This window comes from Lytechinus variegatus, chromosome 2, assembly GCF_018143015.1.
Source record: "Lytechinus variegatus isolate NC3 chromosome 2, Lvar_3.0, whole genome shotgun sequence".
Lineage (NCBI taxonomy): Eukaryota > Metazoa > Echinodermata > Echinoidea > Temnopleuroida > Toxopneustidae > Lytechinus > Lytechinus variegatus.
This window is the reverse complement of record NC_054741.1, coordinates 54,774,235-54,846,323: the sequence shown is the minus strand read 5'-3', so window position 1 is coordinate 54,846,323 and position 72,089 is coordinate 54,774,235. Positions and strand designations below refer to the sequence as shown.

Below are 72,089 nucleotides of genomic sequence, written 5' to 3'. Positions count from 1 at the left end.
TATATGAGAGTGAGGGAAGGATGCTGGGGTGTGTGTATGAGAGTGGGGGAGGGATGCTGGGGTGTGTGTGTATGTATGAGAGTGAGGGGGAGGCTGGGGGTGTGTGTGTGTATGAAAGTGAGGGAGGGAGGTTGGGTGTGTGTGTGTATGTGTGTGCAAAAAAATCATGATTAAAATTACATAATGCAATGCATCAGAAGAAGTCAAAGAATATTTCTAACAGAAACAAGGAAATTATGAATTCTGACCACACAACCTAAAGAGGTTAGTGGGACGTCTGGGAGGACCAATTCATAAAAATTGAGGTGGAAGTATTTGAAAAGCGTAAAAGGGTTATAAGTATATTTCCTCTTTTACGACTGGACGGTCACAAGCAAAGGGTGATTTACGCGGGCAACAGACAAGATGAAAGTCGACATCCGTGCTTCCGCCTGTCCTCCCGCTGAAATCCTTTAGTAGTAGCCGCCAAGTTTGCCTGCTAAACCTAGCACTCTGTGTTCCTTAGGTCAAGAGATGAAGAGATGTAGTTGCAATACATCTTCGCTGATCACTAATTACGTAATAATGACAGTACTCTGCTCCTTCTCGACTTACGTACCGCCCAGGTTTCCCAGTCACGTGATCGCGAACCTCCGTGACAACAAGGCATAAGATGTATCGTCATCTAATGAATTCTAATAGACGAAAGCCTGAGACAAAAAAGGGGCAGACAGAAATGAGGTGAGACGAAGAAAAAAAGGAATGGGAGGAAAGATGCCAGAAGAAGACTGTACGTGACCTGTGAAAACAGAAAGCCTAAAACGGTACGGGGAAGCCCATCAATCAATTTTGATGGTAAAGCAATAAATTTGGCGACAGTGCGACTGCCGCGAAAAAGCGAACTCGGTGTCTGCTGTAATGTGTCAACAGAGCGCGCACGCCTTGAACGCGCGAAGGAAGAATAGTGTCTTACTCATCAGATATGCCGTGAAAGTTTGTTAATTCAATACTTAATTAGGAGGCAAATAAGAGGACAGATCTTAAGATCTCAATTCTATTTGATTCATACACGTATAAAGCATCTGTTATAGGCCCTGCCATGTACTGTATACGAAAACGCTGTTCTGTGGAATGTACCACTAGACATGCTAGATGATGTGAGACAATAGTCATGGTAACAGAGAATCATCGGAGTGATTTTAGGAACAAAAGAACATGGCTGCAATCTTTCACAACGTGCCATTCTATTCTCCATGGGTTTGTTTTTCGTTTGACAGCGTGAAAAAAAAATGGTTGACACTACGATACCATCGTTTCTCACTCTACTCGCTATGGAAACCCATAATGGCTTATTTTGTTTCACAGTTCAGCGCAAATCATGATAAATGTATGGACATTAAGGCGTCTTGATTAATTGCAGGTACTGGACTGATGACACCCATAATGAAAGGGAGGGGGCAGAGAAAGTGACAAAATTGCGAGTTGATTTTCGTACATCGTAGGAAAGTATAAATATCGTATAAAATATAAAAAATAAATCAATAAAGAGATATCATAAGTGAATGATTGATAAGGTCCCAATACCTCCTTTAATGTGAATACATTATAAAGTCATTTTAGGCATGATAAATTAGGAAGTTGATCATGCTTTATATACTCCACTATAACAGAAAATAATGAATATCAACATTTTAAGCCATCTTCAATGATATGGCCACCGGTATGTTTATATCGCATGCTGATAGCTCTTTCCCGTTGGAAAGACCGAAGTTGTGATTACAGTGTGTTCGCACAGTGGACAATTTTAAATAAGTGATTCACACCGTTAAATGCTCAAATTTAACAGTGTGAACGTGATATCACATTACTGTTCTACAGTATTAACATATTGTAAACACACTTTAGAACAGTCAGAGAGACAGACAGACGGACATTCGCTTCTGACAACATGTGAATGTGTTCACTATCTGAGTTGTTTGTGTGTATTGTGCTTGAAGCAAATAACAACAATATGGAATAGGGGGAAAGGGGGACATGTACCGCTGAACCCGCCCGTTTTGGTGGGAGGTGGGGGGGGGGGCGTAATTAGAAGAACAAACATTACCATAAAGATGATCTCTTTCACACTTAGTTTTCATATCATGTAATCAGACTTCTTCTCCATCGTAGATCTGCCACTGGACCTTATGACATCTACTGACAAACTGACAAAGGTAATGTGATGATTCGGTCAGACCGACAACACCGGCTCCAAACCGATAGATGATTTGTGATTGGTAACTAGCGTGATACCTTTGATCAGTCTGGAGTCGGTTTCGTCTGTGGGGCTGCAGCATGCTGGGGTGGTTGGTGGATGCTCGACAGCACTGGAATGTGTCAGAAGAGCAATATTAACATCGTCTTGTGTGTGAGTGATGGGATCTTAACTTGTTGCACCAAGTCAGAGGCTCAAATGGAAATAAATGAGGTTGCTTCATAAGACTCTGGATAGCGATGACATGCCTCATAGCCACCAGACATTGCCAATGGCGCCCGTGTGTTTAAGATGCGATCGGAGGACATGTTTGCGTGTAGATGAAAATGTAAAAAAAAAACATTGAAATTTGTTCCCAAAATACACAACAGGCCTGTCAAATATACACCATGATTATACAGAGTATAAATATGTAAGAATGTAGCATGGAAATTTCCACAATATTTAAGGACACCAAAGCTGCACAATAATTACTTCTTTTTTTCTTTTCTTTTTTTTTACTGGTAATTACCACGATCATCAGGTTGTTGATGTATCGTAGAAGTCCTTTAGAAATTCTAGAATCTTCTATAATGATATGATATAATATCCTCTGGCTATTCGCGTAGCACATATTAATTATGTATTGATTTTGCCCCTCCTCCAATTAAATACAAAAAATGGAAACATACAAAAGAAGGTTGAGTAATTTCCTTGTATGAGCTCGTGATTTGGTCAGTTGGGCAATGTTATAATGAACATATTTTGATCAATAAACTCGGACCAGTTGCTGGTGTTCGACCAACTATTGGTCACACCTCCGTCTAACTTTCTTTTGTTGTTGAAATGTTGAACAACTTCCTGGTGTCACAACCAGTATTGCATGTCCAATATAGCACCGACATTTGTTTTCATGAGTGTTATAAAAATCAAATTAAAATTGTGAGGAAATAAGAAAAGAAAACGCGAATGGTACATGGCAATTCAATTTCGTTATTATGATCTTCATCCAGAAAACAGGAACGTGTTGTTCTCTCGAAATTTACTTTAGCCGAGAAGACAATTCTACTCATGTCCAAATTTCATTCTGCTAAAACAATGAGTTATCTGTAGCTGATATTATAGTCAATCCTTCTTGTTTACTTACCTCTAAATGCTTAAAGATGATAGATATTCGGAACCATACAACAAAACGTATGGACTATCGACAGCATTTATCAGTATACGAACATAAGCATGATAAACAAGTCGAGGTGAACTGATCGAATGGATGCATCCGTCTGTCTGTGTCCATTGCTCTCTCATTTACATTAGCAACACCTTATAAAAAAATAGAACAGTTGATAAAAAATAAACGTTAAAGACATGATGAATCTGCTTTAGAATTATTTTATTCTTTTTATACCTGTCGAGAAAATAAAGAACTGTCTCCTTTACTGAGAGTCTATAGACTTGGGAAACTTTCACCCGAGTAAAATATGTAGTCCCATATATCCATTTAGTGGTTAAGTTATTTTCATCATAGAATGACGATATTGTTGGTACGAGACCAAACTGCATGCCTTCGTTATCATGGTTGTCACTCCTTAGAGTTGATTTCGAACATTTTCTTCCAATGATCGTAATGAAAACTGTAAAGATGAGGATGAATAATCAAAACTGAGTGTCATGTTCTTAAAATAGGTTTGAAGTTTGGAGCCAAGGGTGTCATGTCTGAGTCCGGGGCAAGCAAAGTTAAGTGCTCGCTTTCCCCCCGACAAACTTGTTTGGGGATTACCCCAGACAGATGAACCGCGTTGAAGATTTATCACCCCAATGTGGGCTCGCTTTTCATTGCCAGAATTGAAGAGGCGGGAAGTTTGACGGAGTGTGTTGGGTAGGATAAGAAATAAGTGATGACACCCAGGATGGCCCATGACATTCGCTTTATCTCCATTTCGATTTCTCTAACGTGACATCCGTTTCTTCAACTTTACTTTGTCCACCTCTCTTCCCCTCTCTCCGTTTCTCTATTTGTATGTCCATGCCTGCTGGTCTGTTCTCGAAGAAGTATGTTTTCTTGTAATCTATGTGTGTGATGAGGACGTCTGTCTCTGCATTTGCCTGTGTGAGTGTGGGCGAGTGTGTGTGTGTTTTATTAAAAAGGCTTGTTAAACTAAATTTATTCTCTATCTAGTCATTTATTTCTTCATTGAGTGTGTATTTATCTGTTTGTTTATATATTGATCATTATTATTATTTATTGATTTAGTTATTCATTTTATTATATTTTACTTTATTTTATTTTGCATTTTGGGGGGCGGTCGCTCTTTTAAATGTTAGCAGTATTGCCTATCATCTATAATCTAGAATTTTCCATTTTGTAATATTATCCTTAATTGTAGTACTTTTGTCAATTTCTTTTGCCAAGAAAATAAAATTCATACATTCTTTCTGCTATTGTCTAAACTACTTTTGGAGTAAACCGCATGTTTTGTTTTAATATTCTGTCTGTGTTTCTCTGTTATACTTATAGGCTTCAATTTTGTAAATATACATTTTCCTGTTACACTCTGTCCATTCCTTCAATATTCTCTCCCAGCTGACGCGCATGCATTCCAGCCATCGAGTAAAATATAAGACCCCTCACACCTTTAGTGTACGCAAACAGAAAATATTAACGTAATAACAAAGTATACATATACCATATATATCCATGCGGGAGGTCCTATAGATGGAGTCACCCTCGTACAAACACACCCACACGGGCCTCGCACATTCAGAACGCACACCCCCACTGCCCGTCGAGCCATTTCCTCCCTGTAACGAATTGCTTCACTCACGCTCATTTTTCAAGCGAAACAGAATTGTCATATTTTGAATTAGAGCGTCATTTCTGGCTCCTGCCTTGCCCGAACTCACACTGTCGTTCTTCACTCACCGCTTCAACTCCTCAAATAAGTGCTTCTTTCGTCCGTTTCCTCCCCCTTAACAATTATGCCCTCTTTCTTTCTCTCTCACTGACGTAATTGATATTACTGTATTGGTAAAAATTTGGACATGAATGGTTGGTGAAAAGCACAAAGTGGTGGCCGTCAGATGTGATTCAGACAGTGTTCATTTACCCCTCTACCCTCAAAACGGTATCTCCTTCTTTGAATGTTGCCCAAGTTGGATCCCTTATCCAGCACTAAGAACTCTCTTTGCTCACTGTACATATATGCCGCTAAACATAGTCTGCTTATTCCATAAATGGGTTACATGACATTTATATTGGATTTCTGGGTCACATGCATGTTAGCTATTGTCAGAAATGACAACCAACCCGCGAATATTTCTCCGTCAGCCCATACACCAGACACAGTCGGACATTGCAAGTTTACAATCCGGGAAGTTTATGAGAAAATCACCGTTTGGATAATCTAAACATTGAACTAACCTAAATATCACAATGATAAAACCAACAAATCCAGGTCGTATTAAACTGTGGTGCGTGTGGGAAAGGAGGTAATTGTTTTCTTTTTTATGTTTGCTAAAGAAATGAAATCGAATGAAGGCGTTGTGTTTCCTGCTAAGATCTGCACTCATTGTTAGTTTAACCCATCCAAATATAACCATAATGTGGCCAATTGATCATTCGTCCCATTCCGAATATCCCAGGCAATGTCAACACTGTATGACTATCACAGCGTGGTTAAAGGGATGGTCCGGGCTGAAAGTATGAATAACTTAATAAATTAACTGAGCAAAATGCCGAAAATTTCATCAGAATCAGATAACAAATAAAAAAGTTATTGAATTTTGAAGTTTAGCGATATTTTGTGAAAACAGTCGTCATGAATATTCATTAGGTGGGCTGATGATGTCACATCTCCACTTGTTCTTTTGTATTTTATTATGAATTTATGTAAGAACATAAGAAAGCGGAAAGAGATGTGACATCATCAGCCCACCTTATGAATATTCATGACGACTGTTTTCACAAAATATTGTTAAACTTTAAACTTCAATAACTTTATTTTTTGTTATCCGATTTTGATGAAATTTTCGACATTTTGCTCAGTGAATTATACTTTATGTTTTAAGATATAAATATTTTCAGCCCGGACCATCCCTTTAAGAATCCGGGAGGGCAGCTTTGAGTATGCTCTGTGAACACACCGTGAATATCCACACTCAACATGGGGCAAGTTGAGCCATAGTAACTCTTATGGTAATGTATAATAATAATAATAATAATAAAACGTAAAAAGCCATTGATATGCAGGCAAAAAGGAGCACATTTCTTTTACTTTTAGAAGATGTTAGTATTTATAGAGAATCAGCAAGTGAAAAGACTTTAAATGGAAAATTGACATCCTGGTTCTTCCCACATACATTTTGTACATAGTTTTTGTGGCTCAACTTACCCCAGACGGTGGCACAGCTTACCCCACAGATGACATCGTTTTATTTTCAAAGGTTACAATGGCTTTCAGTGTGTGGGTAGAAAGTTATACATAGGTGAAAAATATTTGCCAAGAATCAAAATTAAAGGCAAGGTACTTATTTCTACAACTAGTCATATCAATTCTAACATGCATAATGCAAAAAAAGTGTCACAACTTACCCCGCCTTCCCCTACACACTATCCTTTCCAGCTGTCTTTTATGCATTCACATGCCAAGATTATAGGTATTTCTGTTCTACTTACACAAAAAATCTCAAGCCCCAGCCAATTTGAAGTTGTTAAAGATAATTTATTTCTGGTCATGACAATGATTTATGGATAAAGCAGTCAGACACTGATTGATTAGTATTCGCGAAAAGGAATAATTTATATTACTTGGACATTTAAACGTCATCAAAATAAAAAGGATTTATTTTATGCGCTGCACACAAATTTGTATGAACGGGACTACACCTAAATGTTTGAGGGGGGGGGTTAAAAGTGGGGAGACGGCTGAGCCGGGTGTGTGGGGGGGTGCCCCCCCAAAAAAAAATCATCATCAGATTGCATTTTTACGTTTTTTGTACACAGTTTCCGCGGCCTCTGTAACTACCCCAGTATATCAGCTCGTTGGGTTTGAGATTAAATGTCAGGATATCTGTGACGTAATTATTTGCAATTATTTTGCAACATTTTCCCTTATTATATTCTTTGAATAGAACTGGATAACTAATAATTATTGTTTTCATCTTTCCAATAGAGTAGTATAGAGTAGTTTGCCCTTAAGGTCGATCTTACTGAGATATGAAACTGTTATTATGTGACTCCAAGCATAGGCTATGCTATTGGGCCGTGTTTAACACTAGATTTCCAGTGTGTAGGTCCTAAATGGACCGAATAGACCAGTCCTCACCATTAAAATTGCGTCCTCGCCTGTCCTACCTTTCGCAGGTATACACATCAACAGAACATTTCTACTTTTAGGGTGCATTGAGCATGCGTGGACACTTCGGTAGTGGCATCGCCGTAGAGGGCCGAACACATAAATCGGCCATCGGTATTATAGAGGATATGGTGCCCTTTGACACGATGTCTTGCTCATTGGTCGTGACCTGTACGCCATATTGCTTCCGGGGTAACGACTAGTTCATAAGCTGTTCCTAATATAAAGCATGTTAAAATTATTCAAATAAATCTGAACTTGGTTTATGATCACTGAATTCACTAAACAATTCTATAGAAATTATAGAATGTGAATCAACATTCGTCTTCGGCGATCAGGGTGAAAGAGGATCAATCCTTGTTTCTTCAAACATCTCTTCAAGTGAAGTAAAAGGAAGGAATGGTATCTGATATTGTGCTAATAATATCCAAAGGCGTTTTACTTAGCGACTAGAGAGATAGGAAGTCGACAACTCCCATTTCAACTGAGCCAGTTTCCTGAACAATTGAGATCTGGCTATCAAACTGTTCGTGTAGATTTTCAAAAGCCCATGAAGAAGTCACAGTCAGCATAGACTTCAAGAGAAAATCTCTTATTCATATGTGTTGAAATAATTGAAATGAACTGTAATGCTAGAAACACACCAACGGGAATCACAAAATGTCATAACTTCTGTTTGTTTAGAGTCATGGAAATTAATGGGGGGGGGGGGGGTGGAAGTTCCATAAGGCCCCTAAAGCCGACGCCAATGTGTGTATTTGTATATTATGTAATGCATATTAATGACATGTACGTGAGTGTGTGTACACACATCGGGACAGACACCCTCCTAATTATTGTTTATCAAGAATTTCGGAAGCGAGCAAAGCGAGCAAGGAATATGTCTCATTAGAAAATGTAAATAAGATTGACAGTATAGTAATGATTTAAATTGCTGTATGCTAACGTTATATATATAGAATATTACATTTTTTAAAATCTACCTTTACATTTGCGAAGAGAGGGTTTGCTTGTTCACAGCATCCCCACCTGATTTTTTTTTTGGGGGGATACACTCCCATCCCCCGCTGTCTACGCCCCTGTAAATGTGGAAATATTTTGATGGTTATATTGTTTGATTCTGTTCCGATTCAATTCATTTTCACAGCTTTAGCTCATTCGATGTATGCATTTTACTCATGTGTATCGAGAATATATTAGGGAATCATCGATTATGATCTGATATACAGCTCAATATTGTCTATTGGTAAAACTAAGAACAGTGATTGACTTATGAAGAGAAGAGTAAACTATGAATGGACGAACGAATATAAAAGCAACAAAATTAGGGAAAATGCCTTATGATACATTGGATATTTGCCTGTCACCTCAACTCCCATTGGGGTTATATTAATAAAGCTGCACATTGTTTTATCACGCACTGCGCTAAACACACATTTATCTGATCAGCTCCCATTCACATCAGTCGAGCCAATGAAGCAAGCAAGCACAGGCATTCATATTAGAGGGATGAAAATGAACCGGGTGCGTAGGCACGTACTGACCGGGTTAGGTCATGCTTTCTTTAATTTCATAATAATACCAATCAACGCAAAAACAATTAATATCCAGTCACTCTTGTCGAGATGGTCCGTCCCTGCGTCTGTTTTCCCACACCAAAACCGATAAAGGCAATTTCCTCTGGTGTGTCAGCGGCTTCCAGGCCGTCAAACCCGGCGTCGCCAGCTCGGCCGACTGGAAGGCGATGTCTTGTCAGGCTTAAGACAAATAAAGGAAGATGCGAGGATAGAAGATGCTGGTTTGGGGTGGGTCAAGATGGGCATAGCCGACACCTGCAGATTGATCGTGTGAAGTGTGGTAAGTTGGGTTATGGGCAGTGTGGAGTGGGACAGGGTGGGGGATGAAGTCGGGTGGGATAGGGACGGTCAATTTGCATTGGGGAATGATGAAGTGGGGTGTGGATGGGGACAGCATAGTCATGAGAGAGGACAACGACACGGAGGTGTTTATTTTGAGACGATATTAGGAAAGAGGTATAAGCGGTAAAAAGGGGCAAAAGTGAAGAAAATAGCATAGCAAAGAAATGGGTTAAGTATGGAAAAAAACGCAAGGGGACAGACAGGGTAAGAAGGATGTATGATTAGCTGATAAAATATAGATAGATATTACAAAGGGGGAAAAGAGAATGAGAAAGAATGAGAGCGTGGGTGAGAGGTGAGAGGGGTGGGTAGGTGTGTTCACAGTATACATCTACATCAATAACCCATTTTTATTTAGTACATAAAAGAAATATGTACAATAATATTCGTGGCATTTCATAACATAGGGAAGAGCAACGATGACACAACGCAAGATATATCTAGCCATAAATTTAATGCCAAATATTGACAACTTTCAGGCCTTTAGGCGTATGACATAGGTGCAAAAAACTAATTGTCAGGCCATTTGCCTCCTTTTCGTTCATGGTGCGTGTGTGTTTTTTTTTTAGAATTATTTGTTGGCATAGTATTGTAGGATAACCAGATGTATTTTGCATGCTTACCCCTTTAAATCACTCTACGCAGTGGCGTAACTACGGGGGGGGGGGGGGGCACGTGCCCTCCATCGGCTTGCCAAAAAGGGGAAAATAAAAAAAAGAATAGAAACGTAGTGGGAAAAAGAAATTATTGTATATTGTATTATTATTATTTTATATTACAATATATATCATATTACATAAAAACACCTTTTTTCATGTAAAATAATTTGCTTGCAATTTTTGCTTGTGTTCATCACTCCTGGTACTCGCATTGTCTCTTTAATGAGATGTATAATCCTGTTGCACTGCGATATGCAGTTTCAAGTCAATATACACCAAATATATTTCCTCGCACTTCGACTTATTATTGTTTTATGATTTATATAGTGACATAATGTGCTTCTTTTTCATGACTTTTTAAGGTCTGATTTAAAAGCATTTCCAGTCCGTGCTTACGTTTGCATTAGTAGACTGGTGAGATTATGTCTGCTCTTCTCGAATGTCTAAAAACAGTCCTAAAAAATGTCGCTATTCGTGGTCTGAATATCAACAATTTTCAGCTCGCAATTCGCGCTCGCATCATTAGTGAAATACGTATAATTATGGTCTCAATGAATTCCTGCAAACAAGCCTTATAGAATGCCCCTCTCCATTTTGAAAATTTAAAACATTTCCACCTCGCGCTTTGCGCTCGCAATATTTGATTAGTGGGATACATATTGTGTTCATGATTACAATGACTAATAGAAGTGTAATTCTAACAAAATCAGGATGCGCTTGGCGCTCGCATTAGATGACAATGGTGAAATATTTATGCTTTTCATGAATTACTAAAAAATGGTTATCAAAATGTCCGTTTGGGGTCAATATATAAAAAAAAATCAGCACGTGCTTTGCACTTGCATTGTTTGTTAAGTTAGATAGGTATGTATCATGATTACAAAAAAAAATCTTTTTAAAAAATTTCCCTTTTTACGTCTGAATATAAAACAAATCAGTTCACTTTCCGCTCTCGCATTATTTGATTAGTAAGAAACATATTCGTTTAATGGCACATTCCTCATTACAAAATATCTCTATTATGTCAGTATCTGGTAATTGAGCTTAGTATGCCCAAATCTGCCGGTGCCCCCCCCCCCCCCTCACGCCGTGACCCACGGTACTCCACTGACTCCACGCTTTCAAAAATTCTTCATCCTACCATAGCTAATCTTAACATCGCCTAAACTGCAAACTTTCAAATGAGTTTCTATAAGCTCCCTGTTCCTGATCGCTCAAGTCGGATGTTGCTCGGTCTTTCCGTGCACGATATGAAAACATTATGATCGTAGTATGAAGGATGGTACCAGAGAGCATCCTTATGTTTCATGACAATAAAGAAAATGGAAATGTTGGAACATGAATTTTAATTCAGACATCATTCTATGAGAAATCATGAGAATATGCCCACCAAAATCAGCACATCAAATACCAAGCACGTCCATAAAAATCCAATCTTTGCATTCGGGAAAATGGCTTAAACCTAGATCCTTCGGAGACGCTTTCAGGAGCGCGTCATCTCCTGTCGTCAATGCAGAGGACATAATCTCTTCAAAACACTCGTTTCAAACGCTAAACAGGGGAAACAGAGGGGAGATATCTGTGGAAAACGACTGCTAATAAGATTTGCAGAATCGGTTTCGGCTTCAAATGGGGGGTAACTGTGATCTCTTTTATGACCAGGTGGTGTTAGAAAGCAGTTATCTTTGATTGAGTCTCGATGGGGATTCATTCTATCCAACATATTCTGACATGATCCTCCAATTTGTCTTGCTCGCTTGTGAACGTCACTGCTAACACTGTATTACCCCATCTCCGGAATAATCATTTATCTGTATTTTCATATCGGTGGCATATCTTGTGTGCTAGGGGATTCGGTAAGACCACAAGATGGAGATTGTGATTTGTGTTTATAGTTGTTTCAACCGAGCTGGTGGCAGTTCTCATTGATGAAACACGCATTTCAGTTTCGAACAAAATGTTGAGGAGGAAATATATATATATATATATATATATATATATATATATATATATATATATATATATATATATATATATATATATATATATATATATATTCACTCCTCCTCAACAATTTTTTCGAAACTGAAATGCGTGTTTCCTTCCCATCCACGAACGAAGTATTTTCGTAAATCTCTCATTTATATCCAAATATTCCATAAAATACCAATCGTTCTTGACAGACCCGCGTTAAGAAAATGTCGAACTTACAAATCCTCTGGATTTATTCATGTTTTCTTTTATTATGAAAATGTATTCATAAAGATATTTGGAAGAGAAATAAAATTTGAATTGTATTCTGGAGGGTTTTTTATCTTATGATAATTGATCACAATATGTCATGCCATATTATCACGTTTCTCGCATTTCGTTTTTAAAAATAGTGGTATAAACTTCCAATTAATCTGACCCGGAAACATACATCCCCCACTGAACCCTTTTTATGAATGACTGTGACCAACTGTGTAGCTGTTAAGACGTATCTTTGTGTGTGTTTCTTCGTCCAACACTTGCCCGACATAGCAATCCGCCATGTTTTACCCGACACTGCATTGAGATCGGCAAAACTTTGCAATATCAGGTTCTGGTATACCTGTTTGGCGTTCAAACCACGATATTCTTTTCTTAAGAGCAACATCATGGTTTGAACGCCGTTTAACCTCCTCTGTTACGCAATTTATCCATTCAAGATCAATGGCACTTGCTTAATATCGTCAGGATTCAGACGCCATTTTGGGTCCAGAAAAAAATCTGCCCAATAAAGGGAGCCTTGTACCTTACCTGTCTCTCTTGGTTGCCCTCAATTGTCTGCTGATCTCTTTTGGGTGCAGGAACTATTGAGGTGGGGGAGTGTATAAAAACCAACAAACGTCACAATTACCAACACTTAACTACTTCTCACCAATCACTAAATAACGAGTCGCCACCTATTATACTCTTTCATGAATAATGCATCGAAGTTGTAATAGGATTTGATAGAGGAGTGGGCTTTCGCAAAGTGCAAAAAACCAACACGTCAAACCCTTTCTTGTCTTCAGGAAGAATAGGCAAGGAGTGCAAACCGTCTTTTCACGCGCACAAAACAAGGTGTGGAGTGTATAGGATCGCATATACACAGAGCAAAGGCGAGTTGGCGCCAGGCTACTGTTTTATTTGTTTAGGCAAAACAATGGCGCCGCCTGCGTCGTAATGTCACAGCGTGTGGAAGGTGTACGAGTTCATTACGTATAGCATTGCAATTGTTATAACGAGTGCTTGAATTGAGGATCAAACCATTTAGCACTTTGTCTCGTTTTATTATGTTCTTCCCTTTGTTTGTGTAACAACGGGATTTAGAGGGGTTGAGGTGGACAAGTTAATACGATCAGGTAAAATGGAACACAGACAAAAGGGGAGACATCCACTGGCTTTCTTAGGCTGTGCGCTGAAGGGTGACGTTGACTTGCTTTGCAGTTAATAAAAAAAGAGATCAAGGAACTGTACGCAGAGTCGATTTAAAGTGATGTTTTCTGAAAAATGAAAAAAAAGTAATTTCTCAAGTTTCCTCAAAATGTGTTAGGAGTAGTTGCCAACGCCATTTTAGAGACAACCGTTACTACGTAGCAATACGCGTTACAGCCCAGTGATATCAATGCAATCGTGAGCGGACTACACTGAGTATAATTTATCTCTTCTTTACTATTAACATTAGACCAATTCTTGAATTTGTTCGCGTTCATATTTTTGTTCTCATTTTGTATAATATTCTTGCATTATGTTTTAAATGTTTTAGACGATAATTTAAAAAAATATCACATATAAAGTCAACGAGCGGATCACTTACCTTACAAGGAATTGGGCTATTTATTTATCAACAATATTTCAACAGGATACCCAATCAACATACAGGTTGCTCTCCCTTGGGGTCCTGCATATTAAAAAAAACAATCACAGTATATCTTGTTATACACAGTCAAATGAACACGAGAAAATGTACATACATTATGACAGAACATAATAGTTGAAGTCATATATAAACGAATCTATAAATATCTATCAACTATGATGGCCCCTCCCTCAACGCTTCGCATGATAATTCCAAAACGCAAAAAGATAGCGCCGTAAAAATTTACGGCCTTTTTTTGTGAATTCTTGCACAATTTTTTAGACCAAATTTGCGACATACAGGTATAGCATCGCGACGCCACGTGACTTTTTACGAGTCAGTGTCATGCCGAAAATGGCTCATTTTTTAATACTTAGTGTTTAAGGTCTAAGGGAGATGAAATTCATAAAAGGGTGATTGTTTTTCATTCTTATGTTCTGCGTAATTAAATTAGGATTCAATTTAGTTGCTAAATGGTATGTAATAATTTCCATTGAAAAACAACCAAGAAATACGTAAGAAATTCTAAAAACAAAGAAATAGATAAGGAAAAAAAAATGGCTTTCGCAATTTTTTTTGTCGAAACCTTCAAATTAGATTACAAAAATGACATCTGGAAAAAAAGAAGAAAATTTGAAATGAAATTGGGTGTAAAATATGCAAATAATTTGTTCACGAATAAATTTGCATATTTTATTCATAATAAGTAAAAAAATAATTATTTTCAGATTTTTTATACTGGCTTATATTTTATGTAGTAAAGAAAATTCGTGCCAAATTTCGGAGCGATCGCGTGAACGGCGGCCGAGAGCAGGAGGGGGGGGGGGGGGGTATCATGCATCTTAAATAGCCCAGTTTTTTTAGCGCTAAACATATATTGTGTGTTAATGAGCCACTCCTTTGTTTCATAGACGCAGGCTATCTTACATTTACAGTGAAAATACACCGTCCCTCGGATAGAACGTCAAAATTAATACGATCCATTAGCATCGTTAGTATAAAAATAAGAAAAAAAAAAGCAACTAATGAACCTTAAAAAACCCAGTTTCTTTTCGACTATCGAACCTAATTTTGTTTTCGGAAGAACAAAACTTTGAATTTAAGAAGCTTCGGAATATCGAACTTTTGGAGTAATTGCATGTGTTGTTTTGAACAAAAGATTTGCACCTTTTTTGATATTATTTTAATGTTGCAATTTGTACACGTTTTGACCTATAGTAAGTGCATCATAGCTGCGCAAAAAGTCGCCACCCTCAGTTTGCTATCAATTTATATCTCTATAGCTGTATATAAATGATATACATGTAATCATCATCCTATATTTCTCTCACTCGATCTTATCCTTTCTATCACCCCCTTTTCACTCTTATCTCCTCCTCCTCTCACAATTCCCCTCTCTCGCTCCGTCTTTATCTACTTTCAAATACCGTATTCAAATTTTCTCTCCCCCAAAATGTCTCACTCTTCTTTCATATTCTACCTTTAAACCATTTTCTTTCAACATCACTATTTTTTTCTTCTCATTCTTCCTCTTCTCCTCCTCTGCCCCTCCTCCCCTTCTTGTCCTCCTTCTCCTTCTTCCCCTTCTTCTATAACATGTTCTTCTTGTTGTTGTTCTTCTTCTTCGTCTTTTCTTCTTCTCCTCCTCCTCCATGTTCTTGTTCTTGTTGTTGTTGTTCTTCTTCTGCCCCTTCTGTTCCTTCTGTTTTCCCGTCTCCTTCCCTTCTCATCTTGTTGATGCTGACATTATTGATCATGGTGGTAAAGTAGAGGCCTTTACGGACAGAAGAACAATGAAGAAGATATAAACACATTTGACTCTTCCCCTCCCATGCCTCCCAATTTTAGCATTAAAAGCTAGATTCTAGTCATGAATGTATGTTATTATCTGCTTCAAAGCGATTATACGGGTCTATTCATGGTCTAATGACGATTAAAATGTTGTGAAGTATCGTTTAAACAGAACGTCGTATGCTGTTCTTGAAATAAATGTCTGAATACACCATTTTGAACCTATTTTATCCGCCATTCTTCGATGACATATCCTAATAAATGTGCACACTGATCCAGTGTTGAATTAATGATGGACTTCTAACCCTTAAACATTTACTTGTTCTTTGAAGCCTTGTCGTTAAAGGTTTACCAGTTTTGATAAATGATTATTTTTCAGGTTGTGTGTGTTCGTTCATTTAAATGTTCTTTTCCAAGTCGTGGTTTCTCTCCTTTTGTTAGCAAATACCTTTTCTTTTCTGGCAGGCTTGGATATCCGTTTCTTTCTCCTCGTCGGAAAGAGAAGGGAAAATATAACAGTTGATGTTTTCTTGAAAGTCTATTATAATTTATGACATCGAAACCGTATATATCCAGATTTGCATACAAAGTTCGAATCCACAAACAAGCTTTAGATTTTATAATCTCCCAAATTGGCGAGTCTATTCTTAAATAGCTTACAAGAACTCAAGATGGAGTAAACGACGCCGATTTTTTTTAAATCTTAATAATAAATTTTATGAATTCGAACTGCTATCGATGAATAAATATTTGACACGGTAACATTTTTGGCTTTTTTCTTCATATTTCACTTTCGCTGACCAGCTCTATCGACAGTAAAACGCCAAAAATGTAAACAATGATAATAATGATGATGATGATAATAATAATAATAGTGATAATAATAATAATAATAACAATGATAAAAATAATGACAATGATAATAATAACAATAATAATAATTATTATAATTATTATAATACTGACAACAATAACAAAATCACTTTGCTCATTGTTTGTACAGAATCTCTTCTACCAGAGTTTGAAAATTAAGGGTAGGGGAAGGCGGGGTAAGTTGAGCATAGGGGCAAGTTGAGCCACTAGCCCCTGGCCAATAATGAATGAGTCAGACATTATGGTGGTGTTATGTAGGGGAAGGCGGGGTAAGTTGAGCATAGGGGCAAGTTGAGCCACCAGCCCCAGGCCAATAATGAATGAGTCAGACATTGTGGTGGTGTCATGTATTGATGACCCATTGCATAACCCCTAACCCCACCACATTGTTTTCAACTTTGAAACAAAAAGTACTTTTTTAGAGGGGAAAATATAAATTTCAGCCAAAAAATTAAAAAAGGGTGTGGATAAGATAAGTGCTTTTTACCCACACACGTCTTTAAATGTAATAAAGAAATAAGAACAATATTGTTATATAGTCCAGGTATGGATCCTCATTCTTGTCATAGTCTTTTACATGACGGATGCATAAGAAATGGGTGGATGTAAAAATATTGCATGAAGTTGGGACCGGGGTAAGTTGAGCCAGCCAACATGGGGCAAGTTGAGTCATGGTAATTCATATGGTAATGTATAATAAAAAAAACGAACAACCTTTAAAAAGCCATTGATATGCAGGCAGAAAGGAGCAAAACCATGTGCCAGTTCTTTTTCTTTTAGAGGATGTTAATATTTAAAGAGAATTAGCAAGTGTAAAGACTTTAAATAAAAATTGGCATACTGGTTCTTCCCGCATACATTTTGTACATAGTTTTTGTGGCTCAAATTACCCCCAGAAGGAGGCACAACTTACCCCACATATGGGGCAAGTTGAGCCATTTGACATCGTTTTTTTTTTCAAAGGTCACAATGAATATTTGTGTGGGGGTAGAAAGTTATATATACGTAGGTGAAAAATATTTTCCAAGAATCAAATTTAAAGCAAGGTACTTATTTCTACATTATTATTATTATTCATATCAATTCTAACATGCAAAATGCAAAAAGTGTCACAACTTACCCCACCTTCCCCTATACCTTCATACCATGCCTATTAACGTTCACTTCAGTACAGTTTTTTTTCAAATTGAGTCAATATGTGGCTTATAATTGTTCATGAAAAACAAAAAGCGGGTGAAAAGGGAAAACAAGAAGTATATACCGAAGAGAGAATGTAAATGTTAGTTTTGGAGAGCTCGGGTGGCAGACGGTATTGATAGTGCTATTGTTCGAGGCGCCAAAAACCTCTCGTATTTGTCACTTCACACGTTGTTGTCAAGAGACGCGTGAAAATGAGATGGCATTCACGTTAATGTGTGTCTACCAAACATGGTGAGGGTGTCAAAGTGTATCCTCCGATTACCCCCTTCAGACCCTAGTCACTGGTCTACAGGGCATCCAGGGGTGTCCTCCGATACCCCCTTCAGACCCTAGCCACTGGTCTACAGTGCATCCAGGGGTGTCCTCCGATACCCCCTTCAGACTCTAGCCACTGGTCTACAGGGCATCCAGGGGATGCAAACTCCTGAAGAATTGAGAAGATCTCCGTGTTTACACGACGGCAGGTATCAAAACGGTCTGGCAGTGATTGGATCGTTTTCTCCCGTCATTGGACAAGTTTCGAAACACGGTGATTTGCTTTTCATAATTTGCCTAATACGGAAAGGTCGGCGCCTGATCGAAACCTTTACTTCCATCGCCGTGAAAAATACGTCATATTTAGACAAGATTGTCATTATTTTTGAGGTGTATAAACACCCCCTCTCCCTAGTTATCAAACTAAGTGACAGTAAGAACGATCTCACAAATTCTTAAGGATACGAAGGACTCCAACTATGAACCAAATATTCTGAAAGTGGAAGTTCATCCCGACAAAATGTTAATTTTAAAAATTTTAATTAAAAGATATTGCCGAAGCTTTGATTGAAATCCACCAAAGGATAAAACAGTCATTAGAAGCTTAATTATTTTATTTGTGACATCACATGCGAGCAGCTTTCCTCTATACGTATATCGTATGGTAAACAATCAATGAAATGTCATTTTCTCAGTAAATAGAAAGTGGTTTTCTTCAGTACATCAATAGACAAACCATTTCACACCTGCTCCTACAGAGAAAACACAAATAAGTCATCACAAACCATGAACAAATTGAAATTATTTCATGCGTGCTCATGACATGATATATAGTATTCCAAACTCATATTTAAATGAACTATTCATTATTTAAATAAACATTATTTAATATTTTAGATTGACCCGTCCTTTAAAACAACTCTTTGATAGAAGTTCGATGGTTATCGAGCGAGAGAGGAAAAAGGAGGTATCATCTTCCTGTGATATCCTGCTGAACAGTCGCCAGTCAGAGGTCTGATATGAGGGAATCCAAGGGGTGCAAAGTTTTAACAAGGGGGTAATCGTCTGACCCCCTGTCAACATAACGGTGTACATGACGGTATCGCAATGCATCACGTTTACACATCGATTAACCTCGCTAGACAATGGTCAACATGGAGGAGTTAATTTGAAGTCTATTATGTCGAGAGAGGTGTGAGGTGGGAAGGAGGAGGAAATAAGGAGGAGGAAGGGGTCGTCGTCTTTTACCTTTTACCCCATGAAAACTCACCAGACCGATATGTGGCGCTAACTACAATATAAGCGTTGATTAGTGCCAAGTTGACGCTATGTTTCATGTTGATGAAACTGAGTAGATATGAAACAATATAACGTTATCAGAAGAAATGGAAATGTGAACAGGTAAAAACACCACCCCAAATAGTATAAAACGATAACCCCTGGAAAAATAAACAAACATAAATAGAGCAAAACAAATAAGAAAAGTATTGATAATTATTTATTTGAAATCAGTCCATTAGCTTCGATGATGTTGTATGCAAGTCAATAAACAATTTTCCTTCTAAATTATAACATGACTCCTCTATGCTTAGAAGAAAGCCATCGCCGAATGTAATAACGTCCAAAATTGAAAAGGATTTTTGTATCGAGGAAATCAATTAGTTTCCTTGAAGACATCAGAGCAGGTCTTCATTGTGAATAAATTGCTAAAAAAGTAAAGTTTTGAAAGAGTATTACGGGCAATTCTTCCATCCCACTGCTAAAACTGCTCTGCTGATCTTTTTATCCACCTGAGACTCGGAGGTGACGAAAATTACCATAGAAGTGGCGATTTTGCGCTGTGTGGTCTAGATTGATCAATACTCCTTAACATAGGTTTTGTTATCCATTTTTGATGTCAATGTTCGGCATTTAGTTTGATCCGATGTCCACTATTGAGAGTGTTAGTATCCGAGATTAATGTAAATAATGTGCCGACACCCTTCCCCCACTGTGAAAACACTAGATTCAATTTTGACAGCGAACCTTTTCTTTCTCAGTCAGCCTTTTCCTTTCCCCTTTACAAAGTGCAATTCCATAACGATTGGGGCAGTTTAGGGGTGTGAAAAGAGGTGGTTTGGTAGCTGAAAAGCTCTATTGAAATTGGGGAAGGTTCTTAACACGGAGCGCCATAAGCCGTGCTACGATCACCACCAATTACCAATATGTTTTACACTCTCTATACAGTTATCCCTCGGCTCCGCGCGACATACCGGCGACACGGAGCTTTCCCCGATCGAAAATCTATTACACCTATAAAAGAAGGGTGAAAAAAAAGAAAGAATACCTAAAGCTCTGCACCACTTCTTTTGAGAACAAATCGCCCCCAATTGTTGGTGTAAAATAGCTTAGTGGAATGAAGTGACGAGGCGATGAAAAGACATGTCTGCTAGGTTGCTTGAAACAATGTGGATTAGTATCAGAGTTAGAAGAGGGGGTATGCTTTGCAGCAATGCCTCTACTTGGTGTTTGTATAGAAATTAATCATCCACCACACAGGCTGGCGCCAGCCAGCTTTAGTCGTAAAGGGTACATGAATAGGTAGCCGTGGAGAATACAATAAGCCTTCACACCTCACGTGTTTTCTACCGCGCTTATTAATTATGTTAACACTTCGGCAAGTCAACAACAATTATCCGCGAAATACGAGTAGGAGTAGGCGTGGTCGATTGCCCCTCAATATGCCAATCAACCCAGGTTATTACTCCCGATGTGGTATTTTTTTTCTCTCTCTCTTTAAAAAAGCCAACATCCCAAACATCGATGGCTAATTCCACAAGTATGTCGAGAAAAACAGGCCTTGGTGTGTATCACACCATTTAAGGTGGGAATGGTTGGGATTGTTTAAGGACATTTTTCTCTCCTTTCAAATAGACTGGTATCACACTGTGGCCTTAGCTATTGAATAGGAAGTGTCAGAAGAGGGTGTGAATTGCCTTTTAGTCTGATGTTAAGCATACAAACAAGAGCGTAGGTGCCAGTGTGGGCAGTCAATCGGATCAGCCCTCATCAGTCTCTTACAGCCCGGAAACTACAGATCAATACCGTCGATAATGCCGGCGTCCACCAAAAACCCACTGGCAAATTGCTTGTAACCGCCTCGGAAAACATTCCATTTATTGCCTGAAATTGATCGGACCACTGGCCGCAGCCGTCTCCAATTTCACCTTCATATCATATTTTCAAAAAATATGATTATGAGCCATGTGGATGGTTTTTCTGGAAGTGTTTTGAAATTCTCAGTCACATCACGTCTGTTTGTCTTTCGTGTTTGTCCATCTTCGAGCCGAGAAAAAAGGCGGCACACCGATCACTAAATCGAAAGAGCGCCCGCATTGAATCAAACCTCGCACAGTCCCGAAACACAATTCGAGAAGTCTGGATGTCTCGCAGAGCGCTGATCATACAACATAATCCACCACTCTCTGCCCCCCTTACTTGCGACCTATCCTTGAAGTGTTCTTAAATTGGAAAGTATTATGAAACACCCTTATATCGCATTTAAGCTACTAAGTTGACTAACTACGCGTAATTATGTCCTGACATACCCCCGTTGAAGAGCTAATAACACTGAATAGGGTGTAGAAGGGCGAGACTAGCCAATGATCCGAAAGCAATGAATGAAAACAGATAGTAAGCAGACTTTATTGTGTGTCGTCACCATAACTGGCGCCACCGGTTCTTACACAGCGTAGTCAGAAAGGAATGCACCAAATAACTAATCACCTTTAGCTGTTTCGCCACATTATTTCTCGCGCTTTTAACATACCCGCCTACCACAAGGACCTTATTGCTAAAGAAAGGGACAGACATAAAAAAAAAGCTGTGATCTTTAGATTGAGTGATAAAACGGGACGGCTTTTTAATTCAAAATTGTCAAATCAAGAAATTACCATGAAATCACAAAGAACAGGAGAATAATTTAGTCAGTTGTTCCCAACACTTATATAGGTTGATAATATTATGTTCAGTAATGTCGATCTAAGGCCAGTTAACCAAAGGGGGAAGTGCAGGGGGGGGGGGTGTATAGACAGGCCTTTGAGCGGCTTTAACTTTGAAGAAATATTCCGGCTTTAAAAATTAATAATGTTGAGTATCAGTTTATATTTTTACTTTGAGATTGACATTGATAAAAAGGTTCATTTAATTTTCAAAGATATTCCTTTTTCTCATAAAAATCGTAAACACAAAGCCCTTATTTAGTACAATATCAACATTTTTTGATAGTTCAACTATCTTTGAAATGATGTTGATAATAGAAAACTTTACCATATATTCTTTAGATAGACAGGTCCAACAAATCATTAAATATCATTTTGAAATGGCTGAAGTAAGTGACAATGGCAAGTATAAACACGACAAAGACAAATTTCATATCGGAATACAATTCATGCTGTCTTACAATATTGATGTGATCTGAATTTGGTGACCATTTAGTTCGATTCCCTCTGACTTGGCATGCCTATTGTTACGTCACAGAAAGAAAAGAAAAATGTGTATATTTCGACACCTCCTCGCTAGCACTGGACCTGAAGCGTCCGAAATGACCGAAATAGGTGAGAAATAGCCTCTCAAAGTACTTTGCTTCTGTGTTGTACAAAAAGTTCTCCAAGGTTGTAAGGTCTGCCAGAGAATTCTAGTATCCTGAAGGTGAGAGGAGAGGGAGAGAGAGAGAAGAAAAATAAGGGGGGGGGGGTTGTAAGTGAGTAAGGGTAAGTGTAAAGTAAAAAAAAAAAAGAGTAGTAGCCAAGCATCTTTAGGAGCGCAGTGATTGGCTTACGAGTGCTCAGTACACAACGACCAATCAAAAGGCGTCACCGGCTGGCGAAACATGTGAAATCGTTCTCGGCTGCACGAAGCTATACGCTACAACACACAAGCCGGTAACTCGTGCGAAGCTAGCGAGAAATCTACGGAGAGAGAAGGACAGAGGGGAGAGAGAATGAGAGAGCATTTAGACTAGGGGGTGATTATTGTAAGCAAAGTCTACACAATAATACAGCTGGCCACTGCTAGACGTGTATCTGGGTGGCTAAGCCCTCACATGTTTATAGGGATAGAGACACTGCTATTTTGTGAAAGATCCCAAGATTCTTGTGGAGCATTTACTACTATACCATCCATCAAAACACTTCAATATTTTTCATCCAGTGGGGCGACTACGTACACCCTCGATACTACTCCGAATATTTATTTTTCCATATTTCAGGATATTTCAGTCCGAGTGTTCTTTGAATTACCTTCATACCTGCTCGGAGACTTTAACCGATTTTACTGGATACACTTGGAGCCTGTAGCTCAAGTTCTGGTGGTCCGTCGAGCTCGCCGACATCGCCTTTCTCTATGAAACCGGCATCGAACGACCACCACACGATGGCCTATGCACCTATACTGCCGCCTCGTCTCAGCGACTTCTCCGTCAACTCCCTCCTCACACCGCCCCAATTCTTCCCGGGGATGTTCCGCGGACAGGCCTGTTTGCCCGGCGCCGGGCTGCCGGGCTTTCCCCTGCCGAAATTCGGCGAACATCCAGCGGGGTACTCCCCGCATGACTTGTTGGCAGCACACGCTCATCGCTCAGCATTGGGCCCCTTACACCCCATGGAAACACAGAGCGACGATTCGGATGATCCACAAGTTACACTTGAATCTAAAGAACTTTGGGAGAAATTTCACAAAAGAGGAACGGAAATGGTCATCACAAAATCAGGCCGGTGAGTAATAATTCAGCTCCCCTTTCTGGAATATTTTAGTTATTTCTTTTATATAATCTTATATCAATTTGATACAATCAAAGAGATTGCTAAGTTAAAATTAATAATTATTCTTTATTCGAGCCAATACTTATTCGAAGATAGTCATTCACTTTCCAAGTGGAAAACACTTTCCCATCTAACTGCTGGGTGGTTAATGATGTGTTGTCTATAACTCTGCGTCCTTTTAAACTTATGTATTTATAGATGCGTTAAATGACTGAAACGCTTTGTGAAAGAAACAAGTCTTTCAATAATTACGCACTAATATTTGGAGAGCCAATTTATAGTTTCACTTGTAATTATGAAGTAGTGGAGGATGAGCTGTGCTACATGAAGAATGTCTGTGTTACTTGTGTCGAAAAGTATCCTTAAAATATCAATAAATACATGAGGATATAAATAGGGTCTCGACAAGTTTCAACTTCAACTCATTCATATTTTGCTTAGCCCCCCCCCCAAAAAAAAATGTTGATATTATAAAAGCAAGTGGATTGTAAGTGACAGCTCCACAGACTTTTCATTTTCACGAAGCAATATCAGATAAATGACTGAGTGCAGTATTTAATGAATAATATTATTTTCAAGACAACTTTATAAGTGGTGCTTGGTATTCATAATTTTGGATATCATTTTTTTCATTTAACATCAGAACCTTTCTGGAAACAATGTCAATTCCAAATGTAGTCATTGAATAAGTAATGTACTGTGTTCCGAAAAGGAATGGATGTTATCTTGGATATGTTAGTTATTTTAGCCTCTTGTTATAGAATAGTGTAAGCTACAACATCAATAATTGTAATTATTTGTACTATTTACTTTAAAAGGATTGTGAGCAAGAGAAGAAATTATAAATTATTAAAATGATTTGTACAAAGTATAAGCCTGCTCTTTGAATAAAAATATAACATGTGCATATAGAATATAGTTATGATGAAAGTGTAACTGTATGATGCTAGTGGGATATTGTGGTATTTTTCACCGACTAAAACAAGTTAAAGGGCTGTTTTATGATAAGCTTATAAGATTGTTATTGAAAAGAATCGATTGAGATGTCCAACGGAACACTGCGGCACCCGGCACCCGCAAGTCCGGGCGTGGTGCCCAACCAATACCCCCTGTCACTGTTAGGGCTCAAGACTTGATTCCGTGCGCCCATACAGTCATTATTTTGGAATAACCTCGACTCTAAGAGAGAGATCAACACATCCCATAATGCATTTGATCAAACTTTTCGCATATTTTGCCACTATTTTTCACTATTTCATATTTTGTTACTGTAAGATATGGATTTAACAGCGTTCACGCTTGACTGTCCGATTAGTGTTTGTTACTGCATGTACTGTATAAAGATACACTAACAATAGAAATGCACACAGGGCATTGAAGCCATGATACCCCTTTATCTATTGTCATAAGCTTTTACCGAGACTTTTCAAAGGATGATAAGTAGTTGAAAAGGCATTGAACTTAAGTTCAATTTGGTGAAAAGCCAAGCCTCCCAGTTGCTAGGCCTCTGCAGAATAATTATGGGAAAATAAAGTAATGAAAATAGGAGGTGTTATGGTGATTATAATATATTCAGCATTTTATTCTAAGCATTTTTGTATCTTACCAAAAATAATTTATGAGTCGGTGCCATGTTGTGTAGGCTTGGTCTATAATTCTAAGATTGTTACTATCATTATTATTTTAAATGCTTTCTGTATTTTAATATATTTTCACTAATAATATGAATGTAATTTTTCAATAATAGGATAACATCATTGTTGTCGAATATAGCGGTAAAGTTTGGAAGAACTTCAAACTTCGTTTGAAACGATTTGTACCGAATAAGGTAGCTTTTGTATAGTCAGTAATCTCGCGCCTACACAGGGTGTAGCATGTTTTGGTGTATATTTTAGAAGCTTTATAAATAATGAAAATCAATGAAACACTCAATTATGTCTATACATGAAAATAAAGAATATACTTCCTCCGTTTCCATAGGATCTACACTATTACCATTATCATTTTACTTCTCAACATTTGTGATCACATTTTGCATGTCCAGTATATACCGAAAACGTGTTGGCTTCTGAATATGGTACCCTTGACAGTGTGTATTTGAAAAGGGAAAGATATATTTTACGAGTTGCTCTGGTCATTTTTCTCTCTTAAGAAACCGGGATATCAATCTCTATCAGGGGGTGAATCAATCTTATTTTGAGCCTGATCTAAACTAATTTTTCCAGAGGTCGAGAGGAAGGTGAAATTTTGGAGTCAATTTGTTCTAGCGTCCAAACAAACAGTCCTAGATATGCGTTGCTGCGTTTCACTTCTACATGTCATTTACACTATAAATGCATCGTTTAATGTATGGAGTAGGCAGGATTATGTTCATGTAGAAAATGACTTGAAAACAACACTTTTATTCAGACTATTGGAAAATTCGAAAGTTCCTATCATGCGAAAATTATCAATTTGCATCTGAGTATTTCCTTTTTTTGGGTCGATGTGGGCTGCATTTTCTGTTGTCCTACTGCTGACCGCAGAATGAACGATGGTTTCCATATAAACACACTTGAATCGTTGTAATTACCACTCAAACGATACGTTGGTTATTATTATTCTTTTTGACTGTGCTGTAAACTATCGTTTAGAGTGGTACCTTCAAGAATTGTGTTTTTGAGTGAGGAATACAACGAGAGTGGGTATATAGGCCTATAGTATACGTAATGACCCCGAGCACTTATGAGGAACCTCATTCCTATATCAATTCATGTGGGTTTATCTTTTTTTTTACCTTCTTAAGTTTTTCTCAGAGAGTACTCTTGAATGAATTGAAATAATAAGTATTTAAATGACATCATAGAAGATGGACATTGGTGAATATGTTGTGATTATTATTAAGAAAAGAAACATTTTTGAGGATTTTGTTTGGGTAAAGTGAACGTTGTTTTCACTAGCTGGGATTTATATTAATTAATTCCTACGGAAGGCCTAGAAAATATTCACCCTAGTACGATCTTTTTTCGATTATGCGCCTTTCTTATTCTCGTAATTAATAAATCACACTTGGAAGGGAAGAAAAAAGGAGAAGAAAAAATTCTGTGAAATCACCTCTCCCTTGAAGACCTAACAAGGTTGATATTTTGTTATTTGGTGATAATTTGTCGCCTAGACGAAGAAAATGATAAAGAAGTGGAACGAAGCGCAGACACTTGATCTAGTTCTTGAGCAGTTTTTCTCATTTGGCAGTGAGAATAAGACTGGTATACTAATCAATGTGTGAAGACGTTATACAAGAGAAAGTACGTTTCTTCTTTGCAGGTGTCGGGCATATCTTTAATACAACACACCTCGTTTGTGTATGTAACTCTTCCTCCTTTTTGTGTTCAAATTCTATTGGGGTAAAACGGGGGATGTCTAATAACAACTGATACGGGGCCTTTTTTGTGCAGTAAATCTGGGTTATTAGGGCGACGGGAAATGGATAGATAGGAGGTTTGTCGATGTTGTGTCGAGCAAAGCAGTCGAAAAAAACAACGCGGATAATGAAGATATCGGAGACAGTAATATTGCTTGTATTTGGCCAAGAAATTCATCATCAGTGGTACATACTAATAAGATCTCTGATAAAAATTTCCATCACAAGTTTGATATCATTTGGAGAGGATTTGACGGATCGGAGCCTATGCATTCCAAATATATTTCTGCTTACGCATTCATATCGTTTTTGTATGTGTGATTTGTGAAATCACCATGTTTCAATTTGTAGTTTTGATAACTACAATTACGGGATTTTACGCCCCAAAATCCACTTAAACCTACCGTAGTTATACCCGTAGTAGCAACGGTGGCAAACTTCAATCGCTTTGAATGTACCTGCTAATTCAGAAGTAAAAAAAAAAACCGGAAGATAATCTGAACGAAAATTGAAAACTGCTAAAATCTTATGTATTCATTTACTCTTCTCTACGAGAAAATCGATCCGTTATGAGGGCTTAAGTAGTATATGTTTTGAAATCGAAATTAAGTTTAGAAGCATACAAAGGTAAAATAATGATAAATCTGTAGAATCATTGTAATAATTGAGCAGTTTGTGAACAAAGAGAAGCTTAATATCACATGGACTAAGTAAGAGCACTGAGATAAATGACTGACATGGATTGATTTAATATTTTCTAATTGATGGCACCTATGGTTTCTTTAGGATCTACTCCCAAACAATAGGAAAAATAGGCCCTACAAGGGTGAATAAAGTAGGATAGGACCTACTCATGTATTGACAATGTCTTATTCTCTATTCTTTCTCTACATGTATGATAAAAAGAATTTCAAAATATTAATATACGGAAAATATTGCAACTATCCACGATATTGAAAAATAATTTTATCAAGTTCTTATATATTGTTATTTATGATTGAACGTATCTTCATTTATAGTTCTTGTGATGATATCACTACATTACCGAACTCTTTGAATCTTATCCGTTTTGTTATTCCTTTTACTTCTGTACTTTTATTTCTCTTGACGCTGTGTGGTTCGCCTTACCTTAAGAAAAATCCACTTATTTATGTTTCGTTTTTAAATGTTTTACTTGTTACTTACATACCAGCTATATTCCTTCCGGATTTATTATGATGAAAAAAGTTTTGTAAAGTTATAATTCTAAAGTAAATGACACAAGGCTTGCTCTTTTTGGTCTATAACTGGAAAAGTTATAAAAACTCATTTAAATGTGGGAAATTTTGTCTCTTTTTGATTATCATTTCATTATATCTATTTCTTTTCTTTGTGACAGGCGGATGTTCCCTTCTTTCAAAGTCCGTGTATCTGGGCTGGACAAGAAGGCCAAATACATCCTTTTAATGGACATCGTCGCCGCCGACGACTGCCGGTACAAGTTTCACAATTCCCGCTGGATGGTCGCTGGCAAGGCCGATCCCGAGATGCCCAAACGGATGTATATACACCCGGATTCTCCGAGCACAGGGGAACAATGGATGCAGAAATGTGTTTCATTCCATAAGCTCAAACTCACCAATAACATCTCCGACAAGCATGGATTCGTAAGTTCACCTAAATCAAATCTTATCCTATCATCTTTTTTTCAGTGTTCTTGGAACGAAATATTAAATTCCTGTTCATTTGTTATGCCACAAAGCGATAGAATTGCATCAAATTGCATTTTTTGTTACTACCTGAAAAATAATTACGAACATTTATATAATATTATTTTATTCAATAAGACTTCGAGAATAAAGTAGATAAAACAAAATTTAAAAAAATAAAAAACAAAACAAAAAACACGATACCAATCCAGGCTCTTGCAAAAATATTAATCAAATTAGGTTTGTTTTTTTATTCGGTAAATATCAGTGTATGAAAACTAATTGTAAAGTTAAAATTAAACGTAATGTTATTCAACTACCATGTTATAGATTAGGAATTGAATTGACATCAGATAAATAATTTCAATATGAAATTAATTCGTTTTTCGGAATAGTGAGTTAATATTTGTCCTTGTCAATTAAATGTATTTAATCTAAAATCATAGAACATGAAAAAATAAGATTAAGAAAATCAAAATATATTTGACAATTAAATACAACATTTTTAGACGAAAGTTATAAAGTAAAGTTGCAAGCAGTTCATCTGATACCTGGAACCTATATTTGAAAGTTTCCCCTACAATTTTCATTTCAGTATCCTCGGGATATTTTTACACATTAAAAATATACAAATAATTAAAAATGATATTTCAACTCATTAATATGGAATCCAATATATCAATAATCAAAACAAAACAAATCAAAATAATGCCCACAAATTCTATATTGGTAAAATCTGTTGCCTGTTTTTAAAAGAAACTACACTTCTGCTAATAATATGATAGAAATACCAGCATTGATGAGGATGACTGTATATAAGTCTGTATTGGTTAAAAAATTGAAGATTAAAAGAAGGTCAAGTGCAGTAGATCTCTTCTCGAACGACTTACATTGCAAATGTAACTATGAAAAGTCATACACATGACTCTGTATAGACGCATAAGACGGACGGCTGAGAATTTAAAAATGAAATTGAACTGTCTGTCAAGCATTTGAAGGAACTCTGAGGATATAAATGATACCAAAGTCCATCATCTAAAATATCATAATTGTTTGTTTGAAGCAGTTTTATAACTCTTTAAGGGGTTAATCGTCAACATGATAGAATGTCATTTTGCGAAGCTGAACACGTTTCCTATTTTCCTGAAACGTTATTGCCACTGATAAAAATGATTTGAAATACTATTCAAAGTATGATCCAGAGAAACATATTCCAATGTCACTTTCATGCCCGTTACCTTCTTGTAATATACACCATCGCCATTGTTTTTAAAAGATAATATAAATGTGGTAAATACATACCTAATGAAAGAGTATTAGATGTCATTTGAGTGTGAAAAGTCAGGGCATGTGAGATCACGTAAAATGATCTGACTTCTGAGGAATATTAATAATCATGGTGAGGTAAATGAATTTTCTAGTATTACACGTGGAATTATTTCAAGGAATAAATCAAACCTTCAGCAGTGTAAAGACAAGTTGGGCTTCTTTTATTGTTCAAGTGTAGATTTATACCTTCAAGTATTTTGTCTGCCAAATTTATTTTGCGCTTCTTAAATAATTATTGTAGTTTACGCTGGGCAGTCCCCTGGTAATTAGAAGCCTAATTTACCCGGGTCATTCTTTCAACTACCCTATATCGGTCATTTTATTATTCGGACATTCATAATAAAGCCTTGGCTCTTTCATCGGGGGAGTGGTTATTATGGTTCTGAAAATCGGACATCGAAATAGGTCAATTTCCCCATGAGACTTCCCCCGACTTCGCAGAAGAATCCTGTATATAAGGGATAAAACCACAACATACTGTACCTCCAAAATAAAGGACACATACCCCTTTTATTGCTATTGTGTTTATTCGCTAATTTGGCCTTCGATATTCCTTGTTTAAGCCTATAAAGCCTGGTGTCACGGGTCGCCTTTTTTGATTGGTTTGACTCTTCTTACTATCGATTGTAGGTTTTTCTTTCTGTTAAGTCAGTTCAAATCAATATACGCTAAATAGATTTGTCTGCAAAAGAACGAATGATATCTTCCCATAGAATATCTCTATTGTCATGATTGTAGGGAGTATTTTTATCACCCTTCTAATTATAAGGAAGGACGAACTAGGAGTATTATCGGACTCCTAATTTCGAAAAAAAAATCGTGAAGTTTCGAATATATCGATTAAAAAACCAATTGAAAATAGTTTAAAATTTATGAAATGAGTTATATGTAGCGGATATGAATATCATAACGTTTATCATTTAGATTTAGAGTATGTGATTGTTGATTTAAATCTATTTACTATACAAAAAACAAATCTTGAAATATATACTTTAAAAGGATTCTAAACCTTAATGTATGAAATACACACATTTTGTCATTTTTCATGGTAAAACCAGGGATATGTTCCATATCCCTGGTAAAACACCACTCGGAAATACTTTTTTGTTACCATCATATATTTTCACTGTACTAATGTTGCTTATTCATTTCTATCTTCGATTTCCTAAACACCCTTTAAAAGGCCATTAATGTTCGAATATAAAGAGGATTTATCAAATCGCTTTGGCATGGCAACGCAGGAAAACTAAAAAAAAATGAGAAGGGGTTGAAGAAAGCGAAATATTGGAGAAAGATTTACTCAGGAAGTGATGTAAAATGTGATATTTCCTGGCTTTTCGCCTTCTTATTGTGTGGAATGGCAGTCTTTTTTTTGTTTTGATATATATGTAGCACTTAAATTGGACATTGATAATATGATGATTGGATGGAGCCTTAGTTAGTATGGCAATGGGGGAGTGCTGCGGCTATTATGGGCGAATATTCCTTTTCTCACTCGAATCAATAGGATTTATTGAGCGAGTTTTGAATGCTCAATTCGCCGTTGAATTACACGAAAGGATGTGAAGTACAAATGCGCGCTTGATGCTAAGTGCTGATGTATAGATTCGTTGGAGATGACTTTCTATTCTATCATTGATTCTTCGAATTAAAGAAATTTTATTATAAATAGATTATCGAGAAATACATATCACACCAGTAGGCTATAATGCGAGTGCTAGTAAAATCATGAACAGTCATTTTCCTGCTCAACAGTTACATCGTATAACATATCCATGCATGCAACTATATATATACAGCCTTGCAGTAAAATTCATAAAACGTTTAATTCTTGTCACATTTCTTTATTTCAAGTATTCACATGTTCGTTATTTTCATTGTGTTATTTAAAGATCCTTTAATAAAGGAATCTTGCAATGAATTGCAAGATTATTATCAAAGTTATTATCAAATGCGTGCCCTTGTTTATTCCATTTTTTTTCATTTCAAATAAAACATTTATTTTCTTCCATTTCGTCACAATAATGTTTATTCAATTTTTTCAATTCAAATAAATCATTTATTTTCTTCAATTTCATCACATAATGGCTAATGTCATTACTTTAAGAATTTCACAGGTTTTTCACATTTTTTTTTCGCCAAACATAAAAGTGAAATAAAATAAGATCCACCCCCCCCCACCCTCCACGTATCTATATCATTCATTGTCACAAGATGTGTCGCTCTTGCGCGTGCTGACTGCGCGCGGGCTCCTTACAAGGCGATACATAATGACCTGCCAAAGCGCGCGTTAATAAAACAGATACACTTACACTTTGTGGCCAGGGAGGAACCTTAAGGCTAAAACTGCGAGCCTCTATTACATCCCATCGAACAAAAGCCAGAGAAAAAAATTATGATATAGTATTTCCAGCTCTCATTCACGGCTCTATCGTGTTTGTTTCTGGGCAAAACGTTTTATTTACGCTAAGCAGCCGCAAGCAATGAAACCTCGGGGCATATAGGCTGGCTGAATGAAAAGAGAAGAAAGGTAAAAAATGAGACCTTATTCTCCCGCAGCCCCCCATCTTACACGCTCAAATTAACAGCAGACACTGATCTTATTCAATCCAACTACGTCAAAAAGGATAGAGCACCTGATAATATCAATAAAACCCCTAAGTAAATGTTGCAATTTTCCGATTTCATTCATCATGGTTGGTTTAAAAGCAAAACGAGCCTGGCTCTCGAGCCTGTCGCATCCCACAGAAATGGTGACCATTTCTCTCATATTTCCTTTCGGATGATCTTGCGTAAATATCTTCAAGATGGATGCGTGCACCACTCTCACCCTTGAGTGATCACGTGATGACAAGGTCGTAAAATGATGTTGAAAACCTTAATTTAACCTTTACATGAACATCCTTGATAGATGAAACAATATCGAAATAGAGACGATGAACAGATTATACAAACCAGAGTCATTCAAGAAAAGCATAAATCCTATTTAGATAGGCCTCTTTATACAGTTTCATACGTTTTAAAAAAGATATTTATTAGTTTGTGTCAATTTATATTGAATAAAAAAGCTAATAGACGACTAGATTCTTCACAATTTAATTTCAAACGTAAAAGATATGAAAAAATAGACGAATCCTGCAGTAATTTCAAAAAATAATGTTCATAAATTTTTTATATTTAGATTCTCTGTGATTCAGTTGAAGGTTGATATCCTTCGAGCATTTTGATCACAGCAAATTGATTACTGATATATCTACGTCTATGTATATTTTTCGATTTATGACCGAATATTAATACTACTATGGACCTACATCATGCACATGTTACTATATACCTGCACAAAGGCACTACGTGACGATACAAACCAAAATTAGAGGATTTTCCATTTATGATTTCACCTATCACAGTAGAAAACCCTCAACTGTACGAAAATACTGCCATATCATAGGGATTATATTTTTAGATCCCGGAATATTTGTTATTGTTTTGACCTTATTTAAAAACGATATGCACTCAAGATTCACGTATGTCGGTTTTGTCGCCTTAATGCAAATGATTATTCAAAATTCGACTTTACTCGCGGTCTATTAATTGTCGGACTTATATTTGACATGAATCGTCTCTATCCTGTTTCGTGTCTCTCTCTCCCTCCTCTGCACAAACATTCAAGGGACCAGTCATTGCTCAAAGAGGGAACCAGTCTCTCTAACACTCTCCCCCGTTCTTTCTTTCTCATTCTCTTTCTTAAACCATCATGATTATTATTGCGTGGTATATAGTCTTGACTCAAATGTTTGAGCAGGTAAACACACAGAAGCCAGCTTCCAGACGATGTCCATGGACCTAACAATCGTCGCACATGGCCCTCGATTTGGATGAAGAGTCAACTACCCTGTTGTAGCATGTCTAGCACTATAGCAGAGAGAAAGAAAGAGGGTGGGAAAGAGAGGAAGAGAGAGAGAGAGAAAGAGCAATGAAAGGGGTGATATGGGATGGGGGGGGGGGTGGTACAGAGATGGTAGTAGTCGTGTGCCGCGGCACCAGAAATCTTTCTATATCTACCTGTCATTGAACGAAATGATGGATAGGTTATCCTACAACTTGACTCCCCTTTTGATAGATATTTTCGTTTTTTCCCCCTTATGTTAAGGTTACGCCAAAATTGAATAGACGCGTCATGAGCAACGGCGACAATATCCTCTGTTTTTTCTTTCATTATCCAAAAAAAAAGAGAAAAAGGGGAGACCTTTTTGTTCTGATTCAATCATCGTTAGATTTAGCGGCGCCTGAGCCTATTATCACACTCATCATATCTACGTTCCGGTGACTGGCTTACTGCAGTCTCTTCGTATTTTGTGAAAATTAAAAAAAGAAAGAAAAGAATACTCCCATGCTTTGATTATAAGCAACAACAATGCAGACAGACAAGGGAAGGTGACGGTAAGAAGAGGTGTTGGTGTAAACATTTCCGACATTGGCGCTTTTGAGAGATCGGACTATTTTCTCTTCCATCATAATACATTTGCCACAATGGTACTTAGCCACACAAACAAGAAGGGGGTTTTCTTTAAAACTCTATTTCCTTCATAAATGTCTATTCTCTCTATCGGGTGGTGTGGGCCGGTACACTTTGTCGATGTTCTGGAGCTTTGTTCCCCCTCTGGAGTCGGAGCTTTGGTGGTGATCGAGCCGGAGACAATCCCCCTCGGGCGTTATCACGCCTTTTGAGAGACCAGGCACTGTAATAGGTACCGGAGTCATTACCAGTCGCGTCGGCAGGCGTCGCAGAAGTTCATGGACTCCGCCGACAAAACAATTTTCCTTGTTCTATTTCTCCCCCTATCATAGATCTGTGATCATTTTAATCATCTTTTATTGTATGGGAATCATCACATTTAGTCCTATCTGATATGTTACTAACCCGCAATCGTGGGGGTGCAATTTAATCATCCAAAAGACCAACTAACACTTCCAAAAAATGGCAAGTGCAATGCACTTTATTGATCCTTAAGATAAAAGTACTATTGGTATGTATCAAGTCAATTACTAGGGCGTCTAAGAACTACATATATCCTGCTTCTTACTCTATACACCGAATTACCTTATTATCATTTACACACCAACATCATGCAGGCTCATGCAAAACCCTATCTTCACTCCATTTTATACTTACTCGTTAACGCCATAAAAGAAGACGGTGCGCTAGATAATTCATAACGAGAATTCCAAACGACAGGGCAACAACCTTGCCAGACACACACCTGTTCTCCTTACCTGCCTCATTGCCTCCTACCAGGTATTCACCTGTAATCGTCCATTAAGAAGAGATAACAGTCTAGCCTTGAGTAGAGATGCAGATGCGACCAAAGCGCCAGTCGATGACGAGGATGAAGTATACGTGCACTGTCAGAGCGCGCGTTTTGAACGGAAGAAAAAATAAAACTATGGTGGTTGCAAAATTTTAATTATGGAAAATTGCGGCGTTTTGATTTATTTTTTTTGTTTTCCATTTCCAATCTCTGGTACATATCATTGCAAATATCTTCCTTAATCTATAATTGATACCTTGAACACTAATTTGTATGACAATTTCACATTCGCACTGGTATGATATCATTATATTGAGTAATTCATAAAGCAAAGTGCCATTAAACAATTAATGTATTATAGTTTATTTCCGTCCCAGTAAAATGATACGTTTGTCATAGCCAAGATAAGAAACAAATCGATTTTGGAATCCTTTAAGAAACATGATAACTTGTGACACTTTTTTGAAACTCAAATCATTGAAAAGTATATATATTTACTATTGGAAAAAAAAATATCCTGTGAAAATCGCGAAATAGGCCATAGCTGGTATACTGAATCTCATTTCCAGTTGCAAAAAAAAACGTTCGCAAAACAACTCGTGTAATATGATACCGAAGATTAGGGATATTTTGTAGGTTTTTGCCCATTCATACGAGGTGTATCAAGTTGGTTTTTGTCGGATGATTTTGGGTCATTCCACACGGCCGCCAAATATTTGATTGCAAACCGAAGGAGCAAACAACAAGTGTTGAAGGTTTTGATCGTGACTTCTTGGTCAAACTCGGAAGTTCGAAAAAAGGGAAAGCAAGTTAAACAATTCCTTAAAGCCTTTGTACCATTTTCCACCAAAATAACCATGAATGATACATTACGTTTTGCAGACGTAGATTTTGATATTACATGTAGTCTTAATGTCGTATCGGGGACAATGACAGGGAAATAGCATTTGAAGGCGAATTAGAGTACGATTTGAAGGACACTAATTTTAAGCTTCACTGAGAACGTTACAGAACAGTTTTCCCTAATGACTACCCATGTGAAAAACGTATCGTCAATTCGTCATTACACAATTTAAAACAAAGGAGCTCGGCGTATCAGTCGAAAGAGTGGCTAACATTTAACCATCTCACGGTGTTAAGATGGGAGATTTACTCTTGGAAGTGTATTATGATCAAACAGCCACTCAACCAGAGTGGAAGAAGGTACATTGTCTTTAGGCGCGTCATGAAAAGATAAAATCGTTATTGATATTATTTGTTTCGCTTAGAGTTAAGCTGGTGTAGGTGATATGGCGAATAATGATATGCCTACTGACGGATTATAAGCAAGAACTGTGTCAGATATGACACCACTTAACATGGGATTCATCAACCATTTCATCGCTCCTGATCTGGACAGACCCAAAGCCAAGCTACCAGTTGATATCATTCTTGACTTAAGTGATCAGACACGCGACACCGTGGCGCCGCCACCAAACAGATAAAGAACTGCAAGGTATTTCAATACGTCGGTCAGAACCAACTCAAGAGCGATAATAAGAGGAGGGGTATTTGAACCATATGAGTTTGCTCAGAACCCTACTTACGACGATTAAAGTTTGATTAGCCATACAGGACTACTGGTTGCTCACGTCAGCTTGGAGTTTGGATAAAGGATTTTGTGGCTGATTTGTTTTAGACCCCCTTTTCAACGAATGAGAAAAAATGAACGAATGCAATTGTTGTGGGCACTTAACCGATTAGCTTGAGTGAGATAATAGTTGGAGTGGATGTTAAATATAAGCATAGGAAGAAAACTGAGAACTGGAACTATTCAAGCAAACTATATTCCCGTTGTAGAACTTAGTCACCTGAAACTGTCGGCTCTGACAAAAAAAAATGGTTTTAAAATTTGAGTACAAAATCAGCTCCATTACTTTTCAACGACAAATCATGATTTATTTCGATACGAAATTTTAAAAGTAATATATTGATTATAGATCATTTTCGTGTAAAATTCCAGTATCAAAATAGATCAAAAACTAAAAAGTTATGATTTTGAATTGCAACTATTTCTCATTGATTACTTTAAAATTGACCAAGGCGAAAGAGTCGAAGAAGCCTGTGATTATCTGTGCAAAGAAGTATAATTTAAATGCTTTTAACTTAATATGAATTATGAACATGGTGAAGATATCTAATTTCAAGCGTCTATCTTCATTTTTTTAATCTTCTCTTCATTCCCTTTATAAAAGCCTGTTCGAAAGTGACAGAGAGAGAGAGAGAGAGAATGGGGGGGGGGTGAGTATTAGATGAGAGAGACCCAATATTTGCCCACTTGCTTCCCCTAGACTTGAGCGTGTTGACGAAAGAGGCGCCACAAAGAATCAATAAAACTCTTCTTTTTTCGCTCTCTCTCAACCTGCCAACATACTCGGAATATCAAAATCACACTCTCTCGGAGTCTCTCCTTTTTTTTTTATTCCATCATCCCTTTAAACCCCATGCCCCCCGTCCTACCCATCCTCTTCTCTCTTCCTCTGTCTCTCCCATCAGACCTTTTACATCCAAAGAAAGAAATGAGAGGTGAGCATTCTGACTGAGATTATTCTTCTTAACAGATTTACTTTCAATTAACTGAGCTAGTCTGAAAACATGGTATAAAGCATTAATGAATAAATGTAGAGACAAGAATTGTAGACGATAATACATGCTAAGTCAGGAATAATCACCCCTAGAATCGAGCTTATAAGCCCGGAATCCTCATCATATTCGTAGACATGATAAAAATTTGAAATGCAATATTAAGTTGTTATCTTATTTCCATATAAACTCAGGGCGGATAATGTCTAGTCTATTCTGTTTCAAAGAGACACGATGCGATGTTGATCCTGAAACTTTGAAAACTTGAAATATATTGCTTCAGAGAGAAGAAACGAATATCATTTTAGAGAACCATATAGTAATAACTTTCTATAAGTTTCTTTTCACATTCAGAATTATTGCTATCTATCATATCACTTCTGATTTAAAGCTCTTTGTAATCTATTCAAAGTACGACGAATCGTCTGTAGGATTTATTTTGCACATGAAAATGTCTAAAGCATGCAGGTTGAATACATCGATATAAATTCTTATGAAAAAATAAATTGTTTATTTTTTCTTTTAATTTCTTTGTAAACAAAATCGCTCTTAGGGAAAGGGAGCGGGCGAATATAAAAAATCGGGTAAAAAATAACATGATCTTGGAGTTATTAATTCAAAATAATTGGACTTCCAGAAATTGAAAACCAAATAAGGTTGACAAAAATATCTAGGTTTCGTGAACCAGTGGAACATATTAATTGGTGTTTTTAATAAACCATGAGAGTTTTTATAATTACAAATTGCAAGTAGGATTGAAAATGCGGATGGAAAATAGGTCATTAAGACTTCGGAATCGCTTCTTGGTGTTAATTTGTATATCATTTTGACAGTTAGATTAATTTACACTGATAATGTCGTCTGTTAGTGAGGAATTGATACCTCAGGCGATTTTCGTGTCACGCTCTCGATTTTGCTTATTTTGACAAGGATACATTATGGGATATATTTATTGTAAATATTCATTGCTTCATGTCAATTATGATTTACCGAGTATAGATTGAGGTTATTCGTTTCGATCACCAACGCCACATCAACGATCTGATTCTGTACCATGAAATCAATAAATTTGAATAGATTGTTGTGTTTTATTTTTTTTAACTCGTCAGTTTGTCCTAACCACGGATTTCGGGCCTGCCTTTTGGAGAGATACTTTTATTCTCGGAAGCTACTATAATGTTGGCCTCTGTCGGCGATTGCTGTATCCATGTACACGCCATCTTGAATTATGACTCATTTTCAAACAAAATATGTTTGTGTATTCCATTTCGCTTTCCCTTTCTCCACTCCCGTTAGTTTCCTCAGTTCATCCCTCTGTTAATCCCCATTCATAAATAATCATACCACATCACTTGTAATTATCATTTGATTATCTCCAAAATATTTAATCTTTCTAGAGCTTTGTCTATGTAGAGCCACCTTTTACTTTTAGAGCCAATTTTTAGCCACATTTTTTTGTTATATTTGTTTTTTGGTTTCCGACACCCATTTCCCCCGGCCGCAATTCGGCCAGAAGGCGTCAGTGCCACAGATTTGGCTGACAATCCTCGACCCTCTTCTGGTTTCAAACAAGAATTCATGAAACCTTGCTCGGGCGAATGTCGTTTTGAGGCAGAGGTATCGAACTTGACGTTATTCGACTTGTGTCCGATCTCACTACATTTATCACTTTCTCTTCGGTTTGACGTGGGTTCAAGCGTGTTGCCAGAGAACCTCCCCGAATTATGACCTGTCTCTGTGTCATCGACGTGTTTTATATAAATCCAGCACAACCGTATATTCCCAACCATCCTTGCTATAACATTTATCTCTTTAATTCAGCCATATCCAATATTCAGCATGGCCTTGTTTGTCAAGGGGAAAACCGGTTTCAAACCTATTTTTTCTACCCTTGACATTGATGAAAACATATATGCAGCGTGTATAGATTCCTTCCAAAATATTTTCTCACAGGGTATCCGTTCTTGAAAAAAAAGTATAGTGGATGATTTCTGTGAGCTAAGATTGGCTGATGTACACGAGTCGGGTTGTTCGTGTGTTGTATACACATTTTGCATTATCGTCGCAGCATGTTTTCCTGCATGGGGCGGCGACTCAATGCCAAGGCCAGCCCAGCGGGCCGGGAGGGGACAGGGCTGGATAGCTGCATCACTCTCGTCGTACTAGCAGACCAACTGCTGACTTGTCTCGCTACGGACGTTCGAGTCAAGCGCTACACGCTGTTGTGCAGTATTAGAATTCACCATACAATGATTAGCAAAATCGAAGCGGGGCACCTGGAGTGATTTTAACAAGACGGGGCAACTAGATATGGAACAGAGAGACAGAGAGAAAGAGAGAGAGAGTATGGACGTTGATTGCAAATAGCATCTTGAGAGTTCAAGATCAGTGCCATTAGAAGGATGGGAGATCTGACGGCAGGAAATTATTTGGAATAAACAGCAGCATTGCCCTCTTGTCTTAAAGGATTCATTGATCATATCAACCCATTCACAGAAACTTATTAACGTGATAAATCTCAAGAAGAAATAAAACCTCACTCTTGTTTTCCCAGCATTTTGCTTATTTAGGTTTGAGCGCATTCATTCTATTGGTAATGCAAAGGACTTATAAACTTATTGTATATTATATTATATATTAATTCTAATAACTGATAAATAAATCTGTCACATGAAAACACAAAAACTTAATAAAATATAGATATGGAAAATGGATTAAAGCTTAGTGTTCATAATTATGTACCAAACCTGATACGTCTTGAAGACATTTACCTTGAAAGTCTGTTTCGGAGTTACAATAAACTGTTCTAATTATTCACACTCTCGTCTGTTTTTGCACGGCTATTTCTGCTCATAGCCTTATTACATAGATGTCACTCATAATTTTATTCCAAGGCATAATAGGAAGCACTTAGATTGCAACTCTAAAACATTAAGCAACATATTTCTAGCAGAATCCTTCAAACCTGGTGAATAGCTTGATGGTCATTCGGTAGCATCTTGAAGCTGAACTTTGACCTCGGAATCTGTTTCTAGCTCAAGATGAATGGGTGGTCGAAGACTTGCTGAAGATGGTAGAAGGTGTCGATGAGAAAAACAGAACAACGCCTCCATCTATACCATTAACTCTAACTTCAATCGAAAGATCACACTTAACAGTGTTCCAAATAAGGATCAAAGAGATTTCACCTTTATTCAGCTTGTCTTCTCTTTTTTGTCGGGGATATTAGACAAGTCTCGGCCTATATCTTTGCCACAACAGATATATATATATATATATATATATATATATATATATATATATATATATATATGTGTGTACATTATGAAGCAATTATTGCCCAGTTATAAGAGGGAACATCATGTGAAATGTATCTCAGAATGATGAAAATAATTAACTAAGTTTCGATCCCGCGTGCGTAATTATAACCATACAAATTATAGATCTTCTTTAGATCAAGGGGTGAACAATTTGGTTTTAGTGCCTTTCAACCATGTTGCATTAAAAAAATGCCATGTTAAAGCAGAAAACGTTTTAAATTATTTTTCTTTTCTGAATAGTAATCTATTCTCATCAAAATTTAACTTATAAACATCTTTCAAGAAACACACACAACACACACAAAGTCCCACACAGATACTATATCTCAATACAGTGCTTGACGAAAAGGGGCAACCTATATACTCATTGATAAAACGTGCCATGCTTTATGTCTGGTATGGGTCATTGCAATAAACTTACGATCAATTGTGAATCTATTTAGGGGTCCCGAAATCAGTCATAATTATGTCTTGCAATTAATTGCAAAGTTACAACAGTTTGCTGATCTCGCGACAAGGAATACAAACTGGTTTGCTACTGGTGAGTGTTTCATAAAGCTGGTCGTTAATTAAGAACCACTTTAAGAACAACTGGTTAACCTTTCTTACACGCTAAATGAATGAACATTTTAAGAGTGAATATCATTTACCACTAGAAATGATCACCAGTCGTTTTTTAAGTCACTTTTAACTTACGAACAGCTTTATGAAACGGCCCCAGGAATAATCGATCTATCAATTCAAAATCACAACGGAAATTTGCAATTGATTGCAAATGTTTTCTTGCATGCAACATCCCATAAGACTATTTTAAGGATTTGATTTTATTTCTATATTGATTTTTTTGCATCCCCAAATACAAAGACTTGACTCGTTTTATCCCAAATAGCACAACCCCTTTAAGAGAAGAATACCATGGGATGGTTACAACCCTTTAAATACGAATGTTTTCGGTTTGTGCTGCGTCCTGGAGTATAGACTAAGACAAACTTCAGTTTTTGAAGTTCAAAGGTTGTTGAGGTGAGGATGTAGTCCCTGGAAACCACTCGGAGGTAGACTCGTCTTAACCTTGACCGTATTACAGTCTGGAAGACGTTCAAGACATCTTAAAGGACACCCTTCCACCCAAAACCATAACATCCTCCTGAACCCCAACAGAACCCGCATCAAAGGGTCACTCGAACATTCGCTTCCTCTTATCAAGAGGAAAAAGATTGTGGCTAATCTCCAGTTGAAATATGTTTTTATCATAACTTAGAGTTCGAAGTCCGTCCTGTGAATTGGGATGGTATAGGAGAAAGAATAGTGACACAGACATGATCAAAGTTCTAATTAGCTCACACTCGGAAAGCTTTTTTTCTTCTTTCTCCTGTTTGCTGAAGATAATTACACGATTATAATTTCTGACTTACGCGGGAAAGTTATGTTCTTGGTATTTTCCTCAATAATAGTTCGCGAAGGACACCGCGATAATTGATGTTTTTTGTCTTCTTTCTTTGTTTAGTTTTGCTGTGCTTTTTAGCAATGAAAATTGGATGAAAGGGGCAGGCCTGAGGCTTGAAATTCGAAGTTGGTGTTATTTTTCTTTCGCAGAAATGTGTCAACTAGCGAGACATATGTCCTTGTTTGGTGAAAAACGTTGACGATTTTCGCAGCTCGAACAATCGGGTTGGGTCGCAGCCTGCCTATCGAGGGCGCTAAATTTAACCGGCGATGTCTTGCAAAGTGTGGGGTTTCTCGCTGCACAAAATGCGCTCAAAACCATGGTAAAGATGCACGAAGCTGTGCGGTGGAGGTGTCGAAATGACAGGTTTTTTCTTGGTTTTGACACCTTCAGGTTTCTGGCAATGTATGCTTTGTCATTGGGTTTAGGTGTTTAGTTAAAGATCACACCCTCAAATGACGTCCATTTGCATTGTTCAAGCAAGAATACAGGCAAAAGCTATATACGGCATGCTCGTTTTCTGTATATTTAGATAATAAAAAATTGTTCATATTGTTTGAATTATTATTAGAAATTTGTTCAAAATCACCTGGTGTCTTTAGTTAAGATTCGATTAATGGGAATGTCAGTATAATTCTCGCATATACGTGTGTGGGTGTGTGATAGGTTTCTAGAAGCGTATTGAATCAATGGGCTTCTCAAAAGTCTTTTGGATCAGTGCCTTGTAGCATGAATTCCCAAAATCTGGTACAGTCGGAAGCAAAAACCCAGAAACTACGACATTAAATGCCCTCAACCGAATCATGACTTGTGAATGTGTAACATTTCCAATGATATGTCGTTAACCCTATATCATAGCGCCCCCCGTTTTAGACATACCACAAATAGGTTTCAGTGAGTCTCATTGTCATGAATTCTGCTTTTACAATTTACTTGCCAATTTTAGAGTGATCGGTGGATGTCATGTCTGTGTCACAGAGGTGACATTTTAAATCTTGAGATAGGTGAAATGAACGAATCGTGTGATGTTCACGACCTGAAGATCCATTAGATACACTGTAACTGGTGCTAACTATATCTGGCAAATTGTCAATCGTATAAGGTTTCCAAATCATCATTTTCTTCTCGCGTCGATTGTACAAATGACAGCAAATTGATACATGATTTTGTGATATGTTCAACATATTATATCTTGCAAAGGCGAATAAGTTAATTTCGGAACAAGCAGATCCAATCAAGTTAAATGATAATTCAGAAAAGTTCAAATTTGATCACGACACATTTATGCATGTGTTCTTTTAAAAATGGTTTAAATTTGTATAATTTCTTTGCATGCTTGACTTGTTAGATTGTTGCTGTAATTGAATTATAATCTTGCACCTTGTTTCATATATACTTCACATGCTTAGCTCGCTTGTAATAAACTTGTGTATCAACTAAATCATACCCTGCAGCCAATTTAACTACATTGACTCTAAGGAAAGCGCGATTTTGAAATAATTAGACAAGATTTGATAAATTTTCAAAACATGGACTGTAGCGGAGAATTAAAGACACTGGAAGACACCAAAATAAATATTGATATCATAAGCAAAATGCTGTTTCTTTCAACCCAAGACTTGGTTAAGTATCTGCAGCCGAATTAAATATTTTCCTCTCCCTTTTTCTTCTCTTTCAAGCAGACCATTCTGAATTCGATGCACAAGTACCAACCTCGTTTCCACATTGTCAAGGCCAATGACATCCTCAAGCTTCCCTGGAGTCAATTCAGGACCTTCGTATTCGTCGAGACCGTCTTCATCGCTGTCACTGCCTATCAAAACGAAAAGGTGAGAAATTATATATACTTATTCCACCCCCATAATTAAGGAAAAACATTATTTTTTCCAGGGCACGGAATGCACGGATAATCATTGGGGGGATGCAATTATTGATGTAATAAGTGATTGTGGGATTTGTTTAACTGGAATAAAAGTGCACATACATGTATCCCTGTCCCTTACTTATGTTTTGAGTGGCCAACATAACAGCTCTTGATGGTCAATCTCCCGACCACATGATATTATATGTAAATAAAGAATTAGGATTCAAGTATTTAATACTGTCAGTGAAGTAAAGTTTTAGGACATTTAGGGCACCATATCCTTATAGTGTGTAGACGCATGGGTATCACTCTGCTGCTAAAAAAAAAATCGGTGGATGTGGTTACAGTTTCGACCCAATGTATTGAATTGCGATAAAAATGCTCTAGATTAACTAGATGTATGGTAAAATATACGATTTATCAAATTAGAAATACGCGAAAGATGAGAGGAAAAAAGTAATAGTGTCCTGTATAGCCAATGCAAGCTGTAAACAAGTCGTTTTTATTACTCTCTGGTTGTCACGCGCGGGATTAGCATTTCGTTTAGTATACAGCGCAAAAACGCTAATGGTTTTACCCTCATTTCAAATTATTTTAGACAAGTTTTTCTTTAGTTTATCAGGCGACGGGTGATTCCGAATTTGACATGACGTTCCTATTTAGATGATTATGCATTCGTGTTATAATGACATGTCATCCTACCAAATTCCAATCAATTTATCGTGCCTTGAAGACTTTTTTCCATGTTGGTAATTGCGAATTATCTCCACGCCCGCGATTCGAAAGTGAAAAACGCATTTGCATGCATTGGTATTAAGTAGCGATAATGGCAGTGCCACTGTTGGAATAAATAACTTCACCCTCCCGCTATAAACGATTAAATGAAATTGAAAGTGGATTTCGCGCTTCGCGTCATGAGCGATACCAGTTTAATAATTTTTAATTTCCTAGTCGTCGCGGGTTGTGATTAGCCGGGTCTTGCAAACTGGCGCCTCCTACGGGAGGGTGACGCCTAAGGGATTTAGCTCTCCATGCTCCATACGCTCATCACTTCATCTCACTTCCATATCCCTTTCTACCAAACACAGATTCCACCTAGATTTATCTGTCTATCAAACCATTTTCATTATACTATCTTCTTGCTTGCTCATAACGAGTTGACTATCTGATTTTTTCTAAAAAAACCCCATAATTTGTACTTAACCCCTCTACTCTTGGACAGCATGAATTATGTCAATTTCTCATAATCTTAACAACGGGTCATGAAGATGATTAAAGCGTATCACCAACGTGATAGTGTCGTATTACTTTTCTTCGCACTATGAATACAAAAAATATTATTTAAAATCCAAGTCGTCCTGACAATCATCTACGGTAGACAGAGTCTGACGACCAGACATGAAGTGGGAAGCAACATGAGACGGATCAGTAGCAAGCGCCCTCGAATTTACGACATTGGATTATGGAGTAGGACTTGGTCCCCCTATGACCGAATATTGGGGCTGGCTAACCGCACCCAAGTCTTGCCATATCTTCCTGGAAGCTGCAATCGAAACAGAAACACAATATATGCGGTTCAATATGCATGCCCAATCAACAGTATTTCTCCTTTGACCATACAACGAAAGCCCTTTCGGGGAATCAATTCTAGAAATAACCTATTACAAGTGCAGTTGTGACTCCATAATAGTGCTGTTTGACTGACTTTGCGAATATTATATTTCCTAGTTAAGTTATGTAAAAAAAAAAAACGGTCAGGTTATAAAGTACAAATTAAGTAATCGATTTTACTTTCCTTTAGCAATAAACATTACACCTAGTTGCACAGTGTTTTTTTTATAGTGTAATCATTTAGTAATATCCTGAACGGCGCATGGCACCTTTCTGCATTGCCGAAACTGTCAATCGCTATATTCATAGTCCCATCTCACTTCAAAATTAAGAAAAGCGTAGGCAAATTAGGGGTTTCGTGTAATATATATATATATATTCAAAGCAGGAACATAACTCTACGTTTCATCCACCGAACATCTCCATTGTATGTTCACCAACGTGATGCGTCATTCATCGTCATCTGATGATTACTTTGTAAGGATCCAAATTATTCGTTAATGGTTACTCAAATAGAAGATACGTTTTTGTATATAATGCAGTGGCGTGACTGTATGAAACAGATTGTGACACCTACAATATCGAGAATATTCTCAGTATAAAAAAAAACTATAAGATCTCATGACGAGTTGCCTAGGTTAAGGGCCTTGGAATTTAGAAAGACTGCGTCAGTTTCTGTCCATAGTCATATTTGTACTTTTTTCTGTTTGTGTTTCCTAACTTCGTGATCTTAATGATGGTTTGCCGAAATGACTCCCGATTCCAAATTCTATACATATCATTTTGCTAAGATTCACACATCAATGAAATGGCATAGACATTACAAGTAAAAAGAAATAACAGAGGGATGAGGAGTTAAATTGTGTTGCCTTTTTCTGACCGATCGCCACGTAAGATAATTTGTATTCAGAGATGGGTGTCGGCTTGGCTCTAAAGGCGGCTATTTGTGTAATGATGCGCAGGCGATCTCGTGCTGCTAAATTGTGACACCGTTTTCTCCCTCCCAAACACCCATTTGCGCGCCATGTTGATCGCACTTGAAAGTGACGGAGCTCATTAAAACGTCGCGCGCTCGAGTTGAAATTAACGCATTACGTGTCCACGACGCCGCTATACAGCACTCTGTCCTCCCTTTCCCTCTCATCCAATCCTTCTTCTCTTTTATCTTTTATCTACTGTTAAAGACATTTCGAGCTTGTTTCCATGACCAAAAACTTCTTTAAAAACCTTTTTGAAGATGTATGTTTTGGTCTTACCAGAAACATAAAAACGATATTCAAGTATAAGACAAGCACTTGTGATAATTGAAAGTGGGCGAGTGCCAAACAATACGGAAGCTTCAAGGAGTTGTTTTGGTTTAATCCGTTTCTCCATCTTTTTCATTTTCTCTCTCTCTCTCTTTCTCTTTACCTCTTTCTATGTTCTCCTGTCTCTGTCACGCACCTTTTCTCATCTCATTCTCATACTTATGGGGGTTCTCTTTTCAAAGCCAAGCCAACAAATTCATATGTGTGTGAAGACGACAGAGGAGTGAAAATTATGGAAAGTGTTGCATGGGGACCTTGTTCATTAGATGAAGCAATTTTCTCGTCGGCGCTATCCGTGCCGTCTTCCTCACGCGATCGCGTCGCAAGCTCCGTTTCGGCTTGCCCAATCCTTCGTGTCTGTCTGCCCCAACACCTCCTACTCATGATGTCACTCTCAGGGGAGAATATTCCCGCCGACTGTGTCAGGTAGACATTACTTAGAATTCCGGACTCGATTGCATCTTCTCGCGCGCGCTGCCGCGGCCTGACTCCTTCGAAATGAAAGTAGATTAGAAACTGCGCTGGTGGAGATGGCGATGATTGAACGACTGACTTGATAAATTGGGAGGCGAGGGCGGAGAAAACAAGAAATACAATCTTCCGACGGAAACTTCCTATTCATGTCGCTCTCCTCCTCTAGCACCCTCCCACTCTCTAAATTATATAAAAATCACGCTTTCTGTATCAGGTTAGGACATCTAACTCTCATTACAGGGCAAATAGAAACGTGAAACACTTAAATTATCACCTTTTATCACTTTCCTTTCCTCTACACACTCATAAAGTTTCTTGCTGACATCTGTGTCATTCCTTGCCACACACACACACACACACCCTTTCACGACTCCGTTGATAGAGACCGATTCTCATACGTTATATCCCCACCAATAATGATTGCTTATATGGGAAAAACCTAGCACATTCTGAAGTGTGAGATTCGGCCAATATACGGAGGTGTCACGGAGGCATGTCTTTTTGGGCGTAAAGCAAATTGAAAAAGCGATTGGATTTCGCCGTAAGATATCGCTCGGGAGTCATTTACTGATTCCCAATTCGAGGATATTATTTCAATTACAATCTGAAGTACTGCTAATACCAAACGGGATGAAGTGTGATCCTCGTATCACTTTCAGACGATGTCGTTGCGATTAACAATAAGGCATTACAAACGCAGGGGCTGATATATAAACCATTCCCCGTACCCCTTCCCAACTATTCAAGAAATGAAACAAAACATAACAACAATTGAAGAAAGAGAAAGATAGCCTTTAACACGCTTGATAGCGCATGCAATTCTTGAAATTCATACTGACTGTATTTGTAATGACACAATGATACAGAGAGTATGGGCATGTATATCATAGAGAATTGAATATACTGTAATTCAGAAATATAATGTATAATGTATATATCTATTTGTTTTTCTTCACCAGATTACGCAACTTAAAATAGACTACAACCCATTCGCTAAAGGTTTCAGAGATACTGGCGCAGGGAAAAGGGAAAAGAGGTAAGCAAACTAAGAATAAAGATCGAATTGAATGATATAAATAGGAATTGACATTTGAATTAGACAAACATTCATTCTAAATTAGAAGGAAACTTAATATGAATGCTTTAAACATTTGAAAGCATAACAGAGTATGCATGATACAGGTTAATTCATGATAAGGACAATTTATTTGGGGTAGAATCTTGATTAAATCGTTCCGGTATTTTTTTTTCTAATTAAAGCATCAGGCTACGCCAAATAATCTATATTCTATTATAAGAATGACCATTGATGTTAAGGGGGGGGGGGTCCTCTTACACCACCTGGCAAGTAGGGGAAGGGGTGGTAATCGTGATAGTTATATAGAAGGGGGGGGGATCTTAGAATAATCCCCCATAGAACTCCCTAAAACAATTTAGAGGTAATTATATGCCACGAGTGCACAGTTCTCCTTCCTTGGAACCTGTTACAGCAAATTGGTGCAGTTCTATTATCATGCTTGCCAAGTCATCCCCTGTCACTTCTTATACCACCTCCCTCTTGATAATAGGTGTCAGGATACCCCCCTGATAATGTCCACACAGGAAATTAGCCACAGCTCGTTGGCACACTTATAACATAGCAGCTTGCATCCATCTGACCATAATGGGAACATTGGATGAGTAAAACTAACTAACCTATCATAATGAGGGTGCGGCGCGTTGTTATGAATCACACGCACTTTTAAACTCCAAATTTTGAATGAAAATGACCTCTGCTGACAAATAAATATGCATGTAGCATTAATTCTTCTATCGATTTCTATATATTTTTGTTCTTTTTTATATATTTGTTAATGACAATATCATTTAGAATTAAACGAGATTACAACAACAAATTCTGAGCAAATAATTGAATAAAGTAACAAGAAAAACAATAATAACTATAATATAATCAGGTGATATAAACCGTTTCTATTTCTCTGTAGGCTAAGGTTTTCGAGCGTTTTTTTTATTTATTTTTTACTTGAGTCGGATCATTATTAAATGGGCATTAGATGAATGCGATAAATACTCTCTTTTTCTATGTAATTTCGACTTATGCTTAACACGCGCGCGCACTCTCATTAGCATACACAAGACATACCCCCACACAGTGCCACACCAACTACACAAACTCAATGAAATTCATGTTATAAAATAATGTATTTCGATGTTTTATTTTCCATGTTGCCATGGAACGAATAGTACATCATCTATGTGGGTGTTTGAATACATGACCGCGAGTTACTCAAACCAACCATCATGCGACAGGAAAATAAAAATACAAATGGAATCGAAAAAGTACAGGGAAAGAGCAATCGAGTTTAAGTGTATCTTGTGACTTGATTATGTAATCATTTTTCTTCCGAGTGATAAATCAGCATTTACATTTAACACAAAAACATATACCATTCGGAGCCACCTGTAAACAATTAACATTGTCGACACCTCTCATATGATCATTATGGAGAGGGTTGTGGATGTGTCTGTGGTTGTGGTTGTGGATGTGCGTATGGGAGAGTGTGTGTGCGTGTGTGTGTGTGGAAGGGGTATTTTGCTGGTATAAAATTGAAATATTATCTTCTTGTAAAGTACGACCGACCCAATGGACTGGGATGAATGACCATAATATAAACTTGGTACTCCACCGTCAATAGGTCAGAATGAAAATGGTAATGCTAAGTAATAACTTTTTTTTATTATACGAGAAATGGAGTAAATTTTCATTTCTAACGGGGAAAAGATGCTTATGTGCCCCATTTACGTTAATATTATCTCATTAATTAAATACTGGAAGGTGAGGAGCATTCGCAAATTGAATATTCTATAATATTCATGGTTTATAAAAAATACTACCATCGATACCTCCAACTTATTCAGGTTTGACACCTATTGTTTTGCAATAATTGTATTTTTATGATTAAGTAGCAAAGCATTCTTGGTGTCTGTATTGGTTATTAATTCATTAAGGGGTTGGTCGTACTTTCAATAAGTGAATGATTGCTTAAAGGTATTGTTTAACTTTGTGAGCAGCCGATTCAAAACATTCTCAAACCAAGATGAAACATGTGTACAAGTGCATGTATTAGAACTAATAAACCCTGAAAACAACCATTATTGAGAATGAAAAGCTAAAACTACAAGACAAACCCTGATTTTGTAAATAGGTGTCTTATAGACGCCTAAATAGTACACATAAGTGTATGGGATGAAATTAAGATAGTGTTTCCGGTCACTTTATATTTCAATTTTTGAAGCACTAAATAAATATTTTCGAACGCAATTTTTTCTGGGCTTCATTTTTGTAACGTATCACAGACACAGGTGACAAGTGTGACCTTCTAGCTAAGATTTTTTTAAAGTCAAACCAATTAACCAATCTCTTTAAGTGATGGGCCATATTATGCTGTCTCAGGAACAGTGACCTGCTGATGATTTTAATTATATTAAATTATACGGGCTCCCTGTGATTATGTAATGACACCACCAACAACAAAAACGATAAGAAATCATCGAACCACCCACCGAAAAGTCTACCTATCGATCGCTCTTACCATTCTTTGATTCTAACATTACTTCTTTTTTTTTACGACGCAATGTTTTTCGCACTTTAATCCACGCTAACCCATAGTTCACTTGCACTTTTTATTCACTTTAAATTGCGTATGTGTCACCAGATTTCATTGTGCCCCGGGCACCAGCTATTTCACAAAAAAAAAAGTACGTTCTGCAACTAAGATTTGTGTTATTTAGTTTAAAATATGAATCTTGATGATAATTCCTCAAAGATGAATTGATTTTCTCTATCATCTTTATTTATTATAACATAACCTCACAGTCGTATATGTAGGCCTATTGCATGACTCTCAATTTTATCCTCTTATTGTCTCATGCTGAATACCATACAAACATCGTGCCCTTGTCATGTATAGTTTGTACAGGAAAGAGGCTGCACTACATTAATCCAAATCCGGTTATATTGAAGTGTAGTTATTTGAATCTCATTGTAATTAATTTACATTTTGAATCCAACGCTATGTTTAATGAGTACTGCGAATCCTTACTATACATTCAAGGTCCCCATGCACGTTCCTCTTCAGAACTTCATAAGTGATTTTTTAAAAAAGTGCGTAAAAAGGAAGGACCCATGATATATCTTCAAGTTTTGTTTGTCAAATATCATTGCATCATACAACCTGCATATGTGTCCACCGTTCTTCCGTAAGAAAGGATTTAAGAGGGAGATGGGTAAAAGCGGGGAGACCGATAAAGCACTTTTTGGTGAACGGATGCGAAATAATACACCATTTTACCCCGATTTGTCTCTCTAGTGCACTTGATTACATAACATAAATGGAACACTGGCGCCAGATGAAACCCAGTATACATTCATACATAATTAATCGTGTATGAAGTACTTTCAATGGCAGTACTGCTTCTTTCACTTCCTTCGTCAATTAAAAATTCGATTATTGTCCTGGTAGTATACGGAACATTAGAAGAGGTGATTGTTGTATCCTTTTAACAGGTGTGAAAATTTAGGAAAATCGGGAAAGTTGTCGATCAAGAAAATCCGATATTTTGATAGAAATACTGGAATACTAACAAAACGATTTGTGTATTTGATCTGGTTGGGATGGCGGTAATGACGATGGTGGCGTTGGAAGTAATGATGATGATGATGATGATGTTCGGGATTCCGCTGATCAATAGGGGCGGGCTTTGTCATGGTATACAACAAAAATGATGTTGCCGCTGATGATTTTGATTTCGTTACCAAGCAGCCAACCATTTTTTTCTATTTTACCTCCCATTACAGGAAATACATTGGTGCAACTGGTACCTATGAAATCGACCATCGAGACGGCGATGACATCCCAAGCGACCAGGAGGCCGAGGCCGCCGAGGTCAGCACAACCAGCAACGACAGGCATGACGAAAGAGGTGAGTGAAACGTCATCAATGATGTCACCGGCATCATTAGTCCGAGATTTTGCGAGGAATCGTTATGTATCAGTTTAAGAGATAAACGTTTATCACCACTTACACTTGTATCAATGCAGTGTAAATTTTATGATAATACTTAAAAATGAGAAGTGATCTCTTATGATCCCATATTTACCATGTATACTTCACCCGAGAAAAATGATTAAGAATACTTTTTAAATAGCCACAATAGTGGCCTTTCTAATAGACATGTCACTGACAAGATGAGCTATGTAGATGTTATTTTTGTCAGTTTAATGATTACTCGAATCACATTTAAGTTAGATATTGAGGAATAGTTATCAGCTGGAACTTGGTTCAATAACCTTGATTTTCGACAATCGCTAGCGGTATAAAGAAATGAAAAAACATAAAAACAACGATTAATTGAGGCAATCTCTCTCCACCGAAATGCCAGGAGTGTATATATATTTCTTTCTTGACTGTTGAAGAAAAGTGGCGACTTTAGATCAATGTTTGTCATTCAAGGAGCCCCGTCTATTCGCAAGATAGGGAAATGGGATTGGGTATAGGTTGGAGAGAAATGATGAAAGGGAGATAGAGAGGGACAGAGAGAGGTAGATAGAGAGAAAGAGGGAGAGAGAAAGGGAGAGAGGGAGGGGTGCCAAAGAGCGCAATGCTGGGAAGCTGCAAAGGATTGTTTCTAAGAACCTTAAAGAGAATAGCAATACATAATAGACACATATCATACATTGCGATGAAACCATGCATATTCTAATTTTCAAATAAAGGCAAAATAAATACAGATAGAGCTAGATAAAAAAAGAGGTAATAATTGAGAAAAATGAGAGAGCCAGAGAACTGAATCATCTCCCAAACGAAGATGCTCTTGTGGTAGCCAGGGTGGCGGCTAGATGTTACGCTCCTCGACACGGAAGACGTAACAAAATGTCTACCGATTCATCATCACTAAGTCCTCTCCTCCCCTACCCATCCTACTCTTAAGAAGCAGGGAAGTGTATGAATGGGATGGTAATGTGGCATGATGGGAGGTTTGGAGACTGGGAAAAGAAGATGGTAGAGAAAGTGAGAGAGAGAGAGAGTAGAAGAGAATATTGGGGAATCTTGTCAGTTGAGTCTATGAGGAACGGAGTAAACGTTAGCTCATTCATCACCCAGATATGCCCGCGGAGATTTTCACAACTCTGACTTCAAATAGTGACACTCTGCTGGTGGAACACAGACACTTTGTATACACTGTAATATCCACACGCTTCCAAACTCATGAATACCCCCTCCCCCTCCCACATCATTAACTCTCCCCCTTTCCCAGTCTCCATCACCTATTTCTTCTATTATTTCTTTGAAACGTCTCCCCTGGCACTTCGCGCCCTTGTCGCAAGGATAGTGATATATATCTTGTCGATATTAATGAGTTATTTTGGTAGACACAGATAGTGTATATTTTATGAGCTTCTAAATGAGGGGTTGAGCGAAACTCGAAGCTGTCACGATTGCCGCCTCCTCGCGTCAAGCCCAGAGACGGTATGGGCGACTGGGAGGCGCGCAACGCTGTGTGTTTTGCACCTAGCGTGAAATTTTCTCGCGAGCTAATCGTCTGCAAAGAATTCACAGGATATATGATTTATAACGGGTTTTTCTTTTCCTTCTTTTGTTTTTCTTTCCGTGCCATGACAGGTCATTCGTCACACGAGCTTGCAAGGCTAGCCAGCGAGGGCCGCTTGAACGGACCTGGCCTGAACAAGTGTAAACCCTCGGACATGAAGGAAGGGCCACATGGAAGTTCAAGCTCCAAAGATGACGTAGAGATGAGGGATGTGAGCTGTAAAGACCACGAGAGGAGGATGGAGGGGAAACATAGATTAAGTCAGGATGACAGTTCAATTGACAAGAAAACCGATCACAATGAGCGATCAGATTCGCGGAAAAGTGACGGGCCCAGTTCAAGACTTTCTCCTCCAAGTCTACACCTTGGTTCTGCCGGCTCATCCTTCTCGTCATTACACGGTTCCCATCCACCTGTTGTGACGCCAATCTACCCCACACCTCAGCAGTTATTTCTCAATCCCCATGCGCTACATGGTGCTGTACCAGGACTTGGAGCAATGCATCACATGTTACCCCTCCCAAGCAGCTCCTCCCATTCCCCTTCAGGACATCCTAGTTATTTAGACGCCCATCCTTTCGCGTTTGGAGCAGCTCATGCTTCAGGACTCCTTTCCTCGCAAGGTGGCGCCGCCAGCTTTGGCAGCCTCTATTCAGAGGCCGCCGCCCTTAGCTCAATGTATGCCAGCAACCCGTGTACTAGTGCAATATTAAATGGACATCCAAGATTAAGGTTCTCACCTTATCACCTACCAGTCACCAGCACGACTATGGTCACCACTGCTAACCCTCTAGCCACACCTATCCCATACGAAAGCGCGTTACATTCATCACTCTCAGCGTTTGGTGGGTCATCACTGCTCACGCCGGCCTCGGCATCCACTTCACCGACATCGTCGTCATCTTCACTTCCAGCCAGTAAAGACGTGCCGACGTCGCCTGCGAGGTCGGTCAGCGCTGCCACAAACGAACTTCAAAGCATACAAAAGATGGTCAGTGGACTCGATAAAACACAAAAATGACTGGCAGAGGCGTCATGATGGACAATATAGAGACTTTATGTATCAAAGACAAAATATTGTAATGCGGCTAATCGATATTTCATCCATTGTAATTGTCTGTTATCGCAAAATGTCATCTGTAGGTGAAAAGAGATATTATGACGTTTGCCGCGTGTGAGCAGTAGTGATTTATACATTTCATCGATGTTTTAATCAACCTTTCTGCATTAAAAACTCAGGGTTATTTTTTTTTCTTTTCTTGGTGCAAGCCTAAAAGGCAAACGAGTTGCCTACACGGAGGCGGTGAGAGAGACAGCTGACGTGTTTAAGAAAATTACGAGATATACGCCGTCAAACTGACAGGGCGACGCCAGCCGTGTGGTCACGTGACCCAAGCATTTATGAGGAGGAGTAAGAAGGAGAAAGCTCACAATCCTTTTGAAAGCCGTGTATTCAGAGCACTGCATGTATTGAAGTCCATGTGCTAAAAAATCATGGGGTGTGGGTGGGGTTGAATCCGCTGCCATGATATGTAAAAGTCAATCTGGGTAGTCTCTATGAATACATGCCCCCGTGCAAACAATAAGTTTCCTCTTTAAAGTTTTCAATCCCGATTTAATATGTAATATATCTGGATTGAAAAGAACATGTGTTCGGGCAATCTTAAAGTATGGGGAGTTGTTACCACACACACGATGAACTATCAAGGGCCCTCTGAATTACATGCATCCGATTTAAGTCTTATATTAGAGGTAGTAAATTATCTCTCTTCTGTGTATCCCCCTGATCCATGGTTGGAAGCGCTGACCCGGTGGTCAGCTATCGTCAAAACATTATCATTTTCATTTTTTTATACTACAAGATCTTCTCCTTTAAATTCAAATGATATCATTCTGAGAAAAATGTAATTTATTCATTCAACAGTTGTGGAAGTATTCAGTAAAAACAGGGTATACAATTACATCACAAGCATTCTTTCGAAATAAAATCGCTAAATCCACAATCTAAATATGAAAAAAAGTGGGCACATAGTCATCATAATAAATTGTATGATAATGAAGGTTCATTCCTGTGAAATATCTAAGATATTAACCATGATTGACAATGGTATGTGTATCTTGCGATTTCAAAGTAGTCCATAATACTTGTTTGATTTTGACGACTCGTCAGCCCCTATAAGGCAGTGGGACTTTGGAGCGTCAAGACAAGCGTGATAGGATTACATTTTGATGTTGCCAATTTGATACAGTGTTTAAATTTTCATATCAAGTTTTATCATTTGTAATTCCTGACAGTTGTCAATTGAACTCTACAGTTAATTGTCTTTAAGTCACAATTGACGTTTAAATATTTTAGAGAACAATATCGTTCACATTTTCGAGAAAATTATTGTGATTATTATTTCGAAATGATGAACACTATTGTTCAAATATGGAAAAGAGAAATATTCAAAACATAAAGGAGATATAGATGTATATTTGGATGGAGAAACATGTCTGACAATATTTTCATCTTCAGATCTGTATTCTGTTCATCTGTTTTTTGTATTTGGTGTTTTGTGTGTGTTCCATTGGAAGCTTTCAAATCGAAACGAAAACTTGTCGGATTGATGACGTAACAACAACATGAGAAACACTTCCAAGTATCGGGTTGGATTAAATTCTACCAGACAACTTATGTTGTCATGTTTATTCTCTCCTGAAAATTTTTATTTCATGTAAAAAGGTAAATAATTGGAAATCTTTATCACAGTGGCTCTGCTGTAAAAGATTCCCATTTGTTAGAGAAAGTTGATAGCAGTTTGTAAATTTTGGCCAATTTATCTTGTCTTTAGAAGAAGATTGTGTTTGTCAGTGAGCTTCTCTCCCTAATATAGAATAAATGTTTGTCGATTTGTACAAAATTAGAGTCGAGTTTTTTGAAAACTCGAACTTATTTATGTTCTCCCCTATCTGTGCAGCGCTAGTTGTATCTGCAGGATTGATATGCGCTCAAAGATTGTGGATGTAGAAAAGAAAGTTATTTGTTTTTTTAAAAGAATACATTATGTACTGTAAATTGATACTTATTTATATGAAATATTGAATATAACATTTGACTTATATTCTTCGTAATATTGTGCATTTCAACAGCGTTTATATGAGGGCGTTGCTAGATGTTTTATTGAACAGCGACCTTACGAAAAGATAAATGGATTTTGTTCGAATACTTCGAAATACAAATTGGTATACCTGCGCATGGGCCGTCAATAATTGAATCAAATACAACAATCTAAAAATATTGGGAAAAAACACCATTATGTGTCATTTCTGATGTTTTACTCTCATCTTTTTTTTTATTATTTCGTAAAACGTCTCCCCTCGCTTTTGAATTTAAATTAAAAAAGTTGTACCACTGTGTATGATCCACTGGAATAATTATTTCTGAGTTATGCAACTAATTTAGATTTTTAGAATTCATAGGGAATATGGATGTAAATTTCGAACAAAATGTATTTCAGTGATCCGTCAATAGTAACTGAGTTTGTGTCTTGGTTGAAATTTGAGAGAAAAAGAAATGAAATGTTGCAATGAAGAAATAAAGTCCAACTCTCGGGATGACCTCCCAAGAATTTGTTCAACTACAGCAAAAACTGAACTTCTTTCTGTTTTACAGGATAATTTGTTTAGTGTTCCATACACGTGAGATATAGAGATGTGAAGGAGGCAGAAAGTAAGAGAGAGAGAGAAGGGGATAGAGACCAATATGAAGGTGCTATGAAGATACAGAAAATATTAGGCTTGAATGGGAAAGAGGGGCAAAAGAAGGACAAGTTGGAAGAATAAGAAGGAGAAGAAGAAGGAATGGGAGAAAGAAAGAAGTAAATATACAAGATGATAAGAATAATAAAATAGAATTTTAATAGGGCATTTACCATTTAAAAAGAAAAACCGAGAGAGAGAGAGAGAGGAGAGAAAGTTGAGAGAGAGAGGCAGATAGAGAAGATAAGAGAAACAGATGGTTAAATAAAGAAATAAACTAGAAAGATCAAAAGACAGAAATATGTAAAGAAATTATAATGAGGGGGGGGGGGGCGAGGAGGAAGATAAACTTGTTTACGATTTTTTTTGCGCGGACGTATGATTTACTTGTGATAGGTCAAAAGTCATACGAGTGGCAACATTAAAATCATCTTTTAAAAGGTGTAAATCTTTTGTTCAAAGCCTGCTTGTGAACAAAATTGAAAGAACGGAATAACATTAACTTAAAGAGGGTACTCCAAACTAAACATAATATCATTTGAACAGTAAAACTAAAATCCGACAAACAATAAGAAGATTTTTTTTAATTAAAACCGGACACGCGGAATAACAAAGTTATAACACTTTAAAGTTATGCACTATTTCGCTGAAAAGCTTCTTTGCATGTTTTTTTTTTCTTTTTATGAATATGCAATGAGCAAGCAGATGATGTCATATCCCCACTTATTCTTTTGTATTTGATTATATGGAATTTCATTTATCTCATTAATATAAAGAATATTATTCCAAAAGGAGCTAAATCCACTTTTAGCAGTTTTCTGTAAATTAAGGTTTAATCCACGACCTCCCCTTATCCACTGCTGTTTTATTTTGATATATACGATAGTACTATGATCTTACATTGATTCAATTATGCTTTCAGAAATTAAGCATTCATTATCATTTTTTTTTAGATTTTTTTTAAATTTTATCTTTCATGGATATAGCTCCTTTTGGAACAAATCTCAGTCGAATGTCAAATTTTGTCAATTTAGGCATGCTTAATTTGGAAATGAACACGAAACACATAAATTTGCTAGCAGAGTACATTTCGCATCTTTTCTGACGTTTGTCCATTGGAAATTACAAAAAGAAAGATTTTTTCATCTTTTTTAAGAACGGAGAGTTTTTTAAATATCTAATTCCAAAAGGGGCTAAATCCAAAAATATTCATAAAGGAGTAAAATTCTGTTATTTTCATTAAAATTTGCACTGATGGTGTGAACTTCTATCCACAATATGTATCTAAAAATGAATTGCTTTATGTAAAGTGGCAAAATTAACAAATTTTATATAACCATATAGTGGATTAAGCTCCTTTTGGAATAAAACTCAAATTTGCAATAATTTTTTTACCAACCCTCCCCAAAAATTCAAATGCGATATGGCGCATTTAAATTTCCCATGTCTAAGATAAAAATATATATATAAAAAATCAATTAGGTCAAACGTGGATTCAGCTCGTTTTGGAATCAAGCTCATTGGATTTGGAAATAAACTGAGTAATATAGATTTATACTAACCAGATCTTTCTATTATCATTTTTCTTTCTTCCTTTTATTCCATCTTTTCTGCTTTTCCTCCTCTTATTTTTCTTGTTCACTACTTGAAAAGGAGAGTGGCCGCCCCTGTCACTGAGGACCACTGCCCCTCTGTAAAATACCCCCTTTGGTTTCTCGTTTCTGTGTTTCCTCCTTTGTCCTACCACAAAGATCCAACCAGTTGCCGTATGCAATGTCTTCTATAGATACATTCTGGTTCAGATGACACGATTCCAGTCATTGCACCACATGCTCTAGCCTTCGATCCCCTGGTATTGAGCTACCGTGTCCCAGACATGAATGTAAACTTCTTGGGATATCGGCTTACAGATCCATCCAAACATTCAAGTTCGAACTCATCGAAGTTGACAGAATGAAATAATTAGTTTTAAACGACGACATTTTACTGGAGTTTAGCGGGAGTTGAGATTATATTATGATATCCGATTTCTTTACCATGTGTTGTTTTGGACTGGTAAAGATCTTCTTGTGTCAGTATTAGGTTTCCGCCTATCTCATTCGCTTCGGAAATCTCATTGCACGCTAATTTGAAAAATATGCCAAAGGTCTGCTATGAACTCATCTCTTTGGAACTGTTTCCATCCATAAGAACAAAAAAAGGTTTGCGGATGACGTAAAATCCCCCCAAAATGATCATACCACGAGAAAACAAATAAATGTCTACTATTTGATAAGTATAGAACTATATTTCCGGAACTGTTCACGACTTTGGATCAGCAAAGTATGATTCACTTAACACAAAAGCCGGGTACCAAGTAAAATTTCGAAGCGTTGCTGTTCAGCTGAGAAACGAAGTAAAGGGACACTTGGCGCGCTGGAAGCAGGTGGCTTACAAACAAGCTGGTGGTTTGTGTAACCTGTCTCAAGAACAACCCAGGTGGCACATGCGATAATTAAGGCTACACTTTGAACAATACCGTTCATAAGTTCCTCAATCTACCATTTCGGAACATTTTCTTACCCGTATTCCAAAATGATCACAGAGAATGATACATCTGCCTGGAAAAGAACAATTTGAGTCACTGTGGAACACTTATGATGTTTATCGGTGTAATTATGTTTGATATCTTTGACATGGAGGTTTCTCGACACGGCCTTTCTACTGTTTCATGCCATAAGTTTGCATTTTTTATTCCACCATTTTTGTGTGTAGAAAGTTGGTTTAATGCAACATAATTATGATTGCACGTACATACACAGAAAAGATATGCGTTTATCATTTCAGCAGGGTATTGTCAATGAGAAATTCGCTATAAAATGAAGGTGATTTTGATCAGCAAAAAAAAAATCATCACCTCCGCCCCCCCCCATTGTTAATAAAGTTTATTGCTCGCAAAGAAGGAGACTTTGGTCAATTTTCTATATTTTAGCAAACCAACCTGATTTTCCAAGGGGTTCTGCCCATACGCAGCAACCCCGGAACCCTTAGCACCCCCGCCTTCTTGGGCCATGATGATTTGCTATACACCTGCTAATAGAGGAAGTTAGAATGTGAGAAAATACTGTAAATGCTAACCACTTGTGAGTCACAAAATATCATCCCTTTCAGAATATAAAGTTTCAGAATTACACCGTTAAAAATAAATTACTCAACATTGGGTAAAATTGGAACATGCATGTTTGTTGGGTTAAAAAGATGCCAAATACTTTGTCAATTTTACGCAAAGAGGTTGCTTTGAAATTTACCCTTTAAACAATCATTTTACCCACTATTAGGGGGGAAATTACGCAGTAAACATGCTTGTTCCCTTTCTACGTAATATTGGGTAAATTTTTGCTCAATGTTTTTTAGACTGTAAGAATTAAGCTCTGAGAGTAAGAGATGACAAGGAGAAGAAATAAGAAGAATGGTCACACATCTTTTTATATCAAAAAGAAACAAACAAGACATCATTACCAAATTTTCACTCAGAGGTTATTAAGTCGTTACCTCATTAATCCCACTAAATAAAAAAAAGATGATACACAAATTAAAAGGATGAGTGCCTGTCCATAGTATGAACGAAAAAAAAAGATAAAGGAGCCCCTCAAAGCCATTATCTTGTATATCTTTGAAGGTAAATGTTATGTCCCTTTGTACTTTCGTCGATAAGAAAAAATGAAGTATTGTTCTAGTAACATTTTTATTTGCAAATTATACCACATGCATAGATCGTCACAGCCCTAGTCACACCAAGGGACCACAGACCGATTAAATCGACTACGTTATCTGGAATGAATACATTAAAATGAACAGAAAAGAACAAAACACAGCAAGTTAAATGATAATTCTCCGTGGACTGTTTAAACATTATTACGAATCAGACATGATTGGTTTGAAACCCATTAAGTGCTAAAACCTGTGGTCAGTTGTTAAAAATATGTCATGATTCTTGCTTAACAATTAAAAAACAATATGATCATCGAAAGTTTTAAATCGTCGTATGAATACCATTATCAAAAGTTCTGGGAAACTAAAAGATATGTGTGTGTTTTTTTTTTTGGGGGGGGGTCAAAAGCAAATTAGTTTTCGAATCTAGGCGATATCTTTTTAATATTCAGACCGACTACGATTTAATTCGATTTTGTATTTTCATATGAATGAATACTTATATTCAAGAATGATTAAAATAAATAAAGTAAGATAAGAAAATCTTATCATTACATTTGAAATTCCATATTAAAAGCTATTTTCCAATTGCTTCCAAAATACGGACAGATTCAGGTTATGTATTGTAGATAAGTAATTCGTTTTATTTATCATGTTTAAGACGTTTATGGAAAGCATTAATCATTTAATGGCAATAAATCGCAATACGTCTGAAGTATTTGATCATTTGGAAACCGTGAGATTGTATTTACTTATTTATTTTTATTTCTTTTTTTTTGGGGGGGGGGTAGAAAGGGGTTTCGATGAAACCCCTTATGTTATATTATATTTCTGTATATTATATTTTTTGTGTGTTTTGCTATACATTGTAACTTTTGTTAAATTTTGGAATGAAAAAGAATAATGCAATAAAAAAAAACAGAATTAGGAAATTCCTTTTCAGGTAAATGCATGATTCTGTTTCTACTGGTGATGATGTAATTCGTTTCTGAAAGGGGATGATTATTTTGTGCGGCTTTGTTTGAAGATCAACATTGGGAAGGTTATCGGAGTGGTAAAACAACTAATGTGATAAAAAGAAACAACACTACTCGGGACTATCTTAGGGTGTCGCTTAGGGTGTGATAAAAAACGATAGCACTGGCGCCATTTGCTTAGGGTCCTCTTTTCTTGTACATTCTACGAGATTAACCAAAGGTGATGACATTGAAGAATAACAAATTAAACATCATCAGCGCTATATATCTCCGCAAACAATGGTACCAATTTAGGAGCATGCGTATAGAATCTGTTTCATTTTCTGTCCGGATGAGGAACAACTCGGATATACAACTTCTGGAAAAGGATCGTTTCATGCAATCATAGCTATGACGAATGTATTAAAAACTAACACCGCCATTTTGAAGGTCTATAAAACTGTTTTTTTTTAAATCAGTAATGAAATCCTTATATCATCAATGACCGATTAACAGTATTATTATAAATACACACTTTTTTTTTACCAATCTATCTACCTATATCCGTTCTTTAATTTCTGCATATATTTTTATCTATTTCCCTCTCTATGCAATATGTTAATTTATCGATTAACTTATTTGGTCATTTAGCAATTTATTTATATCATTTGATTCATTTGTGAAAAAATGATTTCTTTTACCTTGTTTGTTTCGATGTTTAACCAGACGAGTAATTGAGATTCACATCTTGTGTATACCCGAAAGTTGGACACCTCGTGTGAGGAGATTCGGAGCACTAATGATGATTGTATATTAAATAATTTTCACTTGATCACGTGACTGTCTTTGGAAGTGTACCATCTGCCCATCAGCTTATGGGCATCATGTCTTAATTCTTATTTTGCCAAAAGAAGATAGTGAGAGAATGATTTAACTGCATTACAAAGTAAAAATTAATAAAAAAAAGTAGCACGTTTAAGCCTGTCACTCTAACAACAATTCGTTTAAACTTTTTGCAATTGTTTAAACCTTTTAAACAACTTGTTTTAAAAGTTGGTGCAGCTGTTTAAAAGTTGGAACAGTTGTTTAAAAGGTTTAAACAATAGTTGTAAGGGAGCCGGGCTTAAAACAGCGTGCTTAAAATTTTAAACATCGTCTTTACAGTGTATATAGAGGTGCGAGAATTTAGCGAGTGTTCGCTTCACGACGCACGGCAGATTCAAGAACATAGACAATGTACTACGGTCAAATGCTCTTCCTGACAAAGCACAACATAGGATGTCTTTGTCGCCAGTTAGTGATTCAAAACAGCAGTTTCGTCCTGGGGCGTGTTGCAGAAAGAGTTGCGTTTAAACGCACGCAAAATATCAAGCGCAAGTCCCAAATACGGGTGCCTCATTGGCTGAAAATCAAGTTGCGCAAGATTTTTTGAGTTGCGTTTGATCGCAACTCTTTCTGCAACGGGCCCCAGGACTATGGACGAACGGCACATTTACAATTTTTCGTTAGATCCCAAACTTTGGACGGACCTGCTGTACCAGCTCACCAATTTTCGACAAATTAAGAAGGAAGAAGAAAAAGAATACAAAAAGGAAGACGAACCAGAAGAAAGCGTATGAAGAAAGAAAGTGATAATGAGGCAGGATAGGTGATATAGAAAGAGAAAATCTGCAGATAATTATCATGATCATTTATCAATAGGCCGATGCAAAGTTACGTTTTAATAATGTATTGTCCCCAATTCTGTATAATTCATATTTGTGACAAATCAGTATGCGATCTGAAACGATTTCGGTGCCCTTTTCACCCCTTTTACAGGACCTCATCGCTTCCTTGAAAACTCAGACATGTTGGCCATTATCCAAACAAATATTCGCGACTTCACTTTAATTCTAATAATTTCATGTATTATCATTATTACGTGATAAAATGCAATGAAAATCTAGAACTTGATTCCTAAAATCCTATCTAGTCATCACATTCTCAAACAAGTTTACCAAATATTGGGTAAAATGGGAACACGCAGTTTGTTGCATTGAAATTTACCCTTCAAACATGCATTTTGCCCAATATTGGGGGAAAATACCAAGCAAACATGCATGTCCTCTTTCTACCCAATATAGGGTAAATTTTCACTCTTTGCTTTTAGAGTGCACCTTAAATAAGGTTCTGAAACAATACATATGAAATAACATGTCAATCATTGAAAAATTTTCTTTAAAAAGGTTCAATAAATGGTACTGTGATCCTTCTTTACATAAAATATAAATTGAGCTGATGTTAAAAAATATTTGTGATTCTTTTAAAGAAAATCTTCTTTGTTCGCGAAATCAAGTAAATATTCATTACAAAATAGTCATTTTAAGTAGTAACTTCATGCCAATCAACGGTTTGGTTTTGCAATTGCTCAAAATGTCTTCCAGATCGCTTCTTTCTCGAAAAAAAACCTAACAATGTTACAAACAATAAAACAGACACATTAATCTTTCATGTCAGATTTGTAATGTTTTCTAGAAAATGAATTGATTGTCATTTCGTCCTTCCTATACGTTTTATTCTCCCCGTATTATTGTTATTTCGATTCCAAAGGCCCTTGCCAGTGCATCACTCGTAATGTTTTATGGGATTATAGACAATGAGGTTATGATATCATAAAGACATCCGGGATCTCGCTCCTACCAGGTCACATGCACATTCGGGCACACAGGAAGTAATTTGTCGGGTCACTGCAAGCGGGTCAAACACGCACAACAGGCGAGAAATGAGCACTCTGGGATATGATGGGAAGGGTGCGTCATCACTGGGAGTCAGGGAGGGCGCGTTACCACTGGATGTAATTGTCCACACACACTTGTTATATACGTGCAGGGGCCCGTTTCATAAAGAGTTACAACTGTTGTAACTTTGCCATTAAGGCAATTCCCATGGCAACCCTGATTTTGATTGGCTGCTGAGCCCTGTTACCATGGTAGTTGTCATAATGGCAAAGTTACAAAAGTTGTAACTCTTTATGAAACGGGCCCCTGATTTTTAAAAATATTTCTCTAACTGCCTTATTGAGATTATTTTAAAGCTTTCTATCGCTGTCTCACTTAAAACCCGTGCGAGATAAGCTTTGGTAAAATATCGATGTTGCAAATTTTACCTTAATATTTTTCCTATTTAAATTTTCACTTGAATAAGTATATTTGTCATAATTGTATACAGTATGTGCGATGAATGACATGTCATTTTTTTCTTATTCTAATTTTAGTAAACTTTTCCTACGACTGTTCCTCTTACGGTAAAAAAAGCACCACAAAACATTATTCTTTATTAAACTTTATTGGTTCAACTCTGATACAGCGCCGGTACCAGGTGGCGAAGTTTTTTTCTAATCGAACAGAATTATCATAAAAAACACATATTGTATATTATTTATCTTATGCTAATGTAGCATGGATTTCTAATGCATATTATCAGTAAAAGATCCCTATTTTCTTCAACATTTAAAAATCAGCTTATTGATAGCAGGTTTGGAAGAACGTTGGCAAGGATAAATATACACAATATTTACATTTTCTAATACAACTTATGAGTAAAACACTTTTTAACGAGTCGATCGAGATTCGGTAGAATCTTATATGCAAACCCCTTATGATATATTAGGAGTTCAAAGTAATACATTTAAATATCAGAACGAATATATTTAATGTTGAAAAGATTAAAGAGGCATCATTTGACTTCCTTTTAAAGGTCAAGTCTATACCCCAGGAAAATGCTTACTTGAACAAATAGAGAAATAGAGAAAAAACTAAACTAACATATACTGTTGAAAAAAAATCATCAAAATCGGATTTAAAATGAGAAAGTTAGGACATTTTAAAGTTTCGCTTATTTTTCACAAAACAGTGATTTGCACAACTAGGTGAGTCAGTCGATGATGTCCCTCACTCATTATTTCTCTTTTTTATTGTTTGAATTATACAATATTTCATTTTTTATAGATTTGACAAAAAGGACCAACTTGATTGAATCATACAGAATTAAACAAGGCTAATTCAACATGTGCAGAGGGGAATTAATCGCTTTATCACTTGACAAGGAGGAGAAAATTATAATATTTCATATTTCATAATATAGAATAAAAGAGAAATAGTGAGTGGATGACGTCATAGCCTCTTCATTCGCATACCACCCAGGATGTGCATATAACTGTTTTGTGAAATTAAGCAAAAGTTTAAAATGTCATAACTTTCTTATTTCACATCCGATTTTGATGAAATTGTCAGTATTATGCTTGTTGGATTATTCTCTTTTTATTCAAATCAACTTTTTATTGGTGTTGACTTGTCTTTCAAAGGATTCGCCCGAAACGGAAGTGATGAAGGGAATACGGGGCGCAAGTCATGCTATGTCTTGCCTCCTGACACGGTCTATAACCGAGAAGACGGAAATAACTGGACATAATGTAGTCCAAACATTGACATCTTTCATTTCCAGGGCCTTCCTCTCCACAAGCAAGACAGAAGAATTATGTTGGGCTATGTGAAAGGAAGAAATTAATTATTTATATTCATCCACAGAGAACTTACAAGAGGTAATCAAAATGAAGCAGGGTGTCTATAGTAAAAGGTAAGCTGCTTCACGCAGGGTGTTTAGGATGACAAAGCAATATTGATGTCCAGGATTAATTAGCCTCATCACTTTTTTTCATGGATATGATATTTAACGATTGATGAAGTCACAAAAGAATAATCACTTATGTTATTAATACACTCTGAAAAAAAATTATTCAGAGTAACCAATCTGTTGTTGAATATGTAATCGACCGAAAATGGTCAATATCACAGAAATTATACTATTCTAAAGATTGAAAAAATAAGGATTCTTCTTACCAGTCCTTTTTAACATGTTTAAGGGTGTAGAATAGCTATAAACCAGGTTTCTTATTTCTATTTCTAACTGGATGGCATGAATTATACAAAAAATAGATCTTTTGAGAATACTTTATGTCAGCAAAATAATTTTCAAATTATTCTTACACAGAAATTAGAACAACTCTCGTTCAATGAAAAAATGAGAAAACGGTTGCAGTACTATTAAACATAACAAACGAAATCAATTTTCTTGCAACATGTAGGCATCTCTTTATATGCACCTGAACTTAAACTGCACATCAAAATGAATGGAACATCAACAACTCTTCTGATCAAAATACCAAGATATTTATATACTGAAAGATACAACTACAGGAAAATACAATTTTAAAATTAAAAGAAGGTGAATGTTTCTGCTAGATAGGGAATGACTCCTCCCCCGATGAAATATAGATTTGAATGTAGGATGAATTGGAAAGTGAAATTACCCCACAAGAGGGTAATTAACAAATTAATCGATTGAATGAAATAATGTTCGAATAAAATTATTGAAATAAGTAAATAGTTTGAAATGTTAATTGATGTATGATAAGAAGATGTAACACAGAATGTAACAGGAATAAATCAATCAATATCATTTCTTTATTCAAAGCGATCGACAAATATGCAATTGTTCTGCAATATATGAACATGTTCGAAATTTTCCATCTTCATCACCATCTGAGGTTAATACGCTATAGGACAACATGTTAGTGTTAACCGAATATTCACACTGCAAAATTCGGTCAAATTATGAGTTGTCACTCCAATCGGATGGGAGATATCCATCTGAAAATATCTCGCCTCACATTGCCCGAAACGAAGATAAAAACAAAGAAAAAGAATAGAGCAATTTCCCTCCATCGTTCCTTAGCTTCTCTTCCTCCTATTGTGATTCTACTGTACTGTTTTTTTCGTTGGAGTATGAGCAGGAGGTAAGAATGCATTGCATGGCTTCCGAGTTGAAATTTGGAGGAAGCGCAGACTCAGAAGAATCGGTGTATTAATAGTATGTGGAATATTAGAGGAGAGGGTTGTTGAGAAGACGGTTTTGTCATGCATTATAATGACCCAATGCCCTCTTTCCAGTTCCTGTCGTTTTTATTATTACCAGACCCACAGCAGTTTCAGTCTGTAGGAAACCACTGGCAGAGAGAGACGTGGGGGTGAAAGTGTGTGTGAGGGGGGGGGGGGGGAGGGGGAGGAAGGGGTGGAGGGAGTAGGGGAGTCAGGAAAGGGGGTACGGGTTAAGAAATAAATTATACGAACAGTAACACAGACACGACAGAGAGCTAAAAGGTGAAATTCTTTATTAAAAAAAACGACATGGGCAGAAAGTTATTTTGAAATAAAAAGTGGCCTACATGGACATTTACAAGTAGAAAAATAAAAAGATGATATCATATGGACAACAAAATTTATAGCTGAATAGAATATGGACAGACAACATTCATACAGAGAAAAACTAATAGGTTGATATAAAACATATATAGATAAATATTTAGTGATAAATAGATGGAGAGAATAGGTAGATTTGTATAGATTTTAGCTCAGTGGTATATAGAGCGCCCGCCTCACGAACTTGAGGTCGTGGGTTCGATCCCCGGCCGAGTAATATCAAGGGCTTATAAAAATGGGACCTTCTGCCTTCTTGCAAGATGCCCAGCATTTAGAATGGAGAAGGGTGATAATAACATTATATGTTATGCAGGGCCTATTAGGTAGATCAGTTTTCTAACTGAAGTTGCCACCCTAGGTAAATAAAACGTTATTATTATCATATAATAGGTTTATTGATAGATAATTGGACAGATAAAAATATCAACAAAATACATAATCCTCTCCAAACTCATTCTTATATTTGATGATCTAATTTTTCTTTCTCTATATTTATCTTCGAGTCTTCCACAAAACACGAAGGTATTACATATTCATTAAATAGTAAGATTATTGATTTTGTCTACTTCTTGGAGATATAGGTCTCAGACAAATCACGATGATGTTTATCAAAATCGTGTTGTTATTTCATGGAACTTTAACGGTAAAAATATAACACAACAATTGCTTTTAAATCAAAACATAAAGCACGTTATGAATGCATAGAAAAAAAGAAACTAACAAAACAGCAGGGCGGTGTAAGAAAAATAAATAAGTAAAAAATGAGTAAATGGTAGTCATATAACGGCCTATAAAATTCCATCCAAGCCGGAAGCTATCCACTGCAGCAGAGGTTTGCGTTGTACTATGCCTCATTCGGCCAACATCCTCGCCGGGAGACTCGGGGGAGGATGAGGGTATACGTCCGAGCCCGAACGTCATTCTCTTATATTATGCACAATGAAACTCATGTGGGGGTATATCATATTGAAGTGTTGTTTTTCATTATTACCGAGCCTTAAATGAAAGAACTGCATTTAAACAAGATGTTAATTTACCAAACCGCGTCAAGTTTTCAGCGTCTTACTATAAGCATCAGACAGAAACAATATTGAACTTCAGTAGAAGAAATAACCAGTTGTCTCACGATGTAGCAAACGTAGTAGGAAAGCGACGTTTCGTCTGCAAGCTGCTAGACTTCGTCAGGCAATGAGCAAAGACGCTGCTGCGCACGGGTTATATAGCGTCGGGAGCTATTGTCCGGCTCCACTCGGGCGTGAGCCGCGCTGTGATTGGCCGGAGCCGCTGGCCAATCAGGGTCCGCGCTGGTGCTTGGTGCCCGCTCGGGCGTGCACCGCGCGCTGTGATTGGCCGATGCAGCCGGCCAATCAGCGTCCGCGCTGGTGTCGGGCACCCGCTGGTGCGGGCGCCGCGCGCTGTGAACCGTGGATGCAGTATGCATATTGAACTTTATTGTCAAACAACCAGGGTATTTCATAATCATAAAACATCCATCGACATTTACTTGAATGCATCATCTATTCTTATCTAGATTTTGAAAAGAATATTTTGGGGTTAAAGTGCATTAAAGATCAACAAAACAAATTTATATAATATAAAAATAGTCGGGGTGCGAGCCTCCCCCCCTGGAAAAGTAAATAAAAAAGAGGAAAGTATCAACTACTTTTGGACCTGACAAAAGGCAAAACCTATCTATCCTTAATGTACCTCGATCCATGCACAGTAAAAAAAAATGCTTTTAAAATTTCAAACTACGCTGTTATAATTGTTTAATAGTTCCAACAACCATGCTCAAATTTTGTTTCTTAAGATTTCAGACACTTGTTTAAACTAGTTTTTGAAGAACTACAGTAATGTTCATAAAGCAAAAAGCGTTGCATAAAAAATGAAACGTTTTACTGTGTGGTCGACCGTTTTCGCACTAACACACTCCATGCGATCTATCGATATCACGTTGTGAAAGTAATTTTTGTTCTGGGAACAGTTATCGTAGGCTCTGGCGTATAGCTGGGGGGCTTTGGGGCGCTGGTCCCCAAAAGTTCCACGACCCCCCACTCTCCCCCTCCCCTTAAAAAAGGAAGAAAGTAAGTAAGAAAAGGTAAGGAAAAGGGAAAGAAAAGGGTGATTGATATAAGTTCTCCATGTTATGTCAAAACCTATCAAAATTAAGAGTTTCATTCTCAAAAAGCATTTTTGTGCCTACTCAATTTACGAATTTATTTTCATGTAATTGCAATTTACGCTCATATACAATAAGAACATGCAACAGAATTCACTTAAAATAATCCCAGGACACTATTTGCACATAAAACACCAATACATCATGGACCTGATATTTGGAACGCATTGTCAAAGTCACCCAAGTAGACAAGATCATTTTATTTTTTAAACGAGATATAAAAGAATTGCAATTAAACCGATACCTAGCAAGTGAAAGGTTATTATTATTATTGTTGTTATCATTATTATTTTAATGTGACATTGACTTTTGTCTAGAAC

At 37.1% G+C, this 72,089-nt stretch overlaps 1 protein-coding gene across 2 annotated transcripts; it reads left to right on the top strand.

Moving 5' to 3' along the window:
- Positions 1–23,002: 23,002 nt before the first annotated feature.
- On the top strand, positions 23,003–58,539 carry LOC446194 (T-box transcription factor Tbx2/3). Of its 2 annotated transcripts, none has more exons than XM_041599867.1 (6): positions 23,003–23,878; positions 28,705–28,972; positions 44,721–44,867; positions 49,254–49,330; positions 53,153–53,277; positions 54,979–58,539. In XM_041599867.1, the coding sequence occupies exons 1-6, from the start codon at positions 23,508–23,510 to the stop codon at positions 55,926–55,928; spliced, it is 1,938 nt and encodes a 645-aa protein (XP_041455801.1). In that variant the 5' UTR covers positions 23,003–23,507; the 3' UTR covers positions 55,929–58,539. The 2 variants fall into 2 exon arrangements, with proteins under 2 accessions (XP_041455801.1, XP_041455800.1); XM_041599866.1 differs by having other exon boundaries at positions 23,004–23,878; positions 44,718–44,867.
- Positions 58,540–72,089: the final 13,550 nt, after the last annotated feature.

Excerpts from the sequence above, each read along its gene's own strand:
- LOC446194 (XM_041599866.1), top strand. The coding sequence starts at position 23,508 with ATGAAACCGGCATCGAACGACCACCACACGATGGCCTATGCACCTATA. Across the intron at positions 28,973-44,717 it reads TCTCCGACAAGCATGGATTC|CAGACCATTCTGAATTCGAT; the intron begins GTAAGTTCACCT and ends TTCTCTTTCAAG. Across the intron at positions 49,331-53,152 it reads GCAGGGAAAAGGGAAAAGAG|GAAATACATTGGTGCAACTG; the intron begins GTAAGCAAACTA and ends CTCCCATTACAG.